Below are 60,948 nucleotides of genomic sequence, written 5' to 3'. Positions count from 1 at the left end.
TCATTGCTTTTAATTGTGTTCAGCCCCACATTTTAGCAGGAAGGCTTGTGAGAACCCACAACGCATTGATCCTGCTCTGTTATGTTAGCTGATGGACTTTCTAATGTACGAGGGTGAAGGGTGTTTTACCCAATGCTATTATTTCTTTCTTGGGATGGCCTCAGGGGTGTGTGTTCTCTCACATCTTCTGTTTGTATTGTACAAAAAAATGAGAGCCAAAGCCAGTATGGGAGGCTCCACATATTTAAGTCTGCTGATAGTCCAGCGACTGTATCTCTACTCAACCGTACTGATCATAGACTTTTAATCGAGGATTTCACTCAATGGAGTAAGTCATCCTTCTTAAATGTGAATGTGTCTAAAACTAAGGATATTTGGCTTCAGAAAGAATCATAAGGTCATCTCTTTCAGTGTCATATAGTGTGCAAATATGCAGGAGAAATGTATTGATATGCCACTGCTGCAATGGCTTTAAAAAAAAAAAAACTTAACAAGCAACTTATATTAAAAAAACTGTGTTCATTTGATGTGATTCTATTTTTTGATGACTAAATCTTATAATATGTATAATGGAATATGTGTGCACAAGCTATAAAACAAATTGTCCCACAGGTATGAGAAAGATAACCTTATTACATTTGTATCGTTCCCTTCTCCGTACATAACAGCCATCTTCAAAGGCAAAAGTTCCATTTTAGTCTCACACATCCTCAAAGTATTTTACCAGCAGCTTTGAGGCCTGTGCATACGAGCATCAGAAAACTGCAGACAGACAAAAATCCTCTATTTCTGACATCGGTGTCTTCCTGTCTTTCTCCTGATGGTTCGACAAAGGCCTTTAGGTGGTAAAAAACGAGAGAATCCTTTGTAACCTCACACACTAATTCATAATCTTTGTTGGTTTACCTCTCCTGGAAAAGGTAACACAGGTCTGGAATTTTCGTTAATTGGTAAACCAAACTCTTGAAATATAAATTTTTTTGTAATCTTAATCCAGGTTGATGATAAATCAGCAGCTCGGGGTTTTTTTCCCTCAGGTCCTCAGAAATCTCTCGGTCATGCAACAAAACACCTCCAAAAGCAACAAATGACACAAAGCTCAGATTTTTCTTCTTATTGTGCTTAAACTAAAATAAAACAGAACCCTCTCACCTTGTCATCCCAGTGACCAAAATCACCAGACTCGTTTGACATACCTTTGGAGCTCAAAGATATGTAGTTTTTCTCACTAAGCAAATGACAAAAGATTAAATTTTTATCTGATTGGTTTTTGGGATTTCTTTTCTTTATTCACCTTTAGGCCTGACGGTGTTCTAGGTCACTTTTATGCAGAAATATTACAACTTTGAAAGGAAATAGTTACCTGAAACCAAATATTTTATATACAATTGTGCTTTGTCAGATAAAATTGATATTAAAGGTACCTAAATCCTTAAAGTTCCAATATAATATATTTCAAGAGGATCTTTCAGGAAGATCTCGGATGTTTTTACTAGACCATTCATGGATGGAGGGCATTCAGCCCTAAACACTTTCTTTTCTGTAAGGGCTTTTACACTTGATACAAATAAAGAATTACTATATTAGTCAGACCAAAACCAAACTTTTAAAATGTATTTAAACATGTTAGTTGATACCAAGCACACATAGATAATGTGGATATGGTTTGATTTACTCCTGCATGTATACAGCAACTTGACTCCAACGGGAGACACTCAGGCACTCTGTACATGCTCCAAAGTTCCATCGTTCCATCTGCAACTTCTTCAATAACAGTGAAGGATAAGCAAATATTAAGACAGTCAAATTCCCAATAAAGCTGCTCTCATTCGCAGAATTTTCTGTCACTTTTGGTTGCCAAATGTATCAGGAATTGTGATTGCAGTTTTATTCTGCACTTTGGGTGAAAATCTGCCCCCCACCACCACCACCACCACCACCACCACCATTTTTCTATATTTGAAAGATCATATTGTAGAACCATCCATCCATCCAATTTCATTACCCACTTAATCTAATACAGCCTGTGCACCCTGGATGGGTCACCAGACCATCACAGGGCCACACAGAGACAAATAACCATGCACTGCAGGGTCAATTTAGAATCACCTTCTAACCTAACAGCCAGAGTACCCGGAGAGAGCGCATGCACAGGGAGAACATACAAGCTCCACACAAAAAGGCCCCAGTTGGGATTCAAACATGGAACCCTCTTGCTGTGAGGCAACAGTGTAAACCACCAGACCACTGTGTAGACTGGAAAAAAAATCTAAGTCTTACCAAGTATATTTGTCTAATTTGTAGTCAAAATATCTCATTACACTTAATATAAGACACAACTGCCTAACAAGCACTATTTCAGCCAGATATAGGGACTTGTTTGAAGACAATACATCTTGAATATCTTGTTAAATGAAAAAGTCTTGAAAACAAATTGTTTTGAGTCACATATCATATGAAACAAGCTTTTTGTTTTACATTTGAATAGGTTTTTAAGCTAATTTCAAGATCACTTTTATCTCTTTAGTCCTAAATATCACATCTTATTTCAAGAAATCTTGACAAGCCGATTTCACTAGTTCCATTGGCAGATTTTTTTTGCTCATTTCAAAAACGTCATCTATTTGCTGTTTTTTTAACTTATTTTTGGAGGGGCATTTTTTCCAGTGCATTTTTCCAGTTATTATATAACCTATTTGACTCATACTTCCTCAATATGCCTGTTCCTCCCTCCTCCATGCTCCTCTCTGCTTTTATTTCCTTCTAAATGAACCAGGTTGCATTGCGTACCAACAGAGCAAACCCTCCCGTTTCACGCAAGAACACCTTTCTGCTTGTTACAGTTCCCTTCTTGTTCTTGAGCCAACTATCATTTCACCACACCTGGTATCTGCAGCTGTTCTCCCTTTTCTCTTTTCTCCTCACCTTTCAATCTCTGTGCTCCACCATTGCAACTACCCATCTCTCCCTATAGCTTCATCTCTCAGTTTTTTTGCCCTCCTCTCCCCATCTGGCTCCATCCCTGCATCCCTCTGCCTCTGCATTTACACCTGTCTCTTTCCTTTCAAGTCTTCTCTTCATCGCCTGCCTGCCTCACACATGTTGCTACTTCCTCTCTCTCCTCTTTCCTGTCTTCCTCCTACCGTGCCATTGGATTGAAGCTGCATCTTTCTTTTTTTGTCATTCTGCAGCCATGCTCTCATTTTGTCATAATTTCTCTACTTTGACATTTTTCTTGCCGCTCTCCTCGTTTATTTCTCTGTCTTTATTTCTCTCTTTCCCCAGAGGTGGAGCGGAGGTGGTGATAGGCGGTAGTACTATCTGTATGCAGAGTCATGGCGATGGCGCTCTGCCGTCATTGATTGAACCAGGAGCTAAATTTAGACACTGTTGAGGCTCAGCATCTTTACCAGGCTGGAAGGAGGGATGGATGAGTGAATGAATGAAGAGATGGATACACATGCAGACTCTCAAACAGCTGTAAGCTGGTGTCATAAAGAGCAGGATAAATACTGGATACCGATCGGTGCCACACAAACACACACACTGAGACACACACATTTCTACAACACTACAGTGCTGCGGGATATTGGTTGGACGGAAAAACAATTTCATTTGAGTAAAGGAGGCATAACATGGTCTGATACTTTCACACTTTCACAAGAGCGAGTTATTCTTAAAAAATATTAATTGGACACACTCTCGAACACACACCCACACACACTACTGTAAGCGAAAGCAACAAGGCAAACCATTACTGTTCAATAATCAGCATAAATCCAGAGCTGTGAGTCTCCCCACAGGCCGAGCAGCGAGGAAGAACTGCCACAGACTGATATAGTTTGACAAGCAGAGAGAGGCAGGCGTGCAGCCAAATGGAGAGACAGCCAGGCTGCCACACAAGCAATGTGGAAACTAGCTTATAACCCAGACAGACAGGTAAAGTGAGAGGCAAATGTGTTATACAAACAAACAGCTGGATAAAGAGAAGAGCAGGCAGATAACCAGGGAACAAGGCTTTTGTGATCCAGAGAATTTCACGCAGATTAAAATAATCTCAAGAATGTGTTCCTGGACCAACATCAAAGTGCCAGCTATATATGCCACGAGATGTTTGTATGTCTCACAGAGAGGGTTGATAAATTACAAATGAGTTTTTTTTTTTATTGTCTGCACTAAATAGTATCAAGAAAATCTTGTATTTGTAAGTATCCTTGGCCTTCACTGTTCCTGTAAAGATACTTTGGTCTTCTTTGTACAGGAACATGAGAGGAAATATTCAGTCTTTCTTATGAGCATTTAGGTATGACTTTGAGCTAAGCTTGCCTGAGAAAGATTGGATATTTCAGTATTTCAAGCTAACTGTTTGGACAAATTCAATAGAATTTTTGATGCAAGATATAGTCAGTGACCAGGAACCAGCTTTCGTCACTACCTCAGCAGTACACATACCAGGACTGTATGGAAAAGTTTGACTTAGTCACTCAAAAAAGTTTGAACACTGGCATGTTGACTACATTTGTAGTTTTGAAAGTAAAAGGTTTACGTGTTTTTGTTAAAAATGAGAGTTCAGCTCCTTGAAAGTTTGCGTTCCCCTGTGTTTTATTTTCCATTTTACAATTTGTCAAACATTTCAGTGGGAGATGGGTCCGTTCTGCAAGCAGACCGGTTTATCACATGGACAACACAGTCATGCTTTTGTAATACATGCAGGATGTAGTTGGGCATTGTCTTGCTGAAATGAGGAAGGTGTTTCCTGATAAACACATGACCTGGTTGACAGTATATATTACTTCTACACTGTTTATTTTCTGTTTTTAAAAAAAAAATACATACTTTTAAATTGTCAGACGACAGGAACATTTTCTCTTTTTTCTTAGTCCATTTCGAGCTTTAACTTGCCTTTGTGTCCAGCGCAAAGTCCTTTAAAGCCAGTCCAATAAAACTTAAATGATTGACTTTGCAGTTATCAATGTCTTAAAAAAAAGTTCTTGCATCTTAAAACCGATGATGGCATACTCATGTGCATCAGCCTTGAAAGATAACAGCATACATGTGTTGCATTGGGTTCGATTGGGTGCAGTGGTGGAGCAGTGATTTTAAATGTGGGGGTGTTCCAGGGGGGGCACATGAGCACCACATCAAGCCCATAGACACGACGCTGAAGTTGGTATCCGATTCTCGAATTAAATGGATGGGCATAAAGAGCCATTTCACTGCATTTTTTGCATTTTGATCGCCCTAAACTAGATCCTGTATGGAAACTACAATAGTTGCACTGCTCAAATCTGGATAGAATTATTCTAAAGAGGGTACAGAGTCTTTAAAACACATTTCATGATTTGTTAAAACTTTATTTGGTCATTGAAAATTCAAAAAGGTGAAATCATCCTACTGTAAAAGTGGGGGTGTCGAAACACCCCCATCCCCCACGGGTGCGACACCCATGATTGGGTGGTTAACGCAGTGCCACCAGAGGGCCTGGAGAACGCAGCCATTCATCCTTGTCGCTTGCATCCAGAGATTTCTGCAGATCTTTTAAACTGTCTGCCCACACACAGTGTTTCTTGTGATCCACTCCCCCTCTTTACTTCTGTTCTGGCTCTGCATCTCTGGGATGCCCTTTTCGTACCCAAAGATTAGCTGTGTTCACCAGCTTTTGCTTTATTTTTTATGTTATAATTAGCATTAAACACCTCTTCGATTCTTTTCTTGTCCCTGTCCGAAAATTTTCTGAAATATATCACATATATTGTTCCTGATGTTGAATCATTTGGATTTCTGAGCAGGACTGGTAATCATCTGCTTTTTGTGAATTAGAGAAGATAGAATTGTGAAATAAAGCACAAAAAGCTTTTATTTGCACAGACCAGTGTTGATAACATATCAATGTATCATTTTTTTCCTCAACGCTTTGTATCTCTATGTTTCACTGTAACTAATGTTCTGGTTCTGTTGTGCTGCACTGACAGCACACCCAACAAGACAGAAACACCATTTAGCTAATTCCCATCAGGCTTGGCTCCTCTATGGCAACAGAGGGGGTGTGCAATATCAGGGAGCCCCTGCCAGTAATAAAGCATTAGCATATTGAACTGAACTGATAAAACTGTCAATCACAAGGAGCCTCTGGTGCCAGCACTGTGTTTCTGTATTTGGCAACACACTTTTGCTTTATACACCAAAGGACAAAGCCTGACTGAAATAGTCTGCAAGTGGGCATGAAAAAAAAAGAAGTTGTTAAACATGCATTTGGATGAATTCATCCCCAACTCTGACAGTGATTTCCTAAAGATTGCGAAACATGAACTGCCAGAAGCAACTCACAACCCTTCCTCTCATGTCGCCCCCCGCCTTTTCAACCTCCACCCCCTCCTCCTCCTCCTCCCTTCCATCCCTCACTCCTCCTCTCATCCATCCACCCGCTTTTCCTTTCTCCTCTGCCTCTGGACGGTGCGTTAGGAGCGCATCCAGCTAGACGGCACCGGGGCTTCCCCTGTCTAATGGAGACGGGACTGACGGGGGACCAGGTCCGGCCGGCAAAGACCACCTCTAAGATCCTGCTGGAAGGACTTCGCTTCTGCTACTGAAAGCCGGAGGCGCGGACGCGAGAGGGGAGACACCGGAGGTAAAAAGGGGGCCATTAATAACCTGTTGTTACTGTGTTTTTGTTTTTCCAGTCAACGCGGCATGTCGCACGGAAAAAACACAAGGGGCGATTCAAGAGCGACACATAAACGACGGGGGACTTAATTTGGATGTTTTTCATTATGATTTTGAAAGAAAGAACTTCAGACAATCCACTGTGTATCAAAGGGTTATGTCACGCCGTCCTATTTTCCCTCCCCTTTCCGCTGATTTAACTACAAATTCTAATTTACGCACAAGAAAAACGCACCAGGACACGATTTGGAGTCCACGCATTTGAAGCCAAAATTCAATATGTTCTGATGTAGCCCACAGTCTGAAAGAGCCCTCACAGTGAGACATTCTCTAATCCGAGTCCACAATAGAAGCTGCAGCGTGATACTGGACTGCAATTCAATTACGGTCGCTGGCTGGAGCCTTTTCATTTAAACCAAAAAAAATTGCGAGCGCCGCCGCAAGTCTGGACGTGGAAATTGTGCAGAACGTGGCTCTGATCCACCAGAGAACTGGCAAAATAGTTATATTTAATATATCGCCACAAATACCCAACAAGCAGCTCTTTCATGGTGGCCTGTCCTTGAATTACCTGTTTATCTGCAGTCAATGGGGGCCAGCATGCTACAGAGATCACCTTCTTACATCACGAGTTTGTCAACAGCTGGGGTTTAAAACCGGACTTACTTTGTTTCATTATTGGTCCGAAGTGAAATCACACCTGCAGGGCAGCAGGGGTGCCGAGGCAGGCCGTAGGGCTGACACAGCTGCGTGTTCTCTGTTTGCGCATCCACACAGGTACGCACAATAGTCGTGCTTTTGTGGTTTTCACGCGTGTTTGCCTACCAAACACCGTCAATGCACCTTTCTGTTTAACTGCTTTGTAATGATAACGTTTCCCTCCCACAGATCCTTGGTGACAGAAGGGAAACGTGTTACAGAGCCATGGTCCAGCTGCTGTAATGTCAGAAGGGAGATTTTATGAGATGGAAAATTTATACATGGTGGGGTTATTTTATATACGTATGTTTTGCTTTCCATTACACTTTCAGTCGTTTTCAATTGGCAGTGAAGATGTTGTTGATAGAGCTGGAAAATTCATTCATATCCACTTGATTGTTGATTGATAATTTTGTAACATTTGTTTTGTCTCAAATGTAAGGATATTCTGTTTTTTTTTTTCAACTGTGAAACAAATATATATATATATATATATATATTAGGGCTTATAGTCCTACAAAATAAAGCAACACAACAGTTTCAGCTTTGAATATCAATAACCCTCATCAGGGTCCAACTTAGACATTAAAAAAAAATTGTGGGTATCTTGCTGTATTTGATAATGTTTTTTTAGACCAAATTATTAATCAGAAGATCGTGTCCGACAACTCTTAATTGCAGCCCTGTTAGATAACATTAAATGACTGAAAAAGAGTAGAATGAACAGTCAATAAAGAGAACAGAAAGGACACAGGCAGTGTTTGCCCATACGCCACTGAATGGTTTCAATAGACTTTGTCACAAAATCTTGAAAGGAGCACCGTTTTCCTTTCCCCACAACACACTATTTAGGGTTTTGTTTTGTCTGACTTGAAGTCCATAACTAAAGGATATTCACCATGCAGTGAAATGGGATAGAAAATCAGCATATCCTCACACCTGAGAGGCTGGAAGCAGTTAAGACTGAGTATTTTTGTTTGATTAATGAGTTCAACTCACTGACTAATTGATTTTCTCTTTCGCTTTTTCCTCCCTCTACCTCGCTGTCTCTGTTCACTGAGCTGCAGTTTCTCTCACCTTGTCAGACTTTCTGTTATGCATCCTTTGTCACTCTGTTTCTCTCATTGAATATGCCTCTCACACATCAACGTACGCGCAAACACTCACAGCAAACTACGTTTCTTCTTCGGTGTCTAACCTCGCCTGGAGTTATTTTCAGCAAGGCTCTGACAGACACTTTTTTCACCCACTCTCCCTCTGCCTTTTTCTTTCACATTTTCATTCCGTTTCCTGTTGTTTCCCCCCGCAGATCCTCCATCATCCGAAGGCCTCCTGCGTCTCTTCCAGGGCGTGTCACGGGAATTGTGTTTAACATGCACGCTCCCAAGAGTGTGCAGCTCGTCTAGCCAAGAGGAGCGTTTTTGTGCTTTTCTGTCAACGTGCATTCTTCAAGTGCAGAGATGGGCTCGGTGGGCACAGAGCGCCGCAGGCCCACACCGGCCCAGACGCCCGAGGAAAGGGATGTGTGGAGAGATGGGGGAAGAGCTGGATGGAGGGATGCAGGAAGGGAGGGCTGGAGAGAGGGACGAGAGAGTGGGGTGGTGCAGAGCTACAGCTTCGACTCGTACCAGCTGGAGGAAGAGGAGATCAGTAAAGACGCTCCGGAGCGAGGAGTCCTGGCTCTGTCCGAGCCTGGTGAGGAGTTTCTGTTCTGACTCTGTGTGTGTGTGTGTGTGTGTTCTGTATTCGTGTTTTAATGTTGTGGTTGATTGATGTATGCACAGGAGTTGGACAGAAACATCTGTAACATTCACGTACAAGAAATGACATGTAATACCGTCCACTTTCACGGCTGGAGGCCTCTCACAGAGCTTGGATTGGATGGTGCAATTAATTCTAACATTTCCAGGGTATTACATTAAACTTGCCCTTTTCCACAGCAGAAAAATAAAAAATCACGCACAGCAGTTAGAGTATCACTGCAGGACACATTTCTTTTCTTTTTTTTAATACAAATGAGGAGAACTCAAACTTCTTTTCCGTCGTACGAAAATCCCTCAAGCAGTGCGTCCATTTCATTTTTGACATTTTGCATGACAAGTACGCCAGAATAAATTGAACGAGTGTCAAGATTTACAGCGAGTGTTTACAAATGATGGTGGAGGCAGGAGAGAACGAAAGCAGCTTCGGGGAGGGAGGAAAAAAAGGGAAGTGCATGTAAAACACGGGAGGCAGTCCTGTTGACAGATAATTGCTGTGTTGCCTGGTTACACAGGTTGCACAAAGGCCACGTTTATTAGATCAAAAGTGACCAAGGACCCACAGAGATGGCTTTGGACAGCCTCTCTCTGCTCACAGTCCCTCATCTGTTTCTTATCTGTGGCTGCTGTCTCTGTCTCTCCTGCCCCACACTTTATTACACTAGCTGTCTTTACAACTCCATTTGAAAAAAAACAACAACATTTATTGTGTTTAAAATATAAATAATAACAGTTGGCAATGATTTGCATGATTGATTCCAGTAATTTGCAGGCCAGCTTTTTACCCTGTGCCCGCCTGGGTTTGCTCATGCTGCTGTGGTTTGCCTCCGGAGTCAAAAGACATGCATGTTTCGTTAGAATTTTTTTTACTTAATTCGCTGTAGGTGTGAGTGTGGATATGAGTAGTTACAGGATGTAACCTGCCTCTCGTGCGGTCAGTTGGGATAGATTTGACCCCTTTGTGACTCTCCATAGGCACTTAAACACCAAGCCGACAGTCCGTAGTTGGTAATGTGTGTCTCTCTGGTGTCTTCGGTGTGTAACGTACCGTCTGCACTGTCAGGCCTCGTCAATCTTTGATTTTATTAGCTGATTCAGCACGTTGAATTGGCATTGGGTCCGTAAGTAAGAGAGATCTCTCAGATGGACTGTTTGGCTGAGTGTAGCTGGAGAATCCATTATTTCCCCCACTTAGTGCAGTTCAAAACTTTTCTGTCTGCCACTTCCTAGTTTCCTCTACACCCGACAGGTCAAGTGTTACTAACTCCACTGCCACAACAAAGTTCTCACCAATATCCTTGAACTTCTACCGTGACTATGGTGGGGATGCAAAGCAAACACTGCTTTGTTTCCGTTTCCCTTTTTTGCACACTTCGATAAGGAGCATTCTCGTTGGATGTTGGATGTAGTTTTTTTTGGCCAGACCCAGCAGGTTCTTGATGTCAGTTTGGTGTATAAGCATCCCAAAATAAAGGTCGCCTAACTGATTCAGTGGGAGCCCTGAGCTTAGTTCCCTGCAAATAAACAATGGGAGATGGCAACACATGTAGCATCTTCCAGTGAAGCAAGCGACACTTGCCTGGAGAAGGAGAACGGTGCAGCAGTCTTGTTGAAAACCAGCTGTTGGGGCCCAATAGCAAACGCTTCGCAGGTATTGCTGATAGATGGACCGTGGCTACTGTAGCATGTTTGGAGAAGTGTTGTTAATTTTTAGAAAACTGCTTAAAAAAACCAAACATAAACAACCCCAGAAAGAATCCAATTGTAAGAGTCTCTTGGTTCTGTTAGTTAAGAATAAATCAAATAAGTAGGAACATTTCAGAGAAAATATTGTGGAAAAGGAGCTTAAAAGGGTAAGTGTAAATCATCCTTCATCAAGAGCTTAGTCACTATTACCACAGCAGTAAAAAGTCATCACTTGAGACAGTGAGAAGTACATTTCCCCTTTAGTCTGCTGTAAAATCTCCATGCTTGAAAATCATTTGGAGCCATTTAAGGAGAGCTTACAGGATTAGAAAAGGATTATGAACTGTTATATAAAAAAAACCTGCACATCACACTTCGTGCATGAAACTGAATCAGTTGCAAAACACAAAAGTCTTCAAGTTAAACTACTGGGACAGCCAGTTGGTGATCAGAAACTTCTCAGATCAATCTTTCGCCAGCACCAGAGGAGCACAGTCTGATGCTACGCTGATGCTAGAAGTGTCCCTGCTGCGGCACCATTCATCCCGATTAGCTTCGCTGAAGACCCAGTGTGTTGGCTTCAGTCCTAATTCAGATGTTTTGAAGTCAATCGTATCCCCACTGTTGGACCCTGACTTGAGCTACTTTAATTCTCTAAGCCTTGACTCCCTCCTTACCTCCTCAGACTCTGAAGAACCCATCCCTGACGACCGTTACCATGGCATCTATTTTGCAATGCTATTGGCTGGAGTTGGTTTCTTGCTTCCCTACAACAGTTTCATCACTGACGTCGACTACCTGCACCACAAGTTTAAAGGTATGAATATGCATGAGCATAGATAAGGACACATATCTGCATCTGTTAGGAATGAATGAGACCACACTCTCAGAAGTCACAGCTCTTGTGTGCATTGCAGGAACATCTATTGTGTTTGACATGAGTCTGACGTACATCTTGGTTGCTCTGTTGGCCGTCATCCTCAATAACGTGTTGGTGGAACGACTCAGCATGCACACCAGGATTACTGTAGGTAAGTTGGATCTGTAACTGTGAAAACAAAGAAGCCAAAATTCGAGAGGTTCCTCGTGGAAACTTTTATGCTTTTATTGTTGAGACTCAGGGAACATTAAGGTTTATCTTAGTGGAACGCAGAGAGCTCAAGTTGGAAGATGTGATGAAGAGAAAGAAAAAATACACACGGTCCCCTTTGGTTTTGATTCATAAAATGTTTAATGCAAAAGACTCTGAGTTCAAAAAGCTGGCTTTCAGCTTGCTAGGCTTTTGTAAACTCTTACAGCTTCTTCAGTTTCACTTTAAAGTTTCAAAACAGTTTTAAAGGGAACTTGGTTGAGTGTTCTATCTAAACAAGCCATTTGGTCACACGTGCACCAGTGCAGGATGATTTGTCGGAGCTTTGTTTAAGTCTGGGAGATTTTAAGTTTGGCCCAAATTTATTAATTAAAAAAAACCTGGTGGTTAAAGCTCCAATGTGTTTTTACTGTATGAATTATTCTCCAAACTGTGATTTTGGAGATTAACATAAAAATGTAAATCAGCTTCACTCGACCCAGTTTAATAGAAGAAAAAAAACATCTTGGAGAAAAAATGAAAAAAAAAGTTATGTCTCTTAGAAGAATTTTTGGTATCTCTGCACATGCTCTTATATGGTGCATGTAAGAGCAAGATCTCGCCACAGTACCTTCTGTAACTTAAAATAGCTCCACTTGTATCCTTGAGAGAATATCTTTTGAAGTGTGTTGTCTGCTTGAGAGCTCGTCTCTGGAGTTAATAAATATCGAGCTCAGGAAAAGGATCTTCCTCAGGCAGAAGTGGTTTTCTCAGACCGCCCGTGTCATTTATGCCTCCATACATCCAGCAGTAACATACAGTAGCTCAGATCAGTGACGCTCCACTCACCTGCAGTCTCTCTGTCACTTTCTCTGCAGGTTATATCTTGGCTCTCGGGCCGCTGGTCTTTGTCAGTGTGTTTGATGTCTGGCTGGAAAAGTTCACCACCAAACAGGCTTACATCTTCAACCTTGTGTCAGTGGGAGTGGTGGCCTTTGGATGTACAGGTACTTCTAACAAGGATCTGTTGTTGTTTTTTTTTTATATTTTACTGCAAAAATATAATAATACAGGACATGGGGACATAAATATTGATAATTACAATAATGCTGATAATGATAATCCTCCCTGCTCCCACACCAGTACAAATCAGAACCAGGGTGGGCAACATGGGGACAAGCATGACGAGGTTAGCCCATGTACCTGGCGAGGGATAGAACCTCCAGACTTCAAATTGGCTGACGACCACTCTCCTTCAGTCCTACTCTAGTGACTGGATTTAATGCATAAGTGGGTCGCCCTCAGACCCGAACAGGAGACGGCTAACCCAATGATCTATTTTTGATTAAAGAACACATATCAAACTCATGTACAGGTTCATAACTTTATTTAGGTGGTTTACTGAGATGAGTTTATATACTCAAACAATTTAGTTAGTTGATGAATGTCTGTACATTGGCTACAGACACATTGCCAGGCTGGCTGTACGGTGTGTTAACTACGTTGCCTGCCATCAAAACTTGGGCATATTGTGTGCAATTTAATTGAGAAATCAAGAAATGGTTTAGCAGTGTAGCTGTGAGTTAGCAACATATGCTAGTAAATAATGCCTTCTCATCAACAGTAACAGAGCAGAGATGTACACAGCATGACTCCTGGTAACTCTTTAGGTAACCGTTGCTGGAACATTACTCTCAAATAGAGTTTATCCTGCATGCTCCTCGAGACAGCTGACAACAGAAAATTTCCAAGTGAAGCTGGCTTCATCGGTCTTTCAAGGTGGATGCGAGCCAGCGAGGCTCAGACGTCAATCCTTAGCACAGACGGTGGAGTGAACTAGAGGAGTGTTGGAAATTTGAAATGAAAATGGTTAGGCTTTTAAACAAAGGGGCCCAAAAATGTCAGGGTTGTGTTTTTGGGGAGTTTTTTCCTTGTTGGTGATATCAGAAACCCAAAAATATGCTCCCAAGAACAGAAAAAAAGGGATTCCCAGCCATCCCATAATATGTCCCAATTAACAATTGTTGACCTCTATGTTATATTTAAAATGGAGTTTAAGTTTGAAAAGTCAGTCAAACGTTTTTTGTGGTCTCAACTCGGGTAACTGTTGAATCTCAGAGGGTTAAGTATTAAAACAGAATGTGTGATTTATGTGATCCTGTGTTGGGGACCGCAGACTTGTGTTAGCCGAATGTACAAATATAGAGAAAACTAATTATGTACCAGAACATCATGTTTATCATATCTAAATTTGTTCTTGTATTGTGGTATGAGTACCTTCAACAGGTATGTAACAAAATAGTATGCTAGTAGAACGAATGAAGTCACAATAGAGACCTGAAGTCCAATTCAAGCTATAAAAAAACAGAAGAAGAGGTGAAAAATGAGCCCCATGCTTTCTACACAGTTCTTGTTACATGTCGGAAATGTCTTAAACATGGCTCTTCTTGGGGATTCACAAAAGCATGTCTACGTGTCGTAGCGTTTTGCTGCCACTGTGAGGCAGTTTGACAAATATCTGGAATCGCTTGAGGTGCTGGCTGCTGTAGGTTGTGTTGGTGCTATCGTAGGTTGCTTCACTCTGCTGGGAAAATAAAAAGATATGCTTTGCTATGGAGGGAAACTAAATGTTAAAAAAAAAAAAACTAAATTGTCCAGTACAGCTGATTTGTAGTTGTCTCTCCCCGTTGGCTGTGTTAAAAGTTTTTTTTTTGTGATCATACTGAGAAAGAATGAAGCAAACAGACGTAACCGGGGGAAACTGGGCAGACTGTTATTAAATGTGAACTTGATCAAGATTTTGTAAGACGAGTCAAAGACTAAGCAGCAGTGTTAAGACAAACACAAACCCAGTGGAGGCTTCTCAGTCCTCATCTTCTGCTGATAATACCGTAATACAGTGGGCCTACTTCCTCTGCGTTACTGGTAGAGTGAGCATAGAGCTTTTCAGCCAGCTCTATTTACATTATAATTATTGAAGGTCAGAGGTTCGGAGCAGCTTCTCTCAAGCACAGTGTGGAGGTCTCTAAATGAATTGTGTTGTTACAGCGTTAGGCCTCCGTTTGCATTCATAACCACCTCCATCTCCCTCTCCAGTGCAGCAGTCCAGTTTCTATGGTTACATGGGGATGCTGCCCAAGAGGTATACACAGGGGGTGATGACTGGAGAAAGTAAGTACACTCATGTAGACAAAATATTTGCTCGCAAACGCACACATCCCTCTCCCTGCTTCCCTTCTCGTCATCTTTAACCCCGACCCGACCTTTTCTGTGCACTACCCTCTCAGGCACAGCTGGGGTGATCATCTCCCTGTCTCGCATCTTCACTAAGCTGCTGATCACAGACGAGAAAAAGAACACACTTATCTTCTTCCTCGTCTCCATCAGCATGGAGATGCTGTGCTTCCTGCTGCACTTAATTGTCCGCCGCTCACGATTTGTCAGCTATTACACCAGCCATGCCCAGGGCAAAGGTCCGCCCAAATGTCATGATCCACGAGACAATGGCACTGGATACAGGGTTCACCACGATGTCACTGCAGAGGAAGTAAGATTTGTAAGTTTAAGGACAGTTTTTTGACTATGTTGTGTGTTTGTCTTGGATAAGAAATATCTTCGAACCATTATTTACAGGCTGAATGTCCAATACTTTGTGAGTGTGAGAAAACAAATGACACTGATACTAATCCTCTTACTTAGGATATACTCATATTTAGTGCCACAATCAGGTCATAATTTCCATTGCCCAATACTTTTATTCACTTTAAGACAGATAAAAGGGTTACACTTGAACAGAAGCACAAGGAATATGATCATTTTCAGTCATTTAGTGAACAAAAAATATCCATAGATGTACCAACAGCCATCACATTCGCCAATGAAATTTGGTTAGAGACAAATTTTTTATTGCTGAATCGACAATAAAAACCAAAACAAACAAGCTGCAAATTTCCTGAGGCAGCAGAGCGACATCAAAACCATAACACTTTATCTACCGTGCTTCCTAGTTCACATGAGGTTCCTCTCCTGAAACGCTGCTTTTTTGTCATTGCCAATAATGTCAGCTGTTCCTGTGGTCAAACAACTCTGTTTTTCATTCATTTGAAAAATTAAGTGTTGGACCTCAGTTACAAATGAGACTAGAATACATTTCATGTATGGCTTACACAGAAAACCATAATTTAGGGGCACCGCACATTTATTCAAGACTGTGGTAAACGAGGTGTCATGTATAGCTTTCCCTTAAAGATTAAGGTCATATCGTTTCTTTGTGCAGCAGTGAAACACGTCTAACCTGAATGTCTGGTTTTGTTTGGCCCTTTGCATCTGGTAAATAATTCCTCCCACTTTTTTCTTATCCACCCCTTTATGACATTTAATCATAAAGCTAATGAAAAATTGAACTCGCAATCGCAACTCTCGATTTTACGAAGTAGTTAAGATAATTTCCAAAGTAAAATTTTATAAATAACTCCTCCGGCACAGCTTTTTGATGAATGCATACTTAAGAGAAAAATCTATTATGAATCATTTTATGAATAAGGCCTCAAGATAAACTGGCAAACTCTCAGAGCTGTCCACAACCTGTTTCTGAAGGCCTTCCTTTATTTAGATGTTGGCATGCGATTAAACCATTTAGTCCCATAGAAAAGCGCTCCAGGAAATCAGAGCGGTGTCATCATCATGATCAGTATGTTGGGTTTTTTTTTATTTCCTTTATCACCTTTATCCTTTGGCTCTGTTTCAAAGAAAAACAGAACTGTTGTGTTAACTGCGTGTTATCATGCTGATGTTAGCCTTTAGCTCAAAGCACTCAGCTGCCGGATCTACTGGCTCGAATGTTAAGTCACAGTCAGTGTCCAAAACTGCCCCTGGTATACCATATGTCATGCTTGGTAATATTCAAGGTCCACCATGCACATTCCACAGTGCATTACCCTGTATATTATAGATGTGAAAAAGACTGTTATGCGTCTCCACTCAATAATCTGTTGATGTCAGAAACCATAATTCTCTATGAGATTCTCTCATTAAAGTTTGCTTAACCTGTTTCCTTCTTAAATGTCACAACGATAAACTACATCTCGAGGAGATGTTAGGACTTTGATCTGTGGTGTCATGTGCAGAGTAATTTATGAGTTACTTTCTGGCTGCTGCTCTGAAACAGAAACACTTGGGAGAGAAAGAGCAAAAAGAGGTTATCATGGTTGAAGGATCTATCTATATGTCTATATATGAAGGATAGATAGTATTGTGGGTGATGTAGGAAAAATATGGAGACAAAAATAAGGTTGTGGCCTCCTGTGAACGGGGGGAAAAATGAAAGTCATGTTGATAAGAATGTGTGACAGATAGGGAGGGGCGGTGCAGAGAGGCAGGGTGCCAAGATGAGGAATAGCGTTACAGAAATTACAGAGAAAGCAAAATGGAAAAGGGAAGGCGAAGGGAAGAGAGCAGGAGAGCAGTCGAGACGATGACAAAAAGAAAATGAGAGAAAAATGAGGGAGGAGGAGCCAAATCTACTTTGTAGTCTTGCTCGAAGCAGCACTTTGTAGCCCGAAGACATGGAGCTAATATTCCTCCTGACTCTGTGCGAGTTTGTTCAGAGCCTTCAAAGGAGGACGCAGCGCCTCCGGCTGTCATCTTTTAATGTGCGCATGTTGCTCTTTGTACCATGTCATGCACAAGACAAGTGTGTGATGGGCAGCCCTGATCTTTTACTGTAGAACGTATGCGTGTTGTTTCCTGTGTCCGGTGGCTGATTGTAGCAGCTATTTGTTCTGGTTTGGCCAAAGGAAACGAATGCAATGCTCTATATTATGCCATAATCAAGAATAGTGCTGGCTCTGGACCAGAAGTCCCTCTAATCAACTAATGGATCTGTATGGATGTGCATGTGTGTGACCGCGTGCATGTGTGTGGGATGTTCCTCCGGAAAAAGTGTGTATTTGGAGCACACTAGAGCACATTAGAGCTGTGCTTAAAGAGAAATGTGTGTTTTTCAGTAGGTGTGTGTGTGTGTGTGTGTGTATCCTCAGCTAATTTACAGTCTCTCTGACATCATTACATCAACCTGCATTCACAGCCATCCCCCTCTAAGAGTGCCTGCCATAAAAAGCTGATGTAATGCATCCAGGAAGCCATTTCCAAAAAAAAAATGAAAAAGAAAAAAGATCCTGAAAAAGAAGAAAAGGTCAAACCATTCCAAGTTATTGTTTATTTTCTGTAATAAGGCCACCTCTAGCGTTCAATTAAGGAAATATGCAACAAAAAACGTATGATTTCCATATTCAATTCTAATCAATTACTTAATGTGTCCATAAGATGTTTTTCTTTTTTTTTCCTGATGTGAAACAAGATATATCATGGGCAAAATCAGCCATGAATAGCTGAGGATTTCTGCATTGACTCTACAAAGTATCACATACTATCTCAGAATGGCGAGGTCGGACCGGCCGTCTGTTCCTTGTAGAATGCCGGAGGGATCAACCCTGACTACTTACTGGGTGGGGTTTTGCAGCTGCTTTGCATGCGCTGCAAGCAACTGATGAAATGGGAAACTAGTGCAAGCATTTGGAGAAGTTAGCACAAGCGAAGTATAAAAAGTAGCAAGAAGGTGGAGAAGCTGCTTGGTGTGTTTTAGACTTGTTGCCAAGATGGCAGATCTGACGTTTAGTTTATGGCCGTGATAGATCAGATTCAGTAAGTCTTCATGTCCGACTCAAAGATCTTAAAGTACGACAGGAATGGATTTAGTTTATTTTGGAGACATCCTAGCATCCCATCAATAATATCAGAGAGGACAAGGGTCTGCAGTCTTAATTGTTCAGACAAATCGAACACTTTTTATACTATAAGCAGTGTTAGACATGTCCTTAAAATGTACCAGCCAGCCATTGGGTTACTGGTAAGTTTGAGGGTTACCTGTAGCTGGTGGGCAGAGGGTTGCACTGCAGTGAGTTGCCCATGTCATGCTGAAAATGAAGTGAATACAGGCGGGTGCCCTTCTCATGTGAAAAGCCTATGAACTGTGCACTGCGTATTCATGTGAGTTAGCCCTGATGATTATTTGCTGTTTGGTCTTTACAGCCTGAGCCACCGAAAGTCTCCGAGCGAAGTGATTTAGCAACCATTAGCATTACATAACCAGCTGATAATGTTGTCAAGCCTACGGCTATTGTTATGATTACTGAAAGTGACGGAAAGTCAATACAATATAATTCTGATCCTTCCACAACATGCAGGTTTTTAAAATCATTTTGACTCCTCTTCTTCAGAATTGCTCTCCGATTCAAACCCTTACCCGACTGAATTGCCCCAGTGTAAGCAATGGCCATTGCATAGCGTAAGAATTGGAGTTGCAAAGTCAGAATGAACTTGGCAGGCAGTGTCATCTGCTGGTGGGTTGAGATATAGGCTGGGCATAATTAGCACATTCATAGATCCCAATTCACTGAATGTGGAAAATGCTGTGGACTCACATCCTAACCATTTTAATTCTGACTTTTTAAATGTTCTTAGGAGATTATAAACTGATGTAGTGGAGACTTGCATACAAGGAAAGGAATGTAACTCATCAGATGTAGATGCTTTTTTCCATTTATCATGTATTCTGTGCGGTCTGTGTCCCTTCAGGGAAACAGTGGGACAGGACCGCCATCGACAGAAGAAGGCCTTGAAGACTTTGTGGGTGGCACCTATGTGCGCTTTGATGCCCCAAAAGCAAAGATAAGGAGGACCTGGCCTGGTGTTCGCGGTACTCTCTGTTATTATCTTGTCCACTCACTGCTCAGTAACCCTCTGACTCTAACTGATGGATTTGAAATTCAAATTTCTCTCTTGGTGCAGAGGAGTGCTCCTAGCTACATTACTACTCGGGTGAATTATCAGGTTCTCAGATGTGGCCTTATATATGTGTGTGTGTGTGTGTGTGTGTTTTCCTCAATCAGACATGATCTTGCATCGTTACGTGGTATCCCGCGTGATCTGGGCCTACATGCTGTCCATAGCTGTGACCTACAGCATCACTCTGTGTCTGTTCCCCGGCCTGGAGTCGGAGATCCGGAACCCTGCCTTGGGGGAATGGCTCCCCATCCTCATTATGGCCACTTTCAACATGTCGGACTTTGTTGGCAAGGTTAGCAGGAAGTTTTTTTTAACCGTTGAAGGCTATTTTCAGCACATAAAAGCAAAAAGAATTTATTTGACTTAATTCGCTGTAGGTGTGAATGTGGATATGAGTAGTTACAGGATGTAACCTGCCTCTCGTGCGGTCAGTTGGGATAGATTTGACCCCTTTGTGACTCTCCATAGGCACTTAAACACCAAGCCGACAGTCCGTAGTTGGTAATGTGTGTCTCTCTGGTGTCTTCGGTGTGTAACGTACCGTCTGCACTGTCAGGCCTCGTCAATCTTTGATTTTATTAGCTGATTCAGCACGTTGAATTGGCATTGGGTCCGTAAGTAAGAGAGATCTCTCAGATGGACTGTTTGGCTGAGTGTAGCTGGAGAATCCATTATTTCCCCCACTTAGTGCAGTTCAAAACTTTTCTGTCTGCCACTTCCTAGTTTCCTCTACACCCGACAGGTCAAGTGTTAATAAGATATTTGCGTGTAATTCTACTGTTAGTTCTCATCACTCTCTTGGCATTGTTTTTGGCCTCAATTTTCAGAGACGCATAAATCCTCTTTCATTTTTAATTTTAGTTGAGTTTTGTACTTTCTCTCAGCAAATCTCCTGCCTAACCCTGCTGATATACCCCCTTATATCTCCTCAGATCCTGGCAGCACTGCCGTACGACTGGTCCGGAGGCCGCCTGCTCTTCTTCTCCTGTCTGAGGGTGGTCTTCATCCCTCTGTTTGTCATGTGCGTGTACCCAGCCAGCTCGCCCACACTGTCCCATCCCGCCTGGCCGTGTCTCTTCTCCCTCCTCATGGGAGTTACTAACGGATATTTTGGGTCTGTGCCGATGATCCAGGCTGCTGGCAAAGTGCCCCCCGAACAGAGGGAGCTGGCCGGTGAGAGTTAATGGATGTTTTTTTTTCTTTCCTTCTTTTTTTGTCTTCTGTCAGTCTAAATTTAACATGAAACTAGTTTGAAAAAGCACCTTAGGCTTAAATTGCTTTTAATCAATGCCAAAATAGATCAACAACAACCCATAACTTTTACTTGAACATGAGCATTTGAGAGATTCACCTAACAGAAATAGTGAGCTTTCACTGGTATCTCAAAAGAGAGGATTTATTGCTAACTTTGTGTTTTCTTTCTGACCAATGAACCGCCATTTAAGTCACAAACGTGCGCATATAATCTGCTACTGTCACAAAACAGTTTTAAAGATAATGTAGGACTACGCAATACTTATAGAGTAGTGTTTAGTATACAGAATACAGTACTTAGAAGTCGCTATATTACTGCATGAATATGACATAAACTGTTAGGTCCTGAAACAGATTCAGTAAATATAAATGAGAAAAATTAGATTGAAAAATGATGGTCATTTAAGATAATTTATTTATTTAAGAAAATGTTACATGTTTTAACATCTGTGTGAATTTTAAAAGTATGTGAACCTTGATTTTCAGTATCTGAAGGGACCTCCTTGTGTGGCAGTAGCTGCACCCAAACATTTATCTGTAACTGTTCTTATCAGTTTCTCACGTTTGTTATGGAATCATTATTATATCAATTATTATTACTATTCTTTTTTTTGCAGCATTCATTTTATTAATCACATCACAGTGTTTCAGTCAGGTTTTAGGGTTGGACTTTGACTGGAGCAGGTTTTCACCTAAGATGCTGCTGCGCATTATGATCAAACATCTCCACTTCGCTCTTGGCTGTCCAAAGGACAATGTTCCAGAAGTATTAGAGTTTGTTCAGATACAACTTTAGAAACCTAAGCTGTGCTGGCAGGTTTTTTTTGTTTTTCCTTGTCAACCTTTCCAAACAAGCCATAGCTGTTTAGTCTTTTTTTTCTAATTGTACTGACTTAAACTTTAATACTTAACAGAGTCTGTGTTGTTGTTCATCTGAAGTTGTGTTTACCTCATTTTTAAGGACCAGATGATCTGTCATAAAACCTTAGATTTCAGAGGGGGATATGTTATGTTAATTGTTTTCTCTTCATGTTATTTCAGGACTTGTATGAAAATCGGATGTTTTGCATCACATTAATACAGAAATATATACAATTCTAAAGGGTTCCTATCCAATTGTGCGAATCAGGTGCTGAATGGTTCCTGTAAATTATATTTTCAGCATTTTTTATGTATCACAACTTCAACAAAAATGGAAAGTGTCGGCCTGATAGTTAACCTTAGTGTACCTTTGTTCTCTGATTCCGGTGTTAACCCAGTTTACTATTATTCTGTTAGCACAGGTAATTTAACGGAATTGTTTTGAATGCTGGTCATTTTTAACAGTACAGGACCCTGGACGGAATAGAATGCTTTTGTTATCAGTGGAACGCTGTATAGGATCCTGTTTAAGTGCCCCCACACAGAGCCTCCTTGTGCCGCTAAATGCTCCTCACTTCTCACTCATGCTCTCCCAGGAGTATCTAATCTCATCTTTAAAAATACCATTGACCCCGTAAGCTAGTTTTCTCTCCTTTCTATCAGCTCTACAGTTATTCACTGTTCTCACTCTGTCTCTCTGCAGGGAATACCATGACGGTCTCCTATATGACTGGCTTGATGGTTGGCTCCACTGTGGCTTATGCAGCTTACAGCTTCGCCACTCCAGCAGTGGGAGCGCATCTCTCCACCCTTAACACACACACACCTTACAACGCTACAGGGTTTTGAATGTCCACATTAAGCAAAACAGACACACACATGCGCGCACACAGACATATATATACACATGGATGTACACACATGCAGCACGACCAAGCATTTGGACTGATGGATTCGGGTCCAGCTGCAAATAGATGAGAAGACAGAGACTAAATCAGCATTTAGTGTTGAAGAATAAGATCGCAAATTTCTCGACTCTCTTGTTCTCCAGCGTAGTGATCCAATGACTTTCAAACGGCTGCTGGGATGAACTTTCATGTGACTGTGGAGCAGGAGCTGATCTAAGCCCTTTGGGTGTGGCGCAGTAAATACTGTCTGCATGTGAGCGAACAGACTGTCTGACATTTGTGAGGTGTAAAGTCAAGTCATAATCTGCTGCAAGGAGACCCTGGGTCATAAGTCACTCATGCTGCATAAGTCACTCATGCTACATCCAAAAAGTTATTAGAGAAAACAGATGGAGTTTAGAGTGGGTCCACTCAAGCTATTTTTAGACAATAAGGTCCATAAATGTGGATTTTGTCTACATTTGTGCTTTTTAAATCCTTTGACTGCACCTTTTCTGTGGAAACAGTAATATTCAGGGAATCAATTGCCCCCAACTAGACAGAAGTTAGAATATCTTCAACTTCCGTGATGAGACAGTATTACTATAAAGATTCAAATATGCGGAAATTTACTCCATATTTTTGCCGAAGACACCCACCTCTGACCCATGACAACCCTCTGTTGTCATATAAAGTGCAGGTCTTTCACAAGTGATTTGATAGATTGATGTATCAGAGTTAAAGAATGGGCATCAAAAGGGGACATAAGGACATCAGAGGGGGGAAAAAAAGCTACTTTTTCTTACATGAATTAAGAAAAATTTGTTAGAATCTGTCCACATTGCATCCCCAAATCCATTTCAGCAGGACTTTATGAGATTACCTCAAAAAAAGGGGAAAAAAATATGCATATCTGCTCAGTGAGTTTTCACATGTTCACACTTAATGGTTAAAAAAAAGAAAAAGAAAAGAAAAAGCTGTACATGTATATTCAGTCGCATGCAAAACTTCAAGTTGGTCCACATGTTGTTTACTGTCAGATTCAAAGTGAGTTAAAGATGACCTAATTTCCAAAACGCAACACGTTAAAGATGCCACAATTCTGTTGTATTTAAAGCAACATTGTTTACAGTTTCTTTTTACCTTTCGTTGTTTAGAGTTAACCGAAGACAAAAAGGGCCCAAAGCAAAACTCTCAGAGCTCTTAACCTCGACCTTGAGGTTAACAAAGTCTTTCACTTCTTGTTTCGATGATTTTCACTAACTCCTCCTGCGAAAGCCTTGCAGCTGTGTGAGTCAGGTCAGGGCAAAACTTTAGCTTTTGCCTCTTAATGTAGTTCATAGTAGAAAGGTGTTCTTTCATTATATTCTCGACTTTTTTTTTCCTCCAAAAGTTCTTTATCAACCTTTGTCAGACAAAAGGACTTATTTCTGATAGTGTCTCAGGCCTTTTTAGAGGTATATTTACAAAGCGGTGATGCTTCATTTTGTGGAGAGGACACAGGAATGTTAGATCTTTAGTGATCTTTAACTGAATGTATTTTGGACATCAGTGTATCTTTTTCACGTATGGCTGTTCAGAGTAACACACTACTGTGTTTACAAAGGGAGGCAGGGTAAAAACGGTTGCTCACTGTACATTTTTCTGACACGTGTGTCCCCTCTTTGTCTCTCTGAACACTATCTGTCATCAACATCTGTGTGATGATATGGGACCGAAGCAGGAAAAAATAATTACAGCCAAAAGGTCTGCCTGTTCTCGAGGAAAAAAAAAAAGAAAAAGTGAATGTAACGTTGTAAATATACTTAATGAAATGCGCTCAACACAGAAAAGAGCTTTTATGTTCACAACTGCAAAGCCTCCAGAAAGTAACAGAACCATATGTTTTATAGCTCAACTCAGTGCACCTTATTTGGAGTGCACCTGTTTCTATTATTTCTCTTTTTTTCCTGCATTGTGCAGCAGACAACAGACTCCCAGTTCGCCCACACTTCCTGTCAGATCTGATACATTTTTCAGTAGTGAGAAGGTTAGCAGAGTTCAGAGTTCATACATTAGGAAGAAGAACAGGCCTCGGTGTAGAAAGCCATAAAACACACTGCATTATGTAGGTGGTGGAACTTAATATCTGCGCTGCCATTTGGGAGCTAACCTCATTACTGTATGTATGTCCCGCTGTTGTGAGAGCACCATATAGGCCACCGGGCCTCTCTAGGGGTTGCCGGGTTTGAAGATGCTTTTAGTTATTTTTGCTCTGATGTGTCATTAAAAGGACATGAAAAGTCTCTTTGGAAGAAATGACCTTTTATAAGAGACGGGCTATTACTGTTTGCAGAGAAGGGACTTTTTTTCTTTCTTTTTTTTTTAGCAATACTTTAAGCTCTAGTGACAGTTTTTTGAGGAAATGTCATTTTTGCTGAGAGTTGTGCAAATACATTAAGCTGGCAGCCACTTTCTTCACTATTTATTGAGGGGTAATTTCACAATGCCACATACACTTTTACAACAGTGTATGGTCATTTCTCTAAACATGCTGCTGTCTACACATACTGGTAAAGTACCAAGCAAAAGTCTTGAAACCCCCTAATTTCTGTATGTATTGGTGGTAAAACCTGAATTAAGTGTAGTAATGTATTAAAACAAGTGCATATATAAATGGGAATACAGAATATGAGGCAAAAACAGAATTTGTACAGCTTGAAAGTCAAAATTCGGCACGACCACTTTAGATGTCGGTTCCTTTTTGTTCGGATTTGAAACTTTTTTTCTACGTTGGTGTGGATGCTGTCCTGCTCGAATGATCTCTGCTGGTAATTCTGGCCCATCTGTTATGATGCGTAACCATCGCAACAATGAACGAGCATGTGGGAGCAGCCGATTCAGCTCTACCAAGCCAATGTAATGGCTGAAAAAATACCTCAAATCCAGATGAGTTGAAGAGGAGACATCCAGGAGGCAGAACAGGAGTAAAACAGAGAGAAAGGAGGAAGAAGTTCACACCATTTCTTTCACTGATCATCATAGGGATGTGCGATAACTGGCAAATAAAATAGACAAGCTTGGAGTGATAAGGATGCAGCAGAAATATCATGGAGGAGGGACTACAGTGTTTGCTAACAACAGATGGTGTCATCCTGTACCTGTCACATATATTTGGAGTATACATATATATGTGTGTGTGTGTGTATTCAAGTTTTCAGCTAAAAGCTCTTTGTGAATCACTATTTTAGAGCAAAAACGCTATTTTCTCTGTCAAATTGTGTTACCTGTGTCTTTCTGTAGATGTAACTAAAGAAATGGGGACAAATTCTGTGTCTTTGTAATAGGCTGTTAGTAACAAAGTCACTAAAGGTAGAATTTCGAATCAGTTTTGTGAAAATGAGTGAAAAGACGGCCAACGTTTGAAGATAAACTTTGAAAGACTTTCAGAAAGTCTGTGGAGCTATTGCTCAAGACCACTTAAAAAAGATTACCAGAAAATCTGGCTGCTTGGGAGCAAAATATAAAGAAATGAAGGGTGGTTCAAGACTTTTGCATAGTATTGTAACTCAGTCACCATTTGAAAGATTTACGGGATTATTCGCCACTGAGCTAGGATGATTTCACCTGCTCCATCGGGGAATGAGTTCATGAGCATAAGGGAGTGTAGCAGACATTTTATCTTTTAGTTTAAGAATAGCCTTCAAGAAAAATAGATTGTCGGAAAAAAATAAATAAGATAAGAGAATAGTTTAATACTGGAGAGTCAATACTGTAACGTGTGAATCAGCAGGCAAATATATATAAAAAAAACCTGGGTGACAAATTCCACTAATTGAACATCTTATCTCATGCTGTAGGTCTGATGCGTGTAAGTGTGTCGCGTGACTTTCTGTTACCATTTTTAAATGAATCCAAACACCTGATAGCACTCATTTCTCACCTCTCACAGCAGAAACTTTCATCAGAAACATGAACAGTAAATGTGTGACTGAACACTGTGACATATCAAGGTGGTGTAAAAAAAAAAAAAAAAAAAAAAAAAAAAGGATGGTGCACATACACAGATGCCATGTATATTCTGTATAAATAAATGACAAAATAAAAAAAAACAGTATGTTCCACTTACTGAACTTAGACTTCTTTCTGGTGTCCCAACAGCATGAAGTTTGTGTTTCTAATCAAGCTTTAGTGCAAAATTCACATGTGCTACAAAAAGGATTAAACAAGCTAACAGTTTATTCTATATTTCTGACTCTTTTGACTATATTTTCCTGGTTCTTAGAAGTGGAAGGAAACCGTAATCTGGTGCAGTCGAGGTCAGATGCAAACTGTGGCTGTTCAGCTCCTCATTACATTAAATATTTATACATTAAAAAAGTTGATATCCAGTGTTTAACCTCTCTAAACATGACCAATATCATCCACCGAGACCGTTTCGTCTCAGCACTGTACCACAAGTAAGACTCAATAAAATGGATGTTTCTGCAGAAGGTGTGCGTGGATACGTGGAGGAGGAAAAGACGTGTACAGATCGCACCTTCTTTTTGTTTGCTAAAACAGGAACACACTCCTTTTTTTTCCAGGTTAAGCAGCTGTGAGTGGAAGAAATCAACACCACAAAATTAGTTTTTATCACTCAGGGTTTTCTCAGTCACATTAGAAGGTGATGGATTAGCAGCTCTCGTGCTCAGGTTTTCAGACTCTTAACAGCTGTTAGTTTGATGTGTTTTGGAAATTAGGAGTGGAGGCAGTGAAACATGGAACTTAATGTGCTTTTCTCTCTCCAGATTGTGTGCATTGTGTATTGTTTGATGTCTGCTCAAAAAAAACTATGACCATCCCGACTGCATGGATCCATAAGTGAAACAGCCGGCGCGTGAAAGAAATCTGTATTTGCTGCTTTTATCCAGCAGAGAGAGCTGCTGCTCAGAGAAAAACAGAGTGCTGAGCCTGAGTCATTTTTTAAAAATCTGCGACCCCTCTGTTTCGGAATTAATTCCGGGAAAAAAAAGAATACAAAAGCCACACAGTTGTGAATATTTTCAAAAATTGACGTCGACTGTTGTATCTTGTGTTCACGGTGGCACAGAGGTCGGTGTTTCTATGGAGCTGCTCCTCTCTAGGTGTGTGTGCAAGTGCCTCTGATGGTGCAGGCATAGGAGCGTGTGCACCTGCTTCCGTGCACGTGTTTGTGTGCACGTGGGCTAATTCTGGATGTGGCTGCAGGCAAAGAAAGTCTCTGGCAAGTGACAGAGCAATTGATCATTAGTCATTCTGCTCCACATACCGTAGAGAGGAGGAAGATTAGATGCAAGATGGAGGACATAGAGAGAAGAGGGTGGGAAGACGAAAAATGGGTCTTCACTTTTTTTACAGCGTTTTTAAGGTCTGAAGGTGCTTTTCTATCAGCTCATCTTGTTTGTGTGTGAGCACAATGGAGGCATGACGATAAACCTCACATCAGTGCCATGTTGGATTCATCGCATTTGGTACAAAAACTTCCAGAAACAGCATGAACTTGTGCCGCAACATGCTGTGCAACCAGTTTTGTTTGTTTTAATTCAAATAAAATGTAGAGATATGTATTTTTAGGGATGTGAAAATGCAGAGAGCAGCACGTTTTGTCTATTACACTTATTGTTGTGGCCATTTATGTTTTGTAAGTCATGGGTTCTATCGGTTTGGTTTTCTTTGGGTAGTTGGAATGTACTTTGGTTGATTTGGAGTCAAGATCTGGGGTTAATTTTTTCTTCGTTCTGAGCCAGCATCTTTGATGATATGTGGGAGCATTAGTGCGCATTACATGGGTAACTTGCACATCTGTGAAGGCACAATTGATGCATTGGCTTATGGAGCAGCAACATGTTCCAATCCACATAGCAACTTTCTCATGGAGGGTCAAAACATTGATCCATATCTGTTTAGACATTTGATATGTTGTGGATTTAAGGTGACATTGGAATAAATGGACAATTGTGCGTTGTTTTGGTCTTGTCTAAAATGTAGGAAGAATAAAACAACATTATAAGATATTAGAAAAATGAAGGAAATTAAGTGATTTGGATCACAGATATCTAGAAATGACTTAATTTAAATCATCAACATGTCCTTGATACCTCATTCCTTTAAAAGATGTTTAAAGATGATTCATTCTTTAAATCTTTATTCTCTACTCTTTCACTCTTTATCAATGTAAACGAGTATGTTCTGCTGGCTTTTGAGGTTGCTGTGATTAAACCATTACTTAAAACAGCCAATTCTTAACCTGTTTTAGCCAACAGTAGACCTATATCCAACCTTGCCTTTATTTCTAAAATCCTTTAAACTGCTGTTGCAAATCAACACAGGCTACTCACTTCACCAGACTGAAGTGACTCAAAGCAGACTTTTTTTCTGTTGATGTGACTCATACCTGTTTTTTCCAGGTTTCAGTGGACACAGAAATATGATAGTGACACCCAAACTCCAAGTCTTATTCGTGCCACTTTAGTACATGACATTAAAAATGAATTCCATGAAGCTTTTAAAGCGCATGCGCTGAGAATTGTTGTCACAGATCTCCAGTACTACTACAGCACCGCTAGCAATAGCCGCTAAAACAGCAAAAGCGAGCTGTCTGACCTTTCTCTTGTTGATACATCTGCCCTTTCATTGGGTGTTGGCGTTCAGTTAAAAGTCAGGTGCAAGACAGTTTTAGTTATATTGTAAACCATCAAATCTGATATATATTGAATCAGAATTGAAAAATCTGGCCGACGTTACTATTTGCACAAACATTATCTGTTTGAAGAGACCATCATGGCACAAAAACAACACGAGTGAAGGTCACCAACAATCTTCTACTGGCCTCAGACAGAGGACATTTTTCTATACTTGCACAGTTAGATACGAGTTCTGCATTTGTTACTGTTGTTACTGATCACAACACTATATCGCACAAACTGGGACATGTCACTGGGATTAAAGGAACTGCTCCAGGTTGTTTTCAGTCATACTCAAGCGTAAGATTCAAGTTTGTTCCTGTCACACACTTCCAAGAACAGCAAAGTTTGGCATACTTTTCACTCTTCTAATGCTTCCTTTAGGTGATAACATGAGGCAACACAGCATCATTTTTCATTGCTATGTAGATGACACTCAACTATACTTACGTATGAAGCCAAATGACACCAACAAGTTAGACTACAAGCATTTCTTAAAGACCTAAAAGCCCCAATGACTTTTAATTTTCTGTGATGATTGTATTTATTTTTTTTATTCTCAAACCATCTCAAAAACACACTATGTGGTTAGTCTGAATGGCTTGACCTTGGTGTCCAAAACTACTGTGAGGAAACTCAGACTTATCTTTAACCAGGATATATCCTTATACTTTCACACAATACAACTCTCTAGTACCCTAAGGGAGCTTCTGTCAGCCTGCTCTCAGCAACCTCCACCAATCATAAGAGGGGAGGCAAAATGACAAACTGCACTGCCTCGTAGGCAAAACCCAGGGGGTAAATACCCATGGAGCACCTGCTCCTGCCTCTGAAGCTCATTCCTGTGAGAACCTAGTAACAAATGAGAACAAACCAGTGCATCAACACTTTTCGGGAGCTCATTTCTTATCTGAGTTTTGGTCCCTGGACAGTTATAGGACACTGTTAATAGAGGTTTTAGAGACTGTCCTCATTCTCGGGATAAATTATACCCCAGCTTTGTAATTAGGAGGAACTGGTGGTCATTTGCTAAATTCAGCTGTCAGGTATTCAGTGGGCATCACCACATTTTCACGGCTACAATGGGATTTCATTCACACTGTTTCTCCTGTCTCCAAGTCCTCAACAGCAGCTGTGTGTCTGTGCGAGAGAGAGAGAGAGAAAGGAGAGAGAGACAAGTAAACATGCCTGAAATACAAAGACTGTAATGTTTCATTCATTATGTTGTCAGCATGAATAATAGATAGCTAATTGACATGCAGCACATCACACGCATGCACACACTCACACGATTGCACATACTTTCATCAGGGATCGCACTCTGAACTAATATTTGCATGGCTCAGTCATTTCACATTTAAATTTATCACAAGAGGCAGAGGAACAAAAGACACGTTGAGGAGTGAGAGGGTTAGATCAAACGCCAGCCAAAAAAAAAAAGAAACACACACACAGAGTATGAGCATAAAATGAGAATCAGTAAGTATTTGTGTCTCAGTAACTCAATCTGTAATTATTTTGATGTCAGGAGTTACACTTTATCAATCGTCAAGAGTATGAAGTACGGAACAGTACCCATCATCTATCGCAAATAGCTGCTAAAAAGTTATCTATCAAAGTGTGTGTACACTGAACAGACATGAGAGAAGCTGTTGATTAATCACTGATGAGGCTTTCCGGCACACATCGATGTAACGCTTCTGTTTTTGTTGTTAGAAATGGTTTCAAACAGAGTAACTTTTGTCTTTCTCTGTTAATCACCCTATCATTTTGAACCTATTTTGATTCAAACAACAACAACAAAAAAGTAGATTTTCTCTGAAATAGTAACATATGTCTGAGAAAATTCATATCAGTTGGGGTTAGGCCAATAGCCTGCAGTTTTTTGCCTTTTGAATTGCGTCCCTATAGCCGTTTTCACACATGAACACCAGAGATTTTCAGGAGAAAGTCTGGACAATTTGGTCTGGACTTTTCCTACGGTTGCTGATCACATGAGCACATCCCAGTGGAGGGTTTTTCTGCTGGAGATACACTGTGTGAAAGTGGCTTGTGACAAATAGTGGGGACTATTTGTTTGCAGCATGTTTGCAGAAGTGAACAATCAAGCCAACAAAATTAAATTACAGCTTCTCAAATGGCTACTTAAAGGTGGAGATAGCCACGGTGACATAATCTGTTGATCCGTTTGAAGTCAAGCATTCTGGCTGTCACCATCTTGTTTTTTTTCTGTTTTTTTTTTTCAAAGTCTGGGGTTCGAAGTGAGCGATGCAAGCCACAGGCTGCAGTAACAGCCAAATCAACAGTAGGTGGAAGTAGAGTAGGTTTGATTTTCAGATAAGAGAACAGCACACATAAGAGCCCCGCCCCCTAACCAATCAGTTCTCTCAGAAAACTGAAAAAAGCTCAAAGAAAAAAAATCTAAAGAATTGAATGCTTGGACAGTAAAAGACTCTCTTCACTCCTTCTCTTTGAACCAAAGACCGACTGTGACGCTTGACTGTCACTGATAGCAGAGATACGGCACCAGAGGGGAATGCTCATGCTGCCTCAAACAGACACTGATTACTATAAAGCCTCTTCCTGCTGACCTTTAAAGATTTTGATCAATATTATCATATTACCTTTTTTTTTTTTCAACTAAAGTCACCATTGAACTATTAAACCTTCCTGCACCTCTTGCACACAGTGTTTCAGTGTGTCAGTGTGTCATGCTCATGAAATTGCATCAAATGATGTATGTTCATGTCCGTATCTACGTCCTTATAAAAGGAGAAATAAAACCATTTTATTGAGCATTTAAGAGCCTGGATGACAGAAAAATGTACCTTTATATTTACAATAAGCTCACTGACTAGTTGGAATCCCTTTTCTATTTGTTCTATAGTTGATGCAAAGAGCATTTAAAAAGCCAGTGTTGTATCTGACGTTCTCACCTTTCTTTGATGACGTTGCAAGGATATCGATCAGCTTACTAATGGACACAATTGTATCGTCGGCATTCCTTTACTTGTTGTCAGCTTTAGGTCTAAGGTCAGTTACGGTGAAATGAAAGAGGTTGTTCTTTCTTTTTCATACGACTGCCTTACACGTAGTTTTGCTTCTTGCTATATAAACACAAGTTGAAACACCCAACTTTCCAGCCCTACTGAACATGTTCATAGTCTGTCACATAAAGACAGTTTTGGCCTCTACAGCTAATTTCCTTTTTTCTACTCACAATTGAACTTGGGGATGAATTTCTATATTTGTGACAATACTATTTAGTTTGTATTAAGAATCAAATATATGCATAATTTAGTGTACTGTAAATTTGAGTGAGTACCGTAGCCGGTACCAAATATTAAGTCCTCAAGTTGTCATTTATATCCATCCTTTACGGTCTCTAAAACTAGTGACGGGGACTTCAATACTTCTTTTTCTTTTTTCTTTTTTACAATTTTTACAGCTACTATTCATGTCCAACACTTACTCTTCTTTTATATTTACTTCTGGTCTATATTAAGTATATGTTAAGAAAATACTCTTCTGAAAATGGCTGCTTGCCGCGCTTGCGAGCTAAAATGAGGAGAAAGTTTTCTTTTTTTAAGTCCAATAGGAGTGAAGAGTTGAAAGACAAACACAGCAGTGGAGACTGTGAGGCGTCTCCACTCTGAATAACAAGCCTTTCAAACTGTTGTGCTCAATATGCATTTGAACGCTCCCTAACACAGATACCTGTCTCCAGGGAAACCGTATGCAACGCGCACACGTCGGCCTGAAAGGGCTGCGAGAGCTGGTGGATCCAGAAGTAATGAGCTCAAACTCACATACATACACACACCCACACACCCACACTTGCATTTCAGCTCCTTCAGCCCCCTGTGTTTAAGATGCAGTGACGTCTCAGCCAATAGAGTGCCTGTGTCCATGTGATGTCATCCAATCAGAGGGTGGCATGCTGACACACCCACAGGAGGCTATGTGGGGCGATGCTGAAGTATGAAGGAGAGAGTGTTTGTGTGTGTATGTGTGTGTATTTGGATGTGTGAATACCTTTCTGTGTATGTCTGTGTGCGTGTGTATGTGTGCGTGTGTGTGTGTGTGTGTGTGTGCATCAGAGGCAACTCCCAGCAGGCTCTGATGTTATGCTGATGCTGGTCCTTTAGAGGAAACAGAGAGGTGTCCAAACGCCTGACTGCAGCTCTCACCGTGGAACAGGAACACACACTCAGTTCAAGTCAGCAAAGATTTAATTACACGTGGACACACAGGAATTCAAAAGACACACACACGCACCCTGACTGACTCTTTGAGGGCAGAGTCACAAACGGTCAGTGGTGGAAAATGTGTCTCTTGTGGTCAGTTCAGCAGCTCAGCAAAGGAAGTTGAACTTTCCTCCATTTTATCACAACCGGCAGCTTCATTACTGGGCTGCCAAAATGGAGGCCTGATAGAGTCCACTATTGATTAAAGGAGCCGCCCACACAAGCCGAAACAAGAAGAGAAAGGAGAAAGAAAAAGAAAAACCCAGCAGAGCAGCTATTTTAGGTGATCGAGCTGCTTCCTCTGGTGAAAGTGAAAACTGCAGGAAAGGAGGTGACTGCAGAGAACGATCAAAGCAACCTTTAGCATTTTAGTGCTTCAGGAAATGCAGATTGTTGTTAACTCTGGCAAAGAGTTAGAAAAAGGCTCTAAAGTCTGGAGGGTGCGCAGAAAACTTTCCATTAGCAAGCTTAGCCAAGGGTAAAGTCTGTCTCCCACAGGAAATCTCCTGGCTTTGAAAAGTCCCAATCTACTACAGCTTTATTATTTCTGTCTGCACTCACACCATCGCTATAAACACTGAAGGGGTGTGACAGCTGGCCATGAGGCCGAAGGCATGTCATAATCATATTTTACTACCCGTGTTGCACACAGGACCAGTACAGCCTGTTATTCATTGCCAATACATAATCAATAACTTTAGACCGCCATTAACACTGACTTAAAAAGCAAATAGTGTTGTATCAATATTTTGAAATGGTGCCATGTTGACGTGTTTGGTCAATCCCAATACATTCATATGGCTGAGCCTACCCTCAGGGCCCCTATCCGCCATGGCGACAATCGGCTGTTTTGCACGTCAAGAACGTTGTTGAGTGTTTGTAACATTTAGAATTTAATACTTTGTCAGCATTATTGGACTCCAACGTTTTTTTTTTTCAGTCAGTTCATCATGTTGAATCACCACTCTGATGTGACTGTAATATTGCAAAATGATTAATGATAACTTAACATGTCAGCCACACACATGCTGCATTTCCATGACTAAACTTAGCAGCTCGTCACTATTTGTCCATGACATCAGTTTGGGTTTATTGGAACTTTTTGGGCTTTATCTCCAACTGCAATCACACTACAAACAGGAATGCAAATGTGATGTCATGGCAAGCTTTGGTGTTGACTTTGTTAAACCGGTCACTGTACATCTACGTCCTTGGGACAGGTTATGATAAAAAAAAGACCCTTATTTTGAGAAAACTTCTACTATGAAACAGGAGCTATAAAAAAAAATTAAAAAAACATAAAAGTGTTCTTTGAACTACAATCAGCTGCAGTTTCTGTAGTGTGGACACACACACACACACTCCTCAGGACAGGCCTTAAAACAATGGCGAGGTTCTACTCCTGCCAAAGGTTTTAGGAAGTTTCTCTGGTCTGGTAGCACCTATTGTGACATATGTACATGCAGGCTTTTTAAAACGATGTTACAGCCCCCCAAAATAAGGACACCATCTTCTTCTCAAATATGATTACTCTGTGTGATGTTTCTGTACACCTACATATTACTTCAAAGGAAAACTCATCCGACTGTCATAACGGGAAGGATCGCAGCCGCCAGGCCTACATAAACCTCCATGTAAGCTGCTTCCGCCAGCAGATTTTTGGTTTTAATACCAATTTTTGGGGGCTGCCGTCATATTCTGCAGGATACAACGTCCCTTTTCTTTTTGGAAACAAGAAATAGTGGTCATCTAGCCATCCAAACACCCTCAAACGTCCTGGTTGAAGGAGTAGAGCACCCCTACTCCTTGATACCACCTTTCAAAAGAAGAGGGACCTTATCTCTGCAGAAAGGAGGGGCAGGTTTTTGGTTGTTAGCAGTTTTTTTTTTTTTTTTTAAACGGGTGCTAAAGTTGGAGGTATCCTGAACTGATCGCTCTCCAGGAAATTATTCAAATGTGCTGCACTGTGATGTAGATAAGGAACAGAAGAGAAACCTGGACAGAGAAAAGGCATTTCAAGCCAATCGGGAGCAGTGCCTTCTGTGGGAAAACGGCACTCCCTATGGGAGTGGATTTGGAAATTTGGAACAAAACAAACAAAAAAAATTTTTTTGTAAATGTCCTTTTAAGAAGTCCTCTCTAAAGCACCAATAACAGAGATGGAAAAAGCTCACAGAGACAAAAGGAGATACAGTTTCATCTGTTTATTGATTAACTATAAAATATTGACTTACTAAAACAATTTCAAAGAAACACAGATAAAACGTGGTTGCTGTCTGTAAAAAAAAAAAAAGAAGAAAAAAAAAAAAGAGTTCCTTACACAGAGTATAGGGTGACAGAATATATCTAATTTCACGTTTCTCTCTAAAATGTATTCTTTTTTCCATTTTTTACAAGATTAGACATGTGTATAAAGTATATTCTGATAGCTTTTTTTCTTCTTCCCCTCAACAGTGAAGGATCATTTACAAAACTTAGATGATTTTTCTATTTATTTTCAAAATAATCTTTTTTTTCTCCCTCTGTAACAGGACGAAAACGATACTGAAGGAACAGCAGACGAAGAACCAGCCTCCAGTCCACCTCTCTCTCTTTAGCTCTCCCTCTCCCAACTCTCTCTCTCTCTCTCTCTCTCTCTCTCTCTCTAGCAGCTAGCTCCAGGTGGCCCATCAGCATTATTTGCTGGAGAAGTGTGTATGATTGAAAAGAAAAGGGAAGCAAGGGGTAAAAAAAAAAAAAAAAGGAGAAAATAATCACAGCAAAAAGAAACATTTTTAACATACTGAAGTCAAATCCAAACGGTGATAAACACAACGCATACTTTAGACAGTCAGGCTCTTAAAACATACAATCAATGAAATAAGAGAGTCCAAGTGGGGGAAAAGTGTGTGTTTGTGTTGGACCCTGTTTGAAGGCCAGAGGCTGGGCTTTGGATGGGAGGGGGGCCAAATGGAGATTAGAAGGCAATAAAAACACACCTTAAAAGGTTACAAGGTCATGCAGGTGTGTACGTGAGTGTGTGTGTGTGTTTTTGTGGTATCAGGAGATAAGAAAGCGATGTCTTATCAGCCTTCCTTACCTCTGTCCACGACCACGCACACACACACACGAGCATACACTCGGAGAAAAGTGCTTCAGCAGCTCCAGGGGTAAACAAACATTCATAACGGGCACTTTAACTTGTTCACTCTGCAAACACCGGTGCGACCTGTGATCCACGACGCTCAGATACCGAACGGAGATCCATTTTGGCCGCCTGTCGCTCAAAAACGTTTGAACTTGGGGGGGCCGACACGGGAGCAGCGTGTTAAGGAAAATGTGGGGCTTTAAGCAGTTAAGCTTTTAATCATCTCAAAAAATATATATATCACATAGAGTCACTCTGTACCTGGTCAAACCACTTTAAATACTAACAGATTAGCAGCACATTATCAAACTTTTCTTTGCGGGGTGGCTGTCATTTCTATACGATCCACAAATGCACGTGGAAATGCTACTATGCCGGCAGGCGACTTTGTCGATTAACAAGAAAGCGCCGCGTTAACATCTTTGATCATTCTCAGAAACAAGGAAAAAAAAAAGAAAAGACAAATGTAGACAAACCAAAAGGTCTCAAGAGAGTAGAAAATATTAAACCTATTGAATATCAACAAGACAATCTTCAATCTCTGCAGCAAGGCAGAGCAAAGCAAAGAGAGGGCAACGTGGTTTATAGTCAGATATATACCATGTATACACAGTGTACCATAGGCTGTTTACATGCACTTTATACCCTGTATATAGATACTGATACATCTGATAGAGAGCCTATACACAATAATGTAAGGAAGGGGGCAAAGACAGGAGAATATCTGATTATTTCTGTGCATCGAAGGACACAGGGGACAAGGGGGGGTGGTGCAAATAAGAGAGGTTTGGCAAATCATCATCATAAGGCCTGTGAGAGTAAGGCTGCCCAAAACGCTCACTATCCTGAGCACGACATTCAACAGTCTCACCCTAAAAAAAAGAAGAAAAAAAAAGAACTAACTTACAAGCAGCTAAAAGGACCGACGGGGCGAATGTGTTCGAAGGGAAGCGGCTGCGCATCTGCGGGTGACACGTGGGGCTGGTCAGTGAAAGGGGGTTATTAAATACTCTGGAAAGACTTAATACAAGATTCCCAGGCACAGAGTCTCCTCATTCCAAAGTGCGCTCGCTCGGAAGGGGCGGTACGTGATCGCAGCGGGTGCAGATGACCTTCCACAAAGCAGCTGAGACAAACTGGAGCAGAGAACACAGCCGAACGCGGGACGTTTTCAAGGCTGTGACCGCTGCAGACGAAAAGGAGCGGGCGAGGCCAAACTGCAGAAGGTGAGTGTTAACACTGAATTATGTTGATGGAATCGGTGCCGACAGCTGCACGGAGGATATCAGAGCCTCCTGGACCGGCTGCAGTGTTTACAACCCTGAAAATAAAAGAAAAAAAATAAGGAAAATCCACCCACTGGGATTCCTATACTCGCCATAAATCTGCTTGCAAATAAAAAAAAAAAAAGTAAAAAAAAAAAAAAAGTCCTACATTTCCAACAATGCTGCCTGAAGGCACCATGTCACGTGGAAAAAAAGTGTCAAATCTGGTCAAAGCCCCGCCGACAGCAGCTGGTTTCATCTCAGTGTGTTTTTCCTTTAAAATAAGGAACTCCATTATTAAAATTAACAATGCTCTTCAACTACACAAGATTCCTTCCTTTCTTTCTTTCTTTATTTGCCTGAGCCTTTGAGGGAATCGCGCCTTTTAGTAGCACACGGACAGCTAGCCCAAGTTAGGATTGTCATGGGAGTCGAAGGGGGTTAAATAACAGGAAGATAAAACTTGGATTAAAAAAAAAAGTGTTTCTTTTTCTTTTTCTTTTAAGTGCTTTCTGTTGGGTAGTGATGGGAGGAGTCCGCCTCTCTTTCTGTGCATCCGGATGCGTCGTGCTGTTCTGTAGACACACTTATACTACTGTAACATGACTGTAACATCACCACGGCAACACCATAATCACAACATCACACCAGCGGCGTGCGTGTCTGCGTCCGTCCCGCCGGAGGGGGACGCGGACGGACCGACACAGGCGTCTCTCCTGCGTCATCATTCACAGTTCATTAAAGCTTCTCGGCTGTTTACCTCTTCAGGAGAAAAAAAAAAAAGTACTCTGACGTAAATCTATAACATGAAAATAAAACACTCATTTTCTTCTAGATACCTCTGTGTGTGTGTGTGTGTGTGTGTGTGTGTGTGTGTGTGTGTTACACTGGGTGAGTAATTACATTGCGTTTGTGCACATGTGAGCATACATACTGTACGTGTGCGGAGTATATTTACAAAGGAAAAAGGAAGCCGGAGTGCTCGTGGGCTCGTTCTGGAACTTTCCCGTGAACACCACCAGCAGAAGTCTGTGTGTGCAAATGCTTCAGGAGACCGGTTCCTTTTAATACTGTCTGTAGTGCCTCCCGTCTCTCCTCGGAGTTCTCCGTGGTGTCGGAGCGGTTTGGCTGTCCAAGATCCAACGGGAGTTGGAAAAAAATAAAAAATATATATATATATATATATATATATATATAACAACATTTGTTTGAAAAATCAGTGATTAGACCGCAGGTTGGGCTCGTCTTGTCGCGATTCGTTTTCCAGCAGCTCGGAGCGAGTCCCTGTGTTCAGTTTCAGCAAATGACCGGAACTCCGTCCGTGTTGAAGATCATGCCGGTCGTGGGTTCGTAGGTTCCGGCCAGGTAGTAGAGGTCCTCGCTGTCGGCGTAGCGGCGAGTGTGGGTCATCTGCTCGTACTCCTCCACACTCACCACCAGACACTTGTGACTGATGGTCTGCACGTCGTTCTCGTCGCTGTGGGACGACTGGTACAGGGCGCGCTGCGGCAGAGACACATCAGCCGTTTAATGCGACAGCTGCTGCTGCTTTATAGCAGTCGATGCTCTTTTGAGCCTCAAAACTAACAAAACTAACTGTAAAATAATGAAATAACAATGCAAATCCACATTTCAAATCTATTTGGCTGCAGCATTAAATGAACTCCTGAGGATCAGAGCTGAAGACAAAAAGATTTTCTTCTCACCTCCATGAAGTCTTTCCTCTGGATTGAAGAGTGAAGAGCTGCTGGCAAAGACTGACCGCACATCTGATCCCAGTTCTGAGGAGGAAACCAGCTTAACGTTAACGGGAAAGCTCGAAACCCTCCCCTGTCACCACCGCAGAGTGGAAACTCTTACCTTCTTGTCGGCAAGTTTCTTGCCGGGGTTGGTCTCTTCTGGATGATAGAACCAGTTGACCCTGACCACCATGTTGCTGCCCCAGGACTCCCACATGCTCTGGATGCGGCCGATGAAGGGCAGGTTGGGCCGGCCGGCGCTCAGAAACACGGCACAGTCCCCGATGCGGATCATCTCTCGGCCTCGCACTATGGCTTTATAGAAGAGCTTCTTGGCCTTGCCCTTCATACCGCGTCTCTGGAGAAAGTCAGAAAAGTGAAAGAGGTGGGATCTGGATGAACATCGTTTGATTGTTGATTATTTATTAATTTTTTCCGGTTTTTTTCTTCTCTCACCTGAGTGGGTTTCCCAAACCATTTCCAGAGCTGTCTGGCTGGAAGGAAAGCAGAAATTTTGGGTCTATTCTCCACACTGGGAAGCCTCTGACGTTTTGCAAGCTCCTTCGTCGTTGGAAGGTGGACCCCCTCTCTCCGCTTTGGTCTCCCCGCCTTCCCCTCTCCTCCGCTGGGCTTCGGTTTGGGAGGACGACCCCTCTGGCCGGAGCCCTTTCCGGTGGCTGGTTTGGCAGGTTTACCGGGAGAAGGAGCAGCAGCAGCTGGGGAGGTCAATGATGTAGGAGACTCCGAGCAAGGAGACAATTCTTCTTCCTCCACTTTTACTTCTACCTCCTTCTTGACCACCTCCTCATCCTCATCCTCCTCCTCCTCCTCCTCCTCTTCCTCTTCCTCCCCTTCCTCCCCTTCCTCCCCCTCCTCCTCCTCCTCCTCCTCCTCCTCCTCTTTGACATCTTCTTTAGGTTCATCTTCTGCCAGAGGTTTTTGGACGGGGCCTGGTGGAGGCGTAGGGGTCCTCTCTTCATCTGAACTGCAGGAGGAGTCGTCAGTTGACGAAGAGGATGACGAAGAGGATGACGATGATGAAGACGAGGATGAACCAGAGCAGGATGAAGAGGAGGAGGAGCAGCTTGAGGTGCATTTCTTCTTCTTCTTGATCTTCCCTTTCTCTCCTTCTTCCTCTGAATCTGAGCTGCTGCTACTCTGAGATTCTTCTTTCATCTTTCTCTCCTCCCTCTTCTCCACCTCCTTCCTTTCCTCCTTTTTAGCTTTGTCCTCCCTCATATCCTTCTCATGTCCTCTGACGCCACTACCACGGCTGTCCCCCTTGTCCTTAGCCAGCAGTGGTGCTTTGTAGGCGGACTCCTTTTCGGGCTGGCCGGTATCTCTGTCTGGAGCTCTCACTTTAGCCTTTAGCGGCTTCTGATTGGCTGTGGTTGTGGTGATGGGGGTGTGGTCTCGCCTCACGCCCCGGCTCTCTAGCAGCATCAGAGCTTTGGTCTTCTTAGTCTTTGGGGAGGTGACGCCCTCGTGGTCGAGCTTGACGAGGGGCTCCGCAGACAGAGACTTCCGTCTCACGTCACTTTGTCCAGAGCTGGGCTTGGGCCTGGAGATGATCCTCGACAGTTGGTCTGAGGCCATCTTCACTTTGGGCTTGGGAGCAGAAGTGGCTGACAGGGAAGATGATGGCCTCTGAGTCAGAGAAGAGCTGGGTTTGCCTGTAGACATCCTGGAGATGGGGCTGGGCAGGAGTCCAGAACTGTGGCTGGATCTGGACCCGCTGTGGTGTTCCGACGAGGGTTTGGTTTTGGGTGATAAAGCAGAGGAGGGTCTGGGCGTAGATGTAGCACTGGGCTTGGGTGCAGAAGAGGATGATGTGATGCTGGGCCTGGACACGGGCCTACTGGTGGTGGGACTGGCAGAGCTGCTACTCTCCCTCTCTCTGAGCTGGCTGTTGTATGAGCTGAGGTTGGGCTCGCTGTACAGATCCACAGTCAGGACCTTCCCATAGGTGGAGGGATACAGGGAGGGGGGAAGCGTCCGGGCCGATTTAGAAACAGGAGACTGCGCCAAACTGCTCTTCCTCGGCAATGGGCTGGGAAGCGTTGGGCTACTCGTGGGGGACGTGGCGGAGCTTTTGCGGCCTGGTTTCATCTGGGCTCCCATTGCCGGCCGGGATGCGGGCCGGTGCTTCTCCTGAGCAGTTTTCTGGACAGACGGGGTCCTGTCCTGGGTGGGCTTCGCAGGAGCTTGGGGTCTCTCAGAGGGCTGGGTGGAGCAGGGCTGAGGCTCAGCTTTCTCCCGAGCATCTGGATTCACAGAGCTCTCTGAGGAGAGGGGTGGGGTAAAAACAAAAACAAGTTAATTGAATAACTTACATTTTTGGCCAAAACACAGTGTAACTGGGTTTGTTGCTGACATTTTCATTGTGTGGCTTCATGATTTCTGTGGTCTGCAAGCCTCACATGCCGAGCAGGGAAGACAAATCGACAAGGAAACATTTCGAAGACGAAAGCATAAAATTCAAGAAGTGCTTAGCCAGTCAAAAGGCGGCCGGCGTCAGCAAATCAGACAAACAACATGCCGTATATCACAGTTTCACAGTACAAACAAACAGCTGTTTGAGCAAATTCAATAAACTGATAGAGATGACAGACATGGGGAGATAGAGGTTTTATGGTCAAAATTGATGCGGGTTTTGTTGGTGGAAAAAGTCGACTCATGAAAAGATGAGTCGGATTTCTTTTCTTATTTCAGCTCTGTAATTGGCTCTGTGATCAGATAAGATAAAAAGAATACAGCACCAAAATGCATGAAAGCTTCATTTCCTAATATTAATGACATACACAATGCTGCTAACTGGAACTGACAAAGAAAGGCGTTTTTTTTTTTTTCTCAAAATGGGATACACAGCGGATTGATGGGTTAGTAAAGGCAATCAGAAAGCAAAGCGATGATACCGAGCTCAAGCCGAACGGATACTGCTTTTAAACGGCCCAAACGTGGCCTTTATTCATTCACCTGGTTTGGGTTTGGGTTTGCGACCAGGTTTTCCTTTGGTCCTGGGTGTAGTCTCCTCCGGCTTTGTTCCCGCCTCTTTGCCCTCTTTGCTGCATTTGCGGACCCTCCTCCTGGAGGTGCTTGCCACAAGCAGCGCAGGGGACGGCTCCGCACCTGGACAGACCAACGGCCCATATTCTCTGTCAAACCAGGGATTCAAACTACATGCTTCTCACACTATGATCATGAGTGCGGGATATTTCTGTTGCTCAAGTAAAAAGCAAAACAACTTCAAATGCATGTATGCCGTGGGTACTTCATCTGCATTTTGTTTTCTTTTTTTTTTTGGGGGGGGGGGGGGGGGGGGCAGTTCTCAGGAAAGTTTTTTTTATTTTGTGTAAAGAAATGCGCTTTATGACATCTATACCTTCACTGTATTTGATGCAAACATTTGGAGCCTGAGCAAGACTTTAGTCAAAGAAAGAAGGAACAAAGATACACAAACACACGCAAGCAAAGCCCGCACACACCCACCAGCAGAAAGACCAGGTGTTTTAGTCACACTCCACTGGGAAAGTCAATTCAAATCTATGACTGACTGTGAAAGGGCAACAGGAGAAAAGTGGGACTGTGTCTGTATAGTGTGGGCATTTGCTCTTAAAATATTTCCGCTACTCAACCAGCCACAATTCAGCCAAGTGTGTGTGTGTGTGTGTGTGTGTGTGTGTGTCTGTTTCTCCTCACAGTGGATCTTGTAGTCTGGAGGCAGAAGTCTGATGTGGGACAGTGGGATGCGACCCGTGTCGCCGTCGTCAAACTCCACCGTGATAAGATCGTCATTCTCATCGATATCCGAACTTCCTGTTTTGGGCGGAAAAAAAAGAGAAAAACCCCACGTCAGCTTTGGACATTTAATTCTGATGCAGGTTTTTTTTTAAGGGTGAACAGCCCGATGGCGCAGCTTTTGTTTCTAATGTGTCAATAGCGAAGGGTGCTGCGTTACACAATGAGGGAGGTTTAAGAAAAGATTCCAGTGACAGTGCTGGGCGTGTGTTTTTTGTGCCATAGTCGCACCGTTGACAACCGTTCCGGGGTAAAGGCAGCGGTATTGCTGGCTCCAGTAGGCAGCGATGCGGGTGCCCTCTGGGAGATAACGTACAGATGGAGGCTTCACATCGATGATCTGTAAATACACAAAGAGGAGCTCTTACAAGTTGGCATAACATGGAGTCCACCACTGAGACATAATACAGGTGTGGCCTTTAAAATGTAAGCAAGTGATACAGGGCGCAGTTTGCTCACCGCCTCCTGTAGCAGTTGTTCCAAGCAATAGATGTGCGGTCGGTTGCCCCTCTCCCCCTCCACCACCACACTATATCTGCAGGGAGGAAATGTGGGAGAAAAGGGCAGGGGTCAAAAGTTTGAGGTCACTGCGCAGGGGCCTGTGGCTTTTAATGATACTGCTGGACAGTTCCCAGAATGGATGGTGTATTAGCCAGAGCCGCAGCAGAGTTCTTATCTGAGTTGTGACTGCTTTGATGTGTAACAGGCAGAGGAATGCGTGGTCTTTCACCAAATACAGCTGAAAGAGATCCGACGTGAAGCAAATGCCCACAAGAGTGCAGCCTCAGTTTGTTTGTTTCCCTTTAATTCAAACATTCTGGATCAGCTACATATTTCAAGTTTCCATCTCGCTTCGTGTTATCATCAGAAACACTTGTGTAAAGAAAGCAAGTGTGAAAGTGAGCTTGATTTTCTCATTTATATTGTCAGGAAAATGAATAAGCCTGTTTATCTCAAACCTGATACTGTCTCTTTAAGAGAATCGTTGAACGTACAATACAGCACCAAAGTCTTGATCCAACTAAAAAAAAAAAAGCAGCCACTGTCTAAAGAAATACTTTAAGAGAGCTTCAGAAAATCTGGAGACCATTTTGAGAGATTACACACGTGGCTCCTTGGAAGCAAAATATAAAGAAGTGAGGAATGTCTGCATGTCTGCTCATGTGAACTCACATATCGGGGGAGTGCACGGTGTTCACGTGCCCGGCATAAAGGAGCTGGTCGTCCATCGGTATCAAAACTCTGAGGCCGTCCACCAGAGAATCCTTATCCAACACGCACTGCACTGGAGCTGAACACAGCAAACATCAGGCCATCAATAGCTCTGCCATCATTATTTGATATGTAGCAGAGGCTTGTATATACGTGTGTGTGTGTGTGTGTCTTTGGATTCTGACCAGGGGTGGAAGTCCTCTCTGACACGCTGTTGCTTCGTGGTGGAAGGAGCTCGTCTTCACTAAAGCTGCTGTCTTGGTTCGGCTCGAAGTCTTCGTCTGCCGCCATGCTCTCCATCAGCCGGCTCACGGCGCCTCTGGAAGGCTGCGAGAGCACAACAAAAAATGTGTTTGCGACGAGAGAACTCAAAGCTTGCTTTTTGCCAAGAAAGCTCATTAAGTGAAATCAGTCTGGCGAGCTGCAAACCCGAGCTAACGGTTACTTTCTTGAGGCTTTTTCGGTTCCCGCATGCACATGTGTTTGCTGTTGCAGAGGAGCGAGTGCACTTTTCGGTCTCCAAACCAAGATTATTACTTTTCATGTCTTTAAAGACTTTGTAGCCAATTCATCATCATCATCATCATCATCATCCAACTGACCTCCCTGGCTTTGCTCCTGGCCTTTGGTTGGCTCTTGCGTGCTGGGCTCAGACTCAGAGGCGCAGGGCCGTCAGCGGGTGTGCTGCACAGGGCGGACGGGCTCGCGGGCAGAGGCGAGTCCTTCGGTTTCTTCTTCTGGTTTTCAAAAGTCACAGCACACAGAGATAAAAAAAAAACAAAAAAACATGCAGATGAATAAGTGACAGTACCCTGACTCTGCTGGACAGATTTAAATCTTTCCACACACATACACACACTGAGGCTGCAGTGCTGCCGGGCTGCCTGCAGTTGTCCTTTCTTGTCAACAACACGACACAGACAGCAGGGGAGTGCTGCAGTGACTGAAGTACTGAGAAACCCTGCTGGCACTCTGACACACACACTTAAACACACACACCCACAAATATGTCAAGAGAGAAAAAGGGATTTAGAGTTTGAAGGAGGAGGTGAGTAAAACAGTCAGAAAAGATTGGGAGGATGAATCAGGAAAGGAAAAAAGGCTCAAGGGTCAATGTTTTTTTGAGAATCCTCTCATCAAGCAGATGAATAATTGACATACTTTCACCACATCTTTCCCCTCTCGGCCGGGTGTAGTGGGTTTGGGTCTGGAGGTGGTCTTCGGGGTGAGAGGTGGGGCTGATCCGGAGGAGGAGGAAGAGGCGGACACAGACATCTGACTGGCTGACGTGGTGGCGTCGTGAAGGAAAATCCTTTCGCTGCGTCGACGGTTCCAGCCCTCGTCCTCGCTGAAGCCTCCGAAGCCGGAGGCGAGGTCGAAGCTGAACCTCCGCGGTGACCGAGATTTGGGGCGTGGTTTCGCCAGAGGCTTCCGTTTGACCGGCAGCACTTCGTCTCGCTTGGTGGGACTGGTTTGGTCCACGCGACGCGACACCGGCGGCAGGAGGGGGAGCTCAGGGGCGGAGCGCTTCCCGTGCAGCAGAGAGGGGAACTTCCTCAGCCTCAAGTCTGAGCCAGAGTCTGACCACTCACACTCTGAGGAACCTGAGCAGATATTCAAATGATGTAAAAAGGCTTTTCATCTCTCTCGCTCACACACACACAAACTCTACTTATGAACATGAAGACAGTAAAAGAGACAATACATAACTCGACCATTACATGCACCCTGATGCACCAAGTAGAAGCTGATCAACCACAAAAAAGCAGACTTATGTAGTTTAAAGACGAAGACCATAAGCATCTCATTTGTACTTCTATTTTGCAGAAACCCAAGCCAAACAGCTCATAGAGTCTGTTGTGTTTTACCCAGAGTGCTTTTCCTGCTGCAGTGTTTTCCATCATGAAGGAGGCTCAACGGGGCCGAGCTCACGGGGAGCGCGCACGCCGCGAACCTTGCCAGCAGACCCAGGCCGCTTTCCTCACATCCACCGTCGTCCGAGTCCGACTCGTCGACCTCTTCCTCCGAGCTTTCTGTGTCAGAGAGCAGACCGTCAGCTCAGAGACAAACATGGCCGCAGCGCGCGTCTGCGACAAACGTCACAACGCTTCATGTTGTTACTAACAACTGCTGTGCACCATTGAGAACACAAACAAACAAAATAATAAAAGATTGTCCCACGATTACAGGAAGTGGGATCTTAAAGCAACGATTTATCTACACATTCATACACTTCTTAACGTGTGGGATTTTGAGAAACAACAGTGGAGCAAGAGGAGGGACAGCGTCCAAACCACTGCAGGCTGCCGTCACATTGTAAAGCTGCATAAGAGAGCAGGGAAAAGCACACAAACACAGCGAGGCATACAGCTGGTTAGCTTCGTGTTGCAGGTAGTTAGCAGTTAGCTGCATGGCAAGAGACAAACAAGAGGAGCGTCTCCTCAGGGGTTAGTGTTAACAGAGAGCGTGGATGCACAGTACGTGATTCCGTGACAGCAGAACTTCATCGGTTTGGCAATTGATGTGAAAGGAGATCTGTAAGGTTACATTTACCACAAAGCTCAAAGGCTGAAGAGTCTGGGCGCCTCATGTTTAAGGCTCATGTTGATGTTTAAATCCTGCGTGTATTCTGTACTGTGAATCCACTGTGTGTTAACGGTAGCAGACAGACATTACAATAAGCAGGCACTGAGAGGACAGCCCTGTGAGGCCCCTTGGTATATTGCCCATGTGTGCTTTAAGTAACCATGGTTACTACCTCTGTTCCCTTAGAGCACAAAACGTCCTCCTTTAAAACTTTTACAAGCCATCGGGGGACGTGCAGTTGGGTAAGTGGGGGTAACCATGGCTATCACGGGAGAGCTTCAAATTGTGAGAAAAACAAAACAACAAAAAAAATTTAAAAGTTAATGTTCTGTATATGTGGTTCAATTTGTGCATAGTCCATGTTAGTGTTCAATGAAGAATAGAGGGAGGGGCACTTCCTACTTACAGAGCAGGTGACAGGGGTGTGGCCTCAGGCAGGGCAGGGCGGGGCAGCGCAGCGGCAAGAGCGCAGCCTAGCCTTAGCATAGCCTGGCCTTAGCACAGCCTAGCTCAAGCAAAGCCTTTGCCACAGCAGGTAGTGTTGGCTCAAGGCTGCGCTAGTCCTCGCCAAGCTTCTGTAATGTCGCAGTAGCAGCAGCACAAGCACATGGAACAGGCTGAGAGACACTCAAAGCATCATGGGTAGGAAAGGAGGGGGGCTTTGGAGGGGTCAGAGATGAGGAAAGGAGAGGAGGGTGGTGGGGGATTGGTGAGAGGACAGAGTGAGGTGTCTGAGAGAGCAGGGAAAAGGGTTATTTGAAGGTTTAGTACACACAGGAGGAGCTCTGTTGTCCAAATATCCCCCAAATCTAATCACCCTTGATTCATGTACCTCCACCCACAACAAACATGAAGCCACATCATCAATAAACAGTTAGTCTGATAGAAATGTAGCTAACTCAAAAAGAAAACAACTAGCATAGCAGATCTACTTATTTTATGATCTTCTAAAGTGACCAAGACAACAACCAATCTGTCCAATCAGGTTCAGCCCTGGGCGCTGAGCTAATCTTCTACTAACGTTCCAAATACACTTCCAACCTTTGCCAGGAGAACTACAGGGATATTTGACGAAGAGAGCACTCTAAGGGATATGTGAGGTGCAGTGGCAGCTGGACAGACGGACAGAAACGGACAAACGGATGAAGCGGACACAAAGACCACAGCACTTTGCAATCTGTACCAATCACATCAACACCTTTAATAAAGCTTGTAGGCACCAAACTGCGATACAACTTTGTGGAAAAAAAAAAAAAAAAAATCTCACAATTCACATACTTTTTGTACAAATGCTACAAAACAATTTGCAATCCAGGCAATAAAAAACTTCATAGAAATCGGTAAACTCTTAAAAAAACAACAAAAAAGATTTAAAAAGGAAAAAAAACAAACTAAACAAAAAAACTGCAACTTTTGAAGTGAAGCCAGCAGCGAGAGGTAGGTATCGTCAAGCTAAAGCACAGTCTGAAAACGGCTACTTCAGCACAAACGCATGTAAAAGACACAAGCTGTGAGGAGGCTCAGAGACACAGTTTTGTCTGACTCAACAGTAAACGGCTTGGAGCTGTAAGATTTGATCAGTAACCTTGGTCGAAGGAGTCGTCAGAGGAGCTGAGGCCCGCCTCCTCCAGCAGCAGGGATAAGTGCTTGTGTTTCTTCTTTTGAGACTTCTTACTGGACAGCAGGGACGTGGGAGCCGCGGCGGGCCGCCTCTTCCTGGTCAGGTTGCCGTGGGAACGCGTCGCTGAGAGAGGAGGCCAGCCCCCTCGGGCAGAACTGTGCTCCTCGGAGTCGGAGTCTGTTTGCGGAGAAAGTGCAGTAAATGATTCATGAGGCTGAGAGGATGAAAACAAAGAGTCAGACACAAAGAGGAGCTCTGCTTAACCTCAAATTTACAGCCTTACAAACACCTGCGAGGATTCCAGCACAATCAGCTTGAAAAACAATGAAGTGAAAACTCCGCATATCTAGCTGACAGGATGAGCTTGACCCGCTTAGCGTGCACAAGTAAAACCCCTCGCAGGAATTGGGAAATCAACACTTTTGGAGAAAAGAAAAAAAAGAGATATGACGCAAAACTCTTTAATTCAATAGTTGAACATTATGGCTTTGTACAACATACCTAAAAAAAAAAAGAAAAAAAAAGAAAAGAAAAGAAGGAGTTAATACGATGGCTCATTTTTGAGGATGATAATGCATCTTGCCACAGAGAAAAGGGTGTTCCTTTTCTTCAGGAAAGGCATCTAACTCAACGACGTGGCCAGCAAACAGTCTGGATCTGAATTTGATGGAAAGCTTATGGCGGGAATAACGAAAAAGAAAAGGCTCCATCCCGCACAGCTGGTCGGTCTGTCAGCAGCTGTGCAAGAAAGCTGGAACCTGGCCGATGAAGAATATTGGTCGTCATTAGTGAAGTCCTTGAGGAATTCAAGAATTTAGCTATCAAATCAAAGAGTTGTGCGTCATGTCTGTGATTTGCTTATTTTTTAACAAAAAAAAACAAAAACTGAATGAACATCATCCAACAAATGCTGGATTCCATTGTTTTTCTCGTTTAGCTGCACATCTCGCGAGGAGATGAAAAAAACAACAGTGTCCTAATCTACACGTCAGCCATGAGCTACAGCTTAGATGCAGAAAAACCACCAGGAAATGATATAAATATGACTTTCTCAATTATCTAGATAATCTACTGATTATAAAGAAGAAATCTGAAGTTGTCTGCTTGTGTCTCTGCAGCCTTCAGCTGAAAGCAAATAACTCAGAGAGCATTGATATTGGCTGAAATATTCTCACTGTTACGGTTAAGGTACTCACTGTTGGAGCAGCTGCTGAGCTCTGATCTCATGGGAGAGAACATTTCAGTCTCCTTCTGACCTTTCACCTTCCGGGAAATGTCTGAAGCTGAGGCTTTGCCGGCCATCTTGACTTTCCCTCCTTTAAGCGAGGGGTGGACGCCTCGCTCCTTCAGTCCGCTTTCAGCAGACTTGCCTTTCAACTTCTCGAATTTTGTGCTGGAGGCAAGCTTGCGAGATGCACCGAGAGAGCCGAGCTGCGAGAGCGACAGCGCTCTGTCGAGGTCTGAGGCCAGCTGCTCTTGCTCGCACATGTGGCCACGTTTCGCCTTGAGCGCCTAAGAAAAAGAAAAAGAAAACAGAAAAAGCGTGCCATTAGTTACTAAGAATGAATGGATGACACTTCTGCCAATGTTCAAACAGGCACGTCCAAGCGACCCACCTCCAGAGGGTGGCTGGTGGATGGCTCGTTCCAGCTCTTCTTCTTCTTTTTCTTCTTTTTCACCTTAAGCCCTCCATTTCCTGCCTCCGTCTCTTCTTCATCTCTGGACACACGGAACCTCTTCTTCTGCCCTTCCCCAGCTTCGGAGTCCTCCGAGTATTGCACGGTTCTGCCCACCCTGAGGGATGGAAATATTTACACGAGCTGAATGAGCGTACACAGAAACAGACACAAAGGCAACAAACGACTGGCTGAACAGGATCTGAACAATGAAAACTGAACACCTACTTTCCAGGCCTGCTGTCCAGTTTGGGAGGTGTGGCCAAGTGTTTCCTCTTCCTGGGCCTTCCTCGGCCCCGTCTGGTCAGACTCCTTCTCTCATCCTCCTGCTGCTGCCGCTCACTGAAATAGGATATCAAGAGAGTTAAAGTTGGAAATGCAACCTTTTTTTGAGGGCGTATCAGTAGCACCAGTGGGATTCATTCATCTCGTGTGTGGCTTATAAGATGAGTAGAACACAGCACTAACCGCTTGTCTCTGCGCCGCTGCAGCTTGCTCAGCTCTCTCTGCTTCTCCTTATACGTCTTCTGAAGCTCAGCCAGGCGAACGCGGTATTCAACTTCCACAGCATCCAACATATCCACAGACATTTTACTGTACAGCTGCTCAGAGACACGAGAGAAAGGGACAAAAAAAAAGAAAAGAAAAAAAAAAAAGTGAGAATTCTTCCCAAACTGACACAATCTTAATTTGTGGGTGTCATTTCTCTTTGTCTTACTGGCTCCTCCTTCCTCTGCCTCCAGCTGTACTTCTTGTTGGGGTCCAGTGTTCTTGGCAGATCAATGTGAGACTGTGTCTCTATGGCCTCCAACAGAATTTGTCTGCTTGCTTCAAGAAGACAGTCTAGACCCTCCAGTGTCAGATCTGAATTGGATGCACAGAATATTGTAACATTAGAGGGATATCAAGAGGAAAAAAAACAGCAGCATTTTTGGGTCATTAGTAGCAGCTTGCCTTGCTCCTGACTGATGTGCTCGATTTCCTGTTGGGCCATCTGGCTGAGCATGGCCATCCCCTCCAGTGCCACCATCTCCAGAGGCCCCGCGCTGCTGCAGCCTGAACCCACAGGGGGCAGTTCTACCTGTGATATGAGTGTCGGGGTGGGTGGGGTGCGGGGCCGGGCCTGGGCCATCTCACTGGCCGTTAGCAGGGCGAGCATCCCCCCCATGGGATCCTCTGAACTGATGACGAGCGGGAGTGGAGAGTTGGAGGCAGAAAGGGGACAGACCGGAGGTTCGCAGATAGTTTCTTTCCGGCTGGGAGAGAGCGATTTGATCAGTGTGTCGGGCTGTTCTGCTTCACACGCAGCGTTAGTCGTTTGTTCTACTGACAGACACATCTGAGACACTTCCTGCTTGTTTGAATCAGCAGTGATGACGGACGGATATTGTGTTCGGTCAGGCTCTTTGGTGACTTGTGGCTTAGGTTCAGCTTCTGAAGGTGGAGGGGGCGGGGCATATGCTGCCTGGCATGAGTAAGAAGACGCTTCCATTTTGATTGGACCTCCCTCCTTCTCTTCCTCTCGTACTTCCACCAGCCCCTCGTCTTGATGTGTCGGAGGGCTGGGGACACGCAGAGGTAGCGGTTGAGGTTGAGGCTTCGGGACTTGCCTGTCCACCTCTATATCTTGGGCGGCCCGGACGGGACTGCAGCTCTGCCGAAGAGGCCCGAGCGGTTCTGGAGTCATATCGAGCTGAGGCTGCTCCTCAATGGGTTCCTGTTTGAGGAAAGATCCCGTCTTTGATGCTTCTAGTTTCTGTGACTTAATATCTGTATCTAGAAGCCTCGAATGGCGGTGGGCTGAGGGCAAAGCGGCGCCTGAGGCAGGAGAGCGAGACCGATGTGCGTTTTCTGCTGGGGGTGCTGGGATGTGATACGAGGAGAAAGGTGAGCCATATGGAGCAGTGATGGATTGGTAAGGGTAGCCTGGAGGGAGATCTGTCGCAAAAAGAAAAGCAGAAATACAGATATTAGACTAATATATCAACATGGTGCACACAGGTCTGATTTGTCCTTTATTCAAAACATTCTGGTGAGCCCCAATATTCTAATGCATGATGCTGAAAATGTGTGGAAAACTTGGAGGCTCTGTTGACAAGATGGTGAGTAGCTGAGGACTGAATTTTCACTGGTTGGGGTCCACAACGCTCACCAGAGTATATTCCTTGAAAGGGTGCAGCGGCTGTTTTCTGCCCTTCTCTCGGCTCCCTGCGTCCCACCTCCACCTCCTCTGCCAACTCCTGTTTCGGCCGCCGTGGCGAGGATGGGGGTGGAGAGGCCGAGCGGGGAGAAGTCGGGTGAGGCAGGGGCTTCGGCGTGTGAGACCGGACTCTCTGGCCTCCCCCCTCTGACTTGAGGGCGGTCACCGGAGAGGCGATGGGAGGCAGCGGGGTTAGGGAGGACGTAGACGGGGTTGGCGACCGAGAGGAAGGGGGAGGTTTGCGGGGATGCAGGACGGGTGAGGGTAATGGGGAAGATATTGAGGAAGGTCGGGTTTTTGAGTCGGAGTTCCGCTTTTCTACTTTGTCTTCCATCTCTGGCCGGTGCTCGCTGGCCTTTAGACGCTCCTGGAACACAGCAGAGGAGACATTTCTGATGTAGGCACCGTTTATATATGGAGGTGACAGACTCAGTCACAGAGTATAAATATTGCTGTTGTGTGCACTTTATTTAGACTTCCTTAACTGCATTTTGAAAGTGTAGGATGTGGGCGTTTGCCTAATGTTTTTATATTTTGTGAAACCGAGAACTCAAATGCCCTCTTTCCCTCCGCATGGAGCGGCTTGACTTTTTTTTTTTTTCTGTTGGTAGTACTACCTTATCCAAGGTTCCAAGCAAGCCGAGCAAACATAGTCATGCTGTGTTTTATGTCCACTTACGACTAGCTGAGCGTTCCTCTGAAGCTCCAGGACCTGCACCGTGTGCTGCTGGATCATGAGGAGCTCCTGCTGCCGGAGCATCTGCTGCTGAGAGAGGAGCTGGAGCTGAGCTGCATGCTGCAGTGAGCTGCCTGTACCGTACACGCTCGACCACACTGGGGCCCCACGCTCCAGTAGATCCCCTCCTGCAGCATGACAGAGAGGGGCACGAGGAAGAGGAAACGTATAAGTCGGTTTAAATAATAAGAGCCCTGCTTTCCAATTGGAGAATGCTTTTTTTATTTCAGTTCATTTACTTCTAAAGAAGAAAAACAATCACGTTTTAAATGCATCATAATGCTGTGCTGTTTGCGCTGTAAGGCAGCAGAGAGAAAAAACAACAACTGGCACGTGGTCTATGATGCCATATGGACACTCGTTTGTTTCCAGTAAATACCAATGTCTGGTTTGAAATGAAAATGAAGCCGCTCGTATATTCTATACCGAGGACGCTTCCATTCATACTTTCGATTCCAAATGTACACAAGCGCACGCGGACATAGAGACAACAGCTTTCATACCGTAATGTGGCAGGTGTTCAGTAGGGATGACGATTAGCTGTCCAGACTGTGGGTCCCTGGCAAACTGGTAGGGAGGGGGCATGGAGCCTGGCAAAGAGGGTGGGTAGCCTGGGGGGAGGCTCTGGTGGAGTGATGAGGGACCCAGGCCTGAAAGGAAGAGGGAGAAGAAAAAAAAAGAAGAAGTGAAAAACCGGGACAGAAGTGGGGGAAAATGCACAATGAAAACAAGAGAATGATTCAGCTAAACTAAATCTAACATCTACCCAGCGTTTTCCTTCGTTCAGTATTCACACGCCCACAGGATAATTGAGCAACATCTAGGAGCATGCACGCTGCGTTTAGCTTCTTTTTCTGCCCTCAGTGTCTACACGTCGATGCTCTTAGGGAGCTCCGTATGAGCACGTCTCTCTGTCCCCTGCTTTCAGATGTTACATGCAAGCGTGCATGAGTATGTGATTATGTGCCTTGGAACTGTTATTTCTGGACAACGCGCATAAGAGAAGCAGGCCTGGAATGTCCTGCAAAGATCAGGAATGCCTGCGGCACCTGACCCCCGGAGCCTGCTGCTGGACGGACTCCACAGACGGACAACAACTGAAACATCCAAAACGGTGCATGTAGAATTTTGCAAGTTGGTTTTTCGACTCTGCTTTTGTTCGTGACAGTTCTAAAGGATCACCTCTATATATATCACCTCTCTTCTGTTATAAGTCCTAAAAGTCCTGAAATCCCTAAATGCATGCCTCACTTTGAAATCCGGCAAAGGCCTGAAGAGGAATGTAATGTCCAGTTTTGGGAAGATCTAAATATGTGTTCATACGTGCTCAGTCACTTCTACATCCATGTACCGTAAGGAGAGCTGGAGAGCCAGACTGGAGGGGCTCCAGGCCGGGGCATCCAGGGGTGAGAGGTCAGAGTTGAGGGGTCGGGAGGCCACCTCCCCGCCCCTGCCAGAGCAGCACCTCCCGTGACCATGAGGTTGGGGGTCATGAGACTGGGCGTCATCATACTGGGTGTCAAGCCGCTAGACAGAGGGGCAGGGTGCATCTGAGTAAACTCTGGCAGATTCTTGGACTCTCTGGGAAGAGATAAGAAATACTGCCCTTAAAAGTACATCTCATGAGCAAAGATATACGTCCTTGTCTTAATTTTGCCACTATGATGCTTTGAAACTGGATTATTTAGATTATTTATTGTTAGAGTTAATGATGACAGTTTTATACAGAATTTCATCCACCTCCCTCCCTCACCTGATCACTTTCTCTTGCTCCCGATCCAGCCGGCCAGCCAGCAGTCTGTCATCATGATGGCGAGCGCGGTCCTCCCCTCGATCCTCGTCTATGACGGTTTCAGGCAGAGGCAGAAAGAACACCATTAGATATGGACGTTTAGTGGCTGCATTGCCAAAAGCTTCTGGAGGGTTTAAACACAACCCTGAGATACACTTAAGAAAAGACCATGAGAGAACACTTGGAGAGTATGAGATGTGAGAACCAATGTTGTAAGATATGTGGTGAGGATAGAAAGAGAACAGAAAAGAGGACATGTGGAAAAGACGAAGTAGCAGCTATATAATAGTGACATGACTCAGCCTGTCTAAGCAAGCGGAGAGGTTGGAAGATGTTAAGCTTAAGCCTCAACACAAAAAACAAGCGCTTCCTGTACAAACAGAAATGGAGTGGCAGTTGCAGCTCCTCCTGCCTGCTCTAATCAATTAATAATCTAGAGCCACATGAGATGTGTGAACATGCCACCACTCCCCAACTCCTCGGGCTCATCCTGCTTATTATGAGGGCCGGCCAACGGCTGAAGACAGCTATGGAGCGTAAGAGAGAAGAAAAAAAAGAAAGAAAGACAGCGTTGCTCAACCGTGACATCCAGAATAAACATGAGGCTCTCCACCTCCTACTCTCTCCTGTGAACCCTTCACTGTCTCATCAGTGCAGACTGAAAGTCCCTGAACAGCAAAGCGGTTTAATACATGTGTGCCGAACCCCTCGAGTCTCGTTTGTGTGCGGGTGTGTATAAACACACACACACACACACACACACACACACACACACACACATATATATGGTTTTATGGTAAGGGGTAGGCTTTCAGTTGAGATGGCTATGGTTAGGGTAAGAGAGTGAGAGAGAGAGAGAGTGTGTGTGTGTGTGTGTGTGTGTGTGTGTGTGTGAGAGAGACGCCTGAAAAAGGGACAGGATACTTTAACAATCTCTGATACACTCTGAGGCAAAGGTTTCTGTTACCAAGGTTACAGCAAGTCTGTCCCACATTCTTTCCTCTGCATCAGAAAGCCAGCAATTAGCACTGCACGCCCCATCTTCTTCTTCTTTATCACCACTCCTCATCAATGGTCCTCCCTCCATCTCTCACCTTCTTCTCTCTTCTTTACTTCCCGATGAACATCTGTCTTCCCACCCATCGACCTATTGATCTACGCCCATCTCTCTTGTTGTTGGACCATCCCCTCTTTGCCTCGTTTCCTTCCATCGATGCATCCATCCATTTGTGTTTCCAGTGTGGAGCTGTTTATCTACTTCTCTTCTTAATGTGAGGACTTGCCGCTATTAGACCACGCACTCTGCTCACGTCAGTAAATGCTAAAATGCCCCTAACAGGGATGCATGTGCATGCAAACCCACAAACATCTACAATAACTTGGAAACACAATTACTCATATGCATACACACACAGTCAATTAAGATTGGTCCATTGCTTAGCAAAACACCCATAGTCCTATTGTGATTCAAGGCTTGTTTGTAGCTTTTAGCCGCACTCTGTAATGACATGTTTAATGCAGAGGGGTTGGATGTGGGGGTGCGGAGTAGGCGGAGCTGAAGAAAAAGAGTGGAGAAAAAGCAGGGGGCCTGAGGTGGGACAAGGAGTGAGTGCCTCTACAAAGCCCTCCTCAGAAAGGAAGGAAGGGTGGGGAAGCAGAGAGACATTCAACTGAATGAAAAGAGCAAAAGACGGCAAGGGAGGCTGAATTGTGGGAGGACAGAAAGAGCTCAATGACAGCAGAAAAAAGGGGAACGACAGAGAGATTGAGCAGGGGCATTAGAACTGAGTGACCTTGATGTCCATGAACAGAGTGCATTACTGCAGGGGTTGCTATGCAGCACAGAGAGCCAGGAGAGTCGTCTAAAGGAGCCTTTCATCAAAACACACCCCGTGATATAATTAGTAATTTGTGGTAAAAGTTGTCTTTTTTCTTATTCTTAACAATTCAGATCACGCTACATGCTTCAACACCTCAATGTGTAACAGGAGCAGAGGAAATGGGACTTTGATGCGAAAGGAAATGAATCCTTCATTATTCACGGAAACTAAAATGAGGAATCATTTGCTTTTGGTTTATTACACTAAGGGGATGTACATTCCCTGCAGTGCGATTCTGAGAGAAACCACAGCAGAGAGCTGAAAGCAGAAGCTGGAGAAATTACGTGTTAAATATACTTGATTTCACTTGCTAGAAGCTATAAAATACTTTTCAGTCATGTCACTGAATTCCACAGAGTGATTCCTGCGAGCATTCTGCTCATACTGCATGTCCAAAGAAAGGAAAGATGCAAAAACTACTTGTGTCTTAGATATTCACAACGCAGACTTAATGAATGGTTACAGCTTCATTTGTGTGTCTATCGCTCTCCTCCCGGCGAAGCAAACAGAATGTGCAACAACATCGTGGGTCTTAAAGGATGAGGAGTTCAACACTGTGGCAGACTGAGTAAAGAACATCATTACCTTTAATTGTTGTTTGGAGCAGTGGCCTCTGTGCGTCTGAGGTTCCGCTGGTTTGTTTGCTGGTGCTCCCGCTGTCTCTCTGGCGAGCCACAGCTACAGCAATCCCGACCGGGGGGTGGCGCACCTCGCCCTCCCCCTCCCGGCCAAACGAGCGGGCGCTGTCAGGCCGCTCCTGTTCTCTCTTCAGCTGAGGAGGCATCCTCATCACTCCCGAACTACCCGACCCGATTGCAAGCCTTTCCCTGTCTTTATCCCTCTCTCTTTCCCGCTCCCTTTCTTTTTCCCTCTCCCTCTCAGAGGCCGTCCCAATGTTACCCAGACCGCCAAAAGGCCCTCGCCCTTCAGCGCTGTGCCTGGAGGAAGCGGGACCTTCAGCAGCAAAGTTTCCGCTGTATTTGATCAGACTCTGCATGGCTGAAACCTCTGTGGAGTCTGGACCAACTCCTCCGCCTCGTTCTCCACCAGCGGATGCTCCCACCAGTGACTCGCCAGGTCTGTAGAGCACCGGGGGGGCCAGGTAGCGTCTTTGACTCCCCTCCTCATCTGTACGCCCGTGTTGGGAGGGTTGCGTTTGGGGGGACTGACTGTGGGAAGATTGTGAGCTGTTGGGTCGATGGGCCGTGTGAGGGGAACTGGACTTTTGTGTGTGTGCTGACTGGCTGTGGGGAGAGGACAGTGTGTGTCCGTGTTGGGCTGCAAGTGCAGCCATGTGATTTGTGGCATAGTTAGCCAACGGGCTTATGGCATTCCATTTAGGCTCCGCCCCCGTTCGCTCCATGCCAATTCGGATCGAATGTTTCGAGACGTCCCTGGCCTCCGGGCTGAACTGTGATTGACTTGAAGAGAGAGAGTCCTGACCTCGTTTACCATAAGAGCCATTTGAACAAATGACAGAACCCTCCTCTCTTTGATTGTTTAAGTCGCCAGACTGCGAGAGCCGAGGGTGTTCTCTGAGACTTTTCTCATGAAACCTGTAGCTCTCCTTCTCTCGGTCTCTGTCAAACTCTCTGTCTCTTTCCCGCTCTCTTTCTCTGTCTCTGTGTTTGTTGTCGCGGGCCTGCGAGGCGATCTGGATGGGCCCAGCCCGCTCGTCGTAAACCTCCACAGAAGGCACATATGTAGGTGCGCTGACTCGCTGCTCTCTGATAGGCTCTCTGGGTGCGGAGAGGTGGGGAAGACCAGCAGTGGACGGCTGGAGAGCAGGGGGTAGGACGTAGGAGATGTGGAGGGTCCCGGCCGATGTGGCCACAGACTCGTTCCTCCTCTGCCGATCTGAGTGAGAGTTCGAGTTATTCGAATTAGCATTGGAGTTGTGATTGTGGTGGGAACGAGAGCCGCCCTCCTCGTCCCGGCTCCCTCGGTCCATTTCTGCTCCGTGAAGCCTGCCTGCAACTCCACCCCCACCAGGAGGGAAGGAGGGCTGTGGTGGGGACAGTCTGGATCTGGGCTCTATCGTGGAGGGCTGGGAGTGTGACTTTTGCTGGTGAGGATGAAAGGACCAACAATCTCGGACTCTGTCTGCATCCCGGTCCTTGTCTTTTTCTCGTTCCCGGTCTCTGCCCATCCTGCGGTCCTCCTCGCTCCTTCCATCCTGCGTCAGGTCAACCACGCTGTGCGGCCGCAGCTCCTCACGCAAGCGCTCCCGTTCTCGCTCCCGATACAGTCTGTCCCTACCCCCATCCCGGGACATCCTCTGCGGGGGTGTGGAGCTGGACGGGTTGGTCACTGGTGCAGATGGGGGATGGAGAGGCGACTGGCTCAAGGAAGAAGACAGGAAGTATCCCTCTGAAACAAACAAACAAACTCCTTATGTAAGCACAAAGTCTTGAAACAGATGTGGCCGACCGACAGCATATCAGCCCACTGCAGACACAGGTGAACTTCAGAAATATTTATGCATTAGCTTCTCTACTTCCATCTCAAAGGACAGGTGAAATTTGTATGGTAAATTCTTCCACTTCTATTCATGATTGTTGTTAGAGACAACGACTGACCTTTATGAGCGTCGTAGAGGGGGTGCTGAGAGAGCGAGGGAGGCTCCAGGTGCCCAAGGGACAAGTAGGGGCTGGAGTACAGGCTGCTGGGGAGCGGAGGATAGCCTGGAGACAAAGAAAAATGACTGTTTCAGTCATTTTCTTTCATAGTTTTTCCTGCAGAATTGCTTGATAAGATGTTAAGACATCCCACTCATCTCCTCCTTTTCTAATCTTTGGCTAGTTGTGGTTCAAACATAATCAGACCTGCTGCACATTCAGCTTTTGTTCTGTTGCAGAACGCTGTTTTTTTGGAGTGTGGTCCAGCTTAGAAGTGATAAACTTTTGATGTCCGTTCAGATGTGGATCTAGTTCTCACACACAAGCGCTGGAGAGAATTCGGTCCGCACTTTCTCCACAGCTGCCGTTCCCACATGCTTCTCACTAAGTAGCTGGCTGGGTTAATCTCTGCAAGAAGTCGGGAGCGAGTGTCGCTCATTTACACTCCGACATGTCGTCCCCGAGGAACATGTGCGGAAAATGTAAATCTGGAAAATGCAATGCATGTGTGGAAATGGCTTTTGACTGCATTGATTGATGATTCGAGCACATTTTAAGTTTTGAATTATTTTTCTGTATAAAGTGCTACAGCTGACCTCGTGTCACCTGCGAGTGTTCATGAATCAGCCAGGCGTGTGGAGCCCGAGTCTGCCCGTCAGCCAGCTGCTGCTCTCAGAGACCAGTTCTTAATATAGACCAGTAGTTTCCAAACTTTTTCTGGCAAGGCATCCTTCACAAAAGAAAAAGTCCCTGCCACCACGAGAAGTTTTTTCTTTCTTTTTCTAAACAGTCATTAACTAGGTCTAAATTTACACGCGCAGCACTATTCCAACTATTCAAAATCAGACAAGAACTTAAAACTTTTCATGACTTGCATATAGGATATTCCACTGACATTTCCCTTTATAAGTTTGAGGGTTTAGTCCAATTACTGTCCATGACCACATTACGGCCCCCCGACACTGTCTGTGCTCATTCAGAGCCTTAATTCATTTCACATCCCTTAAAAGACTTACTTTGGTTTCTTCCTCACCGCAAAATCTT

The 60,948-nt window shown here is 43.9% G+C and overlaps 2 protein-coding genes across 5 annotated transcripts in view; one reads left to right on the top strand and one right to left on the bottom strand.

The window, feature by feature from the left end:
* Window positions 1–6,437: 6,437 nt before the first annotated feature.
* slc29a4a (solute carrier family 29 member 4a) lies at window positions 6,438–26,827 on the top strand. 4 transcript variants are annotated; one of them, XM_075454127.1, is made up of 12 exons: window positions 6,438–6,628; window positions 7,552–7,646; window positions 8,672–9,057; window positions 11,494–11,625; window positions 11,726–11,839; window positions 12,756–12,884; window positions 14,974–15,048; window positions 15,165–15,424; window positions 19,513–19,633; window positions 19,827–20,014; window positions 20,655–20,895; window positions 22,541–26,827. In XM_075454127.1, exons 3-12 carry the CDS (start codon window positions 8,823–8,825, stop codon window positions 22,684–22,686), a joined length of 1,641 nt encoding a protein of 546 aa, XP_075310242.1. In that variant the 5' UTR covers window positions 6,438–6,628; window positions 7,552–7,646; window positions 8,672–8,822; the 3' UTR covers window positions 22,687–26,827. The 4 variants fall into 4 exon arrangements, with proteins under 4 accessions (XP_075310242.1, XP_075310239.1, XP_075310240.1 ...); XM_075454124.1 differs by having other exon boundaries at window positions 15,165–15,433; XM_075454126.1 differs by lacking the exon at window positions 6,438–6,628 and adding an exon at window positions 6,736–7,440 and having other exon boundaries at window positions 15,165–15,433.
* Window positions 26,828–35,843: 9,016 nt separating this feature from the next.
* The window catches only part of tnrc18 (trinucleotide repeat containing 18), a 27,830-nt gene continuing 2,725 nt past the window's right edge, over window positions 35,844–60,948 (bottom strand). Inside the window, exons 3-29 of the mRNA XM_075453135.1 lie at window positions 59,866–59,970; window positions 57,872–59,656; window positions 55,368–55,455; window positions 54,966–55,195; window positions 54,118–54,264; window positions 53,558–53,742; window positions 52,831–53,245; window positions 51,633–52,616; window positions 51,397–51,542; window positions 51,147–51,280; window positions 50,907–51,020; window positions 50,619–50,796; window positions 50,199–50,514; window positions 48,967–49,179; window positions 46,664–46,828; window positions 45,957–46,399; window positions 45,398–45,532; window positions 44,981–45,122; window positions 44,757–44,874; window positions 44,043–44,118; window positions 43,815–43,923; window positions 43,485–43,601; window positions 42,762–42,914; window positions 40,242–42,067; window positions 39,907–40,143; window positions 39,753–39,827; window positions 35,844–39,549 (exon numbers count right to left, since the gene is read on the bottom strand). Of these exons, the coding sequence (XP_075309250.1) occupies window positions 39,343–39,549; window positions 39,753–39,827; window positions 39,907–40,143; window positions 40,242–42,067; window positions 42,762–42,914; window positions 43,485–43,601; window positions 43,815–43,923; window positions 44,043–44,118; window positions 44,757–44,874; window positions 44,981–45,122; window positions 45,398–45,532; window positions 45,957–46,399; window positions 46,664–46,828; window positions 48,967–49,179; window positions 50,199–50,514; window positions 50,619–50,796; window positions 50,907–51,020; window positions 51,147–51,280; window positions 51,397–51,542; window positions 51,633–52,616; window positions 52,831–53,245; window positions 53,558–53,742; window positions 54,118–54,264; window positions 54,966–55,195; window positions 55,368–55,455; window positions 57,872–59,656; window positions 59,866–59,970 (8,843 nt within the window). The 3' untranslated portion in view covers window positions 35,844–39,342. The remainder of the gene's footprint in view (window positions 39,550–39,752; window positions 39,828–39,906; window positions 40,144–40,241; window positions 42,068–42,761; window positions 42,915–43,484; window positions 43,602–43,814; window positions 43,924–44,042; window positions 44,119–44,756; window positions 44,875–44,980; window positions 45,123–45,397; window positions 45,533–45,956; window positions 46,400–46,663; window positions 46,829–48,966; window positions 49,180–50,198; window positions 50,515–50,618; window positions 50,797–50,906; window positions 51,021–51,146; window positions 51,281–51,396; window positions 51,543–51,632; window positions 52,617–52,830; window positions 53,246–53,557; window positions 53,743–54,117; window positions 54,265–54,965; window positions 55,196–55,367; window positions 55,456–57,871; window positions 59,657–59,865; window positions 59,971–60,948) is intronic.

Source organism: Odontesthes bonariensis, chromosome 21 (genome assembly GCF_027942865.1).
Source record: "Odontesthes bonariensis isolate fOdoBon6 chromosome 21, fOdoBon6.hap1, whole genome shotgun sequence".
NCBI classification, from domain to species: Eukaryota; Metazoa; Chordata; class Actinopteri; order Atheriniformes; family Atherinopsidae; genus Odontesthes; species Odontesthes bonariensis.
The sequence above is the reverse complement of the archived record's forward strand: the minus strand, read 5'-3'. Positions and strand labels throughout refer to the sequence as shown.

Coding starts and splice junctions, on each gene's coding strand:
- slc29a4a (XM_075454125.1), top strand. CDS start 8,823: ATGGGCTCGGTGGGCACAGAGCGCCGCAGGCCCACACCGGCCCAGACG. Junction 11,840..12,755: donor GCACACCAGGATTACTGTAG/GTAAGTTGGATC, acceptor CTTTCTCTGCAG/GTTATATCTTGGCTCTCGGG. Junction 20,015..20,654: donor TGTCGGACTTTGTTGGCAAG/GTTAGCAGGAAG, acceptor ATATCTCCTCAG/ATCCTGGCAGCACTGCCGTA.